At 53.9% G+C, this 67,080-nt stretch overlaps 1 protein-coding gene across 1 annotated transcript; it reads right to left on the reverse strand.

The window, feature by feature from the left end:
• Window positions 1-1,998: 1,998 nt before the first annotated feature.
• On the reverse strand, window positions 1,999-51,287 carry PRRX2 (paired related homeobox 2). Its single transcript, XM_060102273.1, has 4 exons — window positions 50,994-51,287; window positions 5,059-5,246; window positions 4,260-4,438; window positions 1,999-3,263 (listed from the first exon to the last, which is right to left on the reverse strand). Exons 1-4 carry the CDS (start codon window positions 51,259-51,261, stop codon window positions 3,128-3,130), a joined length of 771 nt encoding a protein of 256 aa, XP_059958256.1. The 5' UTR covers window positions 51,262-51,287; the 3' UTR covers window positions 1,999-3,127.
• Between the last annotated feature and the right edge of the window lie 15,793 nt (window positions 51,288-67,080).

Here is a 67,080-nt window from a genome sequence, read left to right on the forward strand (position 1 = left end):
GCATCTTTCCGACCCCTCTACCAGGTGGGTCCTATTGCCAGGGTCTCTTCCTCCCAGGCATCCATGTGCTTAAGCCAAGTCCTGGCCCCCTGGGCTCCCCCTTGTTCCCCAGCCCAACATCTAGTCATCAACCCCTGTCCCTGCTGTGTCTGGGACACCTCCCAGATTGCCCACTCTGTCCCCATCTGGTCCAGGCTGCCACTTCTCCTGCCTGGACATCCAGCCCAGCCTCTGCAGGGGTCTCTCTGCTTCCAACAGGGTCCAAGGGGCGGGTCCCTCCACCAAGCAAATCCCCTCCATGGCTCCTCACTGCCAGGGTGACATCCAAACTTTAATTTTTTATTTAAAAAACAATTTTTTTGGCTGTGCCACGCAGCGTGTGGAATCTTAGTTCCCCAACCAGGGATCGAACCCATGTCCCCTGCAGTGGAAGCACAGAGTCCTAACCACTGGACCACCAGGGAAGTCCCGACATCCAGACTTTAGATCTGGACACACAAGCCCCACGTGAACTGTCCCTGCTTCTCTCCATCTTCATCCTGCAGGAGATCCAGGCCCAGAACTGTCCCCACTGGCCCAAAGAGGCAGCTTCTGGCCTACCCCAGGGCCTTTACACATGCTGTTCCCTTAGCCAGAAACACTGTTCTCGCTCCCCTCTTTGTCTGGTGGACTCTTCATCCTTCCAGGACACTTCCTCCAGGAAGCCTGCCTGGATGCCTTAGACTAGGTTTGGGGCTCCTTGGGCTTGGTGTGGCCTCTGAAGCCAGGGACCCTGTGTCAACTCTCTGCTTTCTCCTCAGGGCCCAGCGTAGAGCCCTGCACACATATAGTATTTCATAATATTTGTTCAGTGAATGAATGGCAAATAGAAGCCCGGAAATCACTTACTGAAGGCAGAGGCCAAACTGAGCAAGAAAACACAGCTCTGGCTGTACCCCCCGCACCCCCTTCCCCCTCCATACACACACACAGTACAGGGCACAGGCCAACCCTTTGCTCTGGCCGCCGTAGTCAGGTTGGCAGAGCCAGCTCCATATATCAGCAGAATGGCCCCTCCCCACGCCTTCAGCTGGAGCCTGTGCCTTCCCCTCATCGTTTCCCCCCCCTCCGCCCAAGGACCAGAGTCCCAACTGCCCAGCCACAGGGAAGTCACACGGCAATGGTCCCCAGGGCCTGTTGGCCCATCTGAAGGGGACAAAGCTCACCCCACAAGAACCTTGTTTTCTTTTTTGTTTGTTTTGTTTTCTTATTTATTTATTTATTTGTTTGTTTATTGGGTCTTCGTTGCTGCGCGCAGGCTTTCTCTAGTTGCGGCGAGCGGGGACTACTCTTTGTTGTGGTGCGCGGGGACTATTCTCATTGTGGTGGCTTCTCTTGCTGCTGGGCGCGGGCTTCAGAATTTGCAGCACACGGGCTCAGTAGTTGTGGCTCGCGGGCTCTAGAGCACATGCTCAGTAGTTGTGGCACATGGGCTTAGTTGCTCCGCGGCACGTGGGTTCTTCCCGGAGCTGAGCTTGAACCTGTGTCCCCTGCGTTGGCGGGCGGATTCTTAACACCTGCGCCACCAGGGAAGCCCAGAACTGTGTTTTCATGGTGGAATTCCTGATGGAGGATGGGGAAGAATCTCTGGGGGTAAACTGGGGGAGATGGGGAGGGTCCTCACCTCCCTCAGGGGTTAGTTACACCTTCTAAAACAAAAATGGGGACCATCCCTTGTGTTAGGATTGTCACGTGGCTTTGACCTATTCAAGGTCACCTAGAAGATGCAGCCTGTGGCTGGTGGGGGGGGACACTGGCCCTTTGGGGGGGCTTTGATGTGGTAGGGGTGGGGCAGACTAGAGAAACGGGGTCCATCCATGGAGTCCAGAGGTGTGATGGCTGTGTCACTGTGAGGGCCGCCCCTCCGGAGGGGCCGAGCATCTTTGCGCCCTCTGGGGGTCGGGAAGTATTGTCTTACTTCCTGGGGGCTGGTTGCAGAAATGATCGCTTTATTATATTTTATTTTTTCCGGCCGCATGGCTTTTGGGATCTTAGTTCCCCGACCAGGGATGGAATCTGGGCCCTGGCAGTGAAAGCAGCGAGTCCTAACCACCGGATGGATCACCAGGGAATTCCCAGAAATTATCTCTTAACTTCCCTGGAGGGTGTGCCCATCAGCAGGCGTGGCATGGGGCCAGGTGGAGAGGGCTGGCTTCAGACCATTCCCCTCACCCCACAGTTTTCTGCACACTCCTCATAAGTGATGTCAGTGCCTGGTGGCACATGTGTCCTCTGTCACCCCCAGAGATCATCTCTGAAACGGTAGGTTGGAGGACTTGGAAGAAGGTCTCTGGTGGCCCTGTCTGTTAGGACCACCCGTCTGTCCTGTGAGCCCACCTGGGACCTCCACTCTGCACCCCGACATTCTGGGCCATCTACCCGGGTCCCCCACAGTCAAATGCCCAGGGGACCCCCAGCTTCTGATGCCCAGCAGCAAGGGATTTAGTTTTAGCATCTGCCTCCACACACCCTTTGCTCCTGCCATAGGGCAGGGGAGACACTCCTGCACAGAGAGGGTTCGGGTCCTGGCCAGGGTCACACATCGGGGTTTCTCCCAAACACCCGGGTGTCAGGGGTTCCAGGGCAGGTCTGTGTCTTCCTACCCCGCTCCCCACCCCTGGGGCTCTACAGGGTGATGGAGGACTTCCTGCAGAAAGAGGCACACAGACGAGGGCAGCTGGCCCCAGAAGGCCGTCCCTTCATTGGTTTGCTGCCTTTGTCCGCCCTCCCGCAATCTTTCGGGGCTTAAATTTTTTTTTTTTTTTATTTCTTAAAGACAACAGCTTTTTGGCTTTAATACACAAAGTAAGTGAGGTCCTTGGGGAGCCGCTGCTCCAACCTTCCAGCCCAACACCTCCAGGGTCAGGGGCCGCAGTCTCCAGCGGCCATGGATGAGGGGCTGAGCCAGGCTCTGGGCACCTCAGCAGCCTCTTGGGCCCAGAAGTCTGGGCTGAAGAGAGGGGCCAGGAGAGCCCACCCAGCCTGTCCTGGAGACAGGGGACAGGAGAAGGTCACCTTCCTGCATGTCTGCCCTCTTTTCTGCTGTCGTGAGACCAGGGAGGCAACGGGGTCCTGGTGGGGCTAGCTGTCAGTTCACCGTGGGCACCTGGCTATGATGCAGGCTGAACTCCTTGGCCTTGAGACGGAGGCTGGCGATGCTGTTGGCCATGTTGACCCCCGGGGTCGCAGGACCTGAGCCTCCTGGGCTGTACGGCGGCACCGTGCTGGGGGTGACATAAGACACAAAGACATATTGCTGTGGCTGGCAGACCACAGGGGCTGGCCACCTCTGGCGGCCAGTCTTGGACCCCAGCCTCTGGTCCTCCTGTCTCCCTTCCTCAGCTCACTCAGCCGGGAAGCCTTCCCCTGGGGCTACAAGACTGGGGGTAAGAGGCAGAAGTGCCCACAGTCAGCCCTGGGACATGGAGCCACCCCCGTAGGCTTGTGGTCCTTCCTCGCTGGACCAGGAGCTTCCTGAGAGCGGGGCCTGTGTCCTGTTCACCCCCAGCGCCTGCCCTGGGCCTGGCACACAGCAGGATGGGGCTGGTATGAACACACACCTGTATGGAAGGAAGCCTCTTGGAGGTTCTCCTGCCCCAGGTAAGAGCAGGGCAGGGAGGGAGCTGGGAGAGCTGTGAGGCTAGCGTGGGCATCACTAGGACTCAGATCCCACGACCCACCGGCTCCTGCCTCTCACGAGACCATGGCTCCAGCAGAGCTGCTCGCACAGACTAAGGGGTGGATGGCACTCCCTGGAGTCGTGGGGTGCAGAAACCCAACTCGCCAGCATCTCCTTCCTCTCCCTTCCTGCCTTGCCACCTTTCCCCAGCTTTGACCGGGACAAAACTGCCCCAGACTTTGACTCTGGGTCCCAGCCAGGCCCCTGGGACAGGGAACCACTCCCTTGGCTCCCCGGCCTCTCTCCGGGATGGTTGACGAAGGGTGCTGGGGTGCTCGTGCCAGCCTAGAAATCTGCAGGTTTTCAGCTTCCTCAGGATGATGTGGGTTCTCCACTCCTTCCAAACAGGCCTCATTTTCTCGCCCCTCCACACGCTCACACACTTGCCCACAGACCCCTTGGTGCACCCCAGGTCCACAGGGCACCTGGGCACATTTCCCAGCTCTCTTCAGATCCTCAAAGGAGTCTGGGCCCTAAAACACCCCCACGGGGTCCCCTGGTTGCTTGCATCCTCCCGACCCAAAAGGGTTCCCGCTCTCACCTGTAGGGGGATGAGGCCGTCCAGGAGAGATAATCGGGGCTCAGGGCAGTGGGCCGGGGAGCCACGGGCTGCTCGATGGCGGCTTCCTGGCTGTAGGACTTGAGCAGCGAGGCTGAGCGGTTGGCCAGCATGGCCCGCTCGTTTCGGCGGAACTTGGCCCGGCGGTTCTGAAACCAGACCTGGGGGCGGGAAGGAGGGGTGAGCGGGCTGCCGAGGGGACCCAAGGCCTTTTGGACCCAGCGTGTGCCTGCTCTGCCACCCACCCTGCACTGGCAGCTTCACCTCTCTGAGCCTCAATTTTCTCATCTGTAAAATGGGGGTGATAAGTGGTGCCTGCCACTGGGTAAGTATGTGTTGGAGAATGTGCAAGTGGATGAATGAAAGAATGAATAGATGAGCTGCTGTGAGGTTGTAATGAGAGAGGTGCATGCTGGGCACTCAGCTCAGGGCTGGCACGGAACAAGCACTGAACACTTTAAAACGACTTTTATTTATCCAAACCCCATGTGCCAGGCACCGCTCTAAGCTACAAAGACATCAACTTCTTTCATTCTCGTAAGAACCCTATAAAACAGACCCACGTGATCCTCACTTTACAGGGAGGTACCTAAGGCACAGAGAGGCTGAGTAGCTTGCTCAAGGTCACACAGTGGGTCAGTGGCAGGGCTTGGATTTGAACCTCAGCCCTCCTGGCCTCAGATGACCCTGCTCTTAAACACCTCACCTTGGCAACTCCTTAACCCTGGGTGAGTGGTGGCTGCACGCTCCCCCGGGGAGCCCACGGATGGGCAGCACTCACCTGGACACGCGCCTCGCTGAGGTTGACGCGCCGGGCTAGCTCCTCCCGCACGAAGGCGTCGGGGTAGTGCGTGCGCTCGAACACGCGCTCCAGCGCCTGCAGCTGGCTGCTGTTGAACGTGGTGCGGTTCCGCCGCTGCTTCTTCTTCCGCTTGGCGGCGCCGCCGCGCCCGGGGCTGGGACACTCACCTGCGGAGGGGCCCGAGGGTCAGCAGGGCAGCGGACAGCGCGCAGTGGGTGCCCGCAGGGCCCCCAGCCCGAAGCTGCCGAGATGATCACGACTCAGGCACCAGCTCAGCAATGTGCTCTGAGCCTTTTACCTGTGTCTCCTTCTGCTGATGGATGGTGCAGCTCCTGGAGAGCAGGAGCACCTCCCTTTAATTCACTCCTTCATCCATCCATCCATCCATCCATTCTGCAACACATTTACTGAGCACCTACTGGGTGGCAAGCTAGGGCCCTGGGGATATAATGGTGAACAAAAGCAGCCAGGTCCCCATCCTGTGGAGCCCGGGGACAAGCACCCACCGCCATGAGGGACAACTGACCTGGTCGGGGGCGGGGTGGCGGGGCCGCTGGAGACATCTACGTGTCCTCGGCTCCTAGCTCAGGCTCTGGGGCATGGTAAACCCTCCATGGGTATTTGTTGTTGAATTATATTAATATATTAAGAAAGAGCAGTGAGAGTCACAGTGTCAAGGGTCCACTGCAGGCACCCACAGCTCAATGGATGCTCACAGGAATCCTACAGACAGGTGCTCTTCATGCCCCATTTACAGAGGGAGAAGAGAGGGGGGATGTTCAGCTGCTATTTATTTCCACATTTCAATTTGACCCAAGGGCTGAACTGCTGACCCTTCCTCCTGCAGGGCCCAGCTCATTGTTCACTCCTCCAGGGAGCCCTCCCTGACCACCTGAGTCCACATGGAATCCCCTCTCCTCCACTGCACTCACCCAGCACTTAGAACCAACCCTGTCCGGTTCAGGGTCTGGTGTACCTTAATAAAAAATGTATATTTTATGGATAAATAGCAAGGTCTTACTATATAGCACAGGGAACTATATTCAGTATCTTGTAATAAACAATAATGGAAAAGAATATAAAAAAGATTATATATATTTAACTGAATCACTTTGCTGTGCACCAGAAATTAACACAACATTGTAAATCAACTATACTTAAAAAAAAGAATATTTAATCAAACATTAAAAAATCTGGATCCTTAAAATTTGTATGGAGACACAAAAGACCCTGAATAGCCAAAGCAGTCTTGAGGGAAAAAAATGGAGCTGGAGGAATCAGACTCCCTGACTTCAGATTATAATACAAAGCTACAATAATCAAGACAATATGGTACTGGCACAAAAACAGAAATATAGATCAATGGAACAGGATAGAAAGCCCAGAGATAAACCCACTTACCTATGGTCAACTAATCTATGACAAAGGAGGCAAGGATATACAATGGAGAAACGACAGTCTCTTCAATAAGTGGTGATGGGAAAACTGGACAGCTACGTGTAAAAGACTGCAATTAGAACACTCCCTAACACCATACACAAAAATAAACTCAAAATGGATTAAAGACTTAAATGTAAGACCAGACACTATAAAACTCTTAGAGAAAAACATAGGAAGAACACTCTGACATAAATCACAGCAAGATCTTTTTTGATCCACCTCCTAGAGTAATGGAAATAAAAACAAAAATAAACAAATGGGACCTAATGAAACTTAAAAGCTTTTGCAAAGCAAAGGAAACTACAAACAAGACGAAAAGACTTGTTTGTTGTTTCCGAATGGGAGAAAATATTTGCAAATGAATCAACGGACAAAGGATTAATCTCCAAAATATATAAATAGCTCATGCAGCTCAATATTAAAAAAACAAACAACACAATCAAAAAATGGGCAGAAAACCTAAATAAGCATCTCTCCAAAGAAGACATACAGATGGCCAAGAGGCACATGAAAGCTGCTCAACGTCACTAATTATTAGAGAAATGCAAATCAAAACTACAATGAGGTATCACCTCACACCAGTTAGAATGGGCATCATCAGAAAATCTACAAACAAAGGCTGGAGAGGGTGTGGAGAAAAGGGAACGCTCTTGCACTGTTGGTGGGAATGTAAATTGATACAGCCACTATGGAAAACAGTATGGAGGTTCCTTAAAAAACTAAAAATAAAATTACCATATGACCCAGCAACCCCACTACTGGGCATATACCCAGAGAAAACCATAATTCAGAAAGACACACACACCCCAATGTTCATTGCAGCACTATTTACAATATCCAGGTGATGGAAGCAACCTAAATGTCCACTGACAGATGAATGGATAAAGAAGATGTGGTACATATATACAATGGAATATTACTCAGCCATAAAAAGGAACTAAATTGGGTCATTTGTAGAGACGTGGATGGACCTAGAGACTGTCCTACAGAGTAAAGTAAGTCAGAAAGAGAAAAACAAGTATCGTATATTAACGCATATATGTGGAACCTAGAAAAATGGTACAGATGAACCGGTTGGCAGGGCAGAAATAGAGACACAGATGTAGAGAACAAACGTATGGACACCAAGGGGGGAAAGTGGGGCGGGGGATGGCAGGATGAATTGGGAAATTGGGACTGACATATATACACTAATAGGTATAAAATAGATAACTAATAAGAACCTGCTGTATTAAAAAAAAAAAGAAGAAGAAAAACAAAACCTCAGTGAAGGGTCCACTTAAGATTTCTACACTATTGTATACAAACTTTACCTCAAAATTCAAAAGTAAGAGAGAAACATAAATAAATATTAAATTTAATTTTTAAAAAATCTGGAGATTTCATGTAAGGAAAAAAAGTATATTTTAATAACCAAATAATGTCACTGCTTGTCGCAGTGACAGATTCAAGCAGCACAGAAAGGCACAAAGTAAAACAAACTACTCCCTTCTCCCGCCTCTGCTCCCCAAGATTTACAAAATTACAAATGTGTATTTAAAAAAATTTACAAGCATGAGATCACGCTGAACGCATTGGTGCTGCAACTTGTCTCTCTGTCTTTTTTTTTTTTAATATTTATTTACTTATTTAGGCTGCACCAGGTCTTAGTTGCAGCATGCATGCGGGATCTAGTTCCCCGACCAGGGATTGAACCCAGGCTCCCTGCATTGGGAGCTCGCATTCTTACCCACTGGACCGCCAGGGAAGTCCCAAAACTGAAGCTTGCCTCTTCCTATTTAATTTGCTCCAGAGATCACTCCACCTGGCCCAACAAACCCAGCCCTCTTTATTTGCGTTAATTTCCATATTATATTTTCCCTCTTGTTCCCTCCCTCCACATATCAGAACAATTTTTAAATTAGCCTTTGCTCTATCCTTCCAGCATTGCTTTTTAGAAAAATATATATTTAATTAATTTATTTATTTATTATTTATATTGGCTGTGCCGGGTCTTAGCTGCTGCATGCGGGATCTTTGGTTATGGCATGTGGACTTCTGGGTTGCAGCATGTGGACTCTTTAGCTGTGGCATGCATGCGGGATCTAGTTCCCAGAGCAGGGATCGAACCCAGGCCCCCAGCATTGGGAGCGTGGAGTCTTTCTCACTGGACCACGAGGGAAGCCCCCAGCATTGCTTTTTTGCAAATATTTTTTTCAAGTATAATATTTTCTCCCCCTCTTCTATTGAAAGATAGCAGACCATGTCCTGTTATGCATCTCCCTTTTTTCCCACTGAGCAATACATCCCAGGGATTCCTCCATCCAGTGCAGAGAACTCCTGCATGTACCTTCTCACAGCTCTGTACCACTCGGTTGTGCGAATGTACCGTGGTTTAGTCAACTGAAACCAGAGCCCTATGGATGGGCACGTAGTGTGTTTCCAATCTTTTGCAATTAAAGAATACCACAATGAATAACCTTGTGCAAACATGATTTTCTATTTTTGCCAGTGAATATTTGGGACAGATTCCTAGAAGTGGGATTGCTTGGCCAGTGAGTAAAATGCTAGATGTGGCCAAATTCCCCGTAACGCTTCCCAGCAGCGGTGGAGAGGAAGGTCAGTTTTGCCCACAGTTGGGCCAACAGAATGCATTGTGAACCTTTTGGATTTGGGGCCACAGCTTGTATTTTTGCTTCCCCAGTTACACATTCCCTTTATACGTGCTATGTGCTTCCCACGATGCTGAGAAGTTGTTCAGCTGAGCATCTAGAACATTCCAGGCCCAGCCACGGATACCACTCAATCCTGGGTTTTGAATGAGCTCCCAGGTTAGCAGGGTTTACTGACTCTTAAGCAACCGGCTGATTTGTTCCGAGGCTAAATTGTTCCATGAGCCTGGTAAGTCATTGCATCGGGGGTAGGGTGGGAGGTTGTCAGGCAGGAATCAGGTAGGATGCCGGGAAAAAGATGACCCTACTTGGTTTGGACCAGTGGTTCTCAACAGAGGGCAATGTAGCCTCCAGGGGACATCTGGCAATGTCCGGAGACATTTCTGATGGTCAGGACTGGGAGAGGGGGTGCTCCTAGGATCGAGGCAGAGGCTGGGGATGCTGCTGAGTACACTTCTATGCACAAGGCAGGCCCCGCGTCAGGGAATTCTCTGATTCACCGTGTCCATAGTGCTGAGAGAGAGAGGCCCTGGTTTGCAGGGAGGGCCAGGAGTTGAGGGCCAGTACGTTTCCCCTTTGGGAAGTACTGCAAACGTGGGACGCATCTGGGGGTGGGGTAGGCAATGGCAGGGAACACGGAGCGGCCCCGGGCGAGCTGGCCTCTTCTCCTGGACCCGCTTCAGTCTTCACTCCTCACCCCTTTCCTCCAAGAAAAGGTGAAGATGGATGAGAATGTCTGGTGCCGGTGAATGTCTCTCCACCCCCCGCTCCCCACCCCCTTGAGCTGGAAGAAACCTTAAACTGAAATAACAAGGGCTGAGCGCTGAAAACCTGTGTGATCAAGAGCCTGAGAGTGGACAGAAGCTTCTGGAACACCAGCCATCGCGAGCCGATTTCCGCCCCCCTTCAGGCAACGCTTCTTGGGCACAAACCCAACGCAGGAGGTATTTCAGCCAAAAAAGGAGAATTTTTCAGGAAATTTAGCAGTTCAAAACTGAGGGTGTTGAAATGAAAATCATTTTGCAGCCTCGGCCCCCTCCAAGTGGGCGCCGGAAGAAACAACTCTGCTCTTTGGCCAAACTGCGTGGTGCCTTGGAGCTGAAACTCTCACACAAGGGCGTTTAACACCCTTCCCAACAACCTGAGACTCTCCCCACCCCTGATACCAGCTGGTCTCCACTGGTCTGGAGTCACATCTCCCTGGGGGTTCCCATCAAGGCAGCTATGATGGGATGCGCTCAACAAAAGTTGGTTTGGGGGCTTCCCTGGTGGCACAGTGGATAGGAGTCTGCCTGCCAATGCAGGGGACACGGGTTCGATCCCTGGTCTGGGAAGATCCCACGTGCCAAGGAGAAACTGGGACCGTGTGCCACAGCTGCTGAGCCTGCGCTCTATAGGCTGTGTGCCACAACTGCTGAGCCCGCGTGCCACAACTACTGAGCCCGCATGCCTGGAGCCTATTGCTCCGCAACAGGAGAAGCCCCCGCTCGACTAGAGAAGGCCCGTGAGCAGCAATGAAGACCCAATGCAGCCAAAAATTAAAATTAAAATTAAATCTTTAAAAAAAAAAAGTTGGTGTGGGCAGGAGGGATGCCAAACGCTCTGTCTGCTTCCATTCACTGAATCCTGGCATCTGCCCTATGAGGCACTGGCCCATTTCACACACTGGGAAACTGAGGCTCTGAGAGGTTCACCCAAGATCACACAGCGGGGACTGGAATCTGTGTCTGTGGGAAGGATCAGGCGGCCCGGTTTGTGAGCCTGTCTCCGAGGGGGCCACCTCCCGCGGTTCCCGGGGAAGGTGATGCGGGGGTCTGTCACACTCTACGCCCCAGCTCTGGGAGACACCATGGATCATGTCATCTCACTGGTGCAGAAATGCCCCCGAGTCTCCATCCTATAGCCTCCGGGAGGAAGACCTCACCTCTGGGAGCCTTGAGGGCCAGCGGCTTGCCCAAGGTCACACAAAGTTCCTGGAGGAGCTGAATTTAACTCAGTGCCAAGAGCATAGTAATCGCTTGATATATGTTCGCTGCTCTTGGCCTTCTTCCTTGTGTGCAACCCTCTTCCCGCCTGAAGACAAAGATCTTTCTCCCTCCGCCCCGCCCACAGTAGAAGGATGGTTCCAGTCCCTGCTGTGGGCAGAGGCTGAGGAGAGGCAGCCGAGGTTCAGGAAGATTCACGCAGCGTCTTGGAGGTGACCCAGGACTTGAACCCACAGCTTTGGACTCAGCCAGGGCTCTCGGGCTGGACTCTGCTTCCCAGCAGATGTGCTGGATATTTGTTACCATGAGTTCCTGAATAACCCCCTGAGAAGTGGATTGTGGTAGGCGTGTGTCCTCTGGGGGTTCCACGCTTGAGCTTAAAGCATTTGGAAAATAAATACTCTTGAAGCCTCAGGCCAGCAAGTACTGGGACCAGCTCTGTCCAAGTCAGGGCTGTGCCCAAAGTTTCCTTTTGTTCCGTAAAAGATCTGCTTTCCTCTGGGATTGAAAATAAAGCCTGAAACCACCTCCATTTACGTGGGCTGTTTAGGGGCTATTGTGAGGGGCGGGATCAGGGAAGAGAAAAACAGCCTCACATAGGGGAGGCCAGCCATGCTCTCCCTCCCTTATTACATTACAATGAAAAAGAAGTGACTGGCGCACAGTTTTCTGCCATTAAATTATTTCACACGTACAATTTATTTGGCTGACTTCAGGCCAAAGACATTTAAAAACTCTGCTCTCGGCCAAATGATCAAGTGTTCCTGGCTCCCTCTCCTGCACCCATGGTTTTTCTTATTCCGTGTAATTTAAGGGTCTAAATAGTCTGGAGGGAATTAACTGCAAATTCTTCCTAAGACAAATAAATCCGGCCTCTTCGTTTCTGCCTTTCTCAAGCCGTTGAGAGACACTCTCTGTTTGTTTTTGCTTCAAATAGTCAGTTTGTGCCTGACCCTGGGGCCATGGCAAGCTCCAACCCAAATAAATAACTTTTATTAATTAGCATTTATTCTGACCGAATAAGCAGCCTCCCCCCACCCCAAATGTGATCTCTGCCAACACGTTCACAAAAATAAACAACGCGTCCCCAGGACCTTGACGTGGATTTAACAAATTAACACTGGGCCTTGGTCAAAGGAGCTTCGAAGCTGCAGAAATATTTACAGCCAGAAAAGTCTGAGGAAGGAAGTGGAGGTGGGGGGCACAGAGAGGCTGCCCCCCTCAAACACCCAGGTCTCTTGGTAGAGACTTGGGTTCCTTTGAAAGACCCCTGGGAGAAGGGCTCCGACAGGAATTCTGGAAACGGTGTCCCTAGCTTCTGTAAGGCAGCATCCCTGGCTCAAATGCCACCAGGAGAGACTTGAGGGAGAATCTCACCTCCTCAGATAGGAAGTGAGAGGCAGGACAGGCGGTAAAGGAGCCGGGGTCCTGGTTTAGGACCTCAGGTTGGCCCTGGCGCACCAGCAGCGTGGCGGTAGATGAAGCCTTTATTCTGTACCAGCCTCAGGAATTGCACTGAGAAATGGAAGTAACAGGAGCCACCTAATCGAACCCTCACAACCGTCAGACCTGTGTGCTCTTAGCCTGATTTTACAGATGAGGAAACTGAGGCACGGGGTTAAGAAACCTGCCAAATCCACGTGGCCAGTCAAGGCTGGAGCTGGGACTTAAACCTGAGGATTGGCACGGAGCCCAGGCTTTTAACCAGTTTGGCATGGGCGGCCGGCCCTAAGAGTACCCCCAGGTCTTCATACAGTGGGATCCTGGGGGTCTCTCCAGGGGCTTAGGGTGAATGGGTCAGCCAAGAAGAGGGGGGCTGAAGGCAACAGGAGCATCTCTAGAGCTGGGATCTGTGCTGGAGTCCCCGGCACACAGGGCAGGGGGGCTGTCAACAGCATGCGGGGTGGGGTAGCTTCGAGGGGGTGGGGCATGTGAGACCTGTGAGGGCAGAGCCAGGGTCACGCCTGGCACCAAGTGCGTCACCCACGTTGGAAGGAAGAAAGGAAGGATGGACAGGAGGGAGGAGGAAGGAGAAGAAGCATGGAGCCTGCAGCCATCTGGAGAAGGGCGCCTGGGCTTCCGGGGGCTTCCCCAGGAGGCCAGCTCCGCCCCAGCCAGAATCTCAAACAAGGAGCTAAGAGCTGCTTTCATGTTTGGACAGGCCGGCCTCAGTCCAGGACACTCAGGGACCAGGGCTAAGGCACAAAGGGGGGTGAGATCACACAGGCAGACTTCCCAGCATCACCTCCCTGGAGGCCCCCAGCAACCTCAAGATGGGAGGCAGGGATGCCTCTGCCTTACGGAGGAGAAGAGGGAGAGAGGCCCAGAGAGGGGCTAGGACCTACCCAGGGTCACACAGCGAGTGAGAGTCCTCCCCCTGCCAGCCCCAGGTCCTTTCTTTTCTCCCCTGGTAGCCACTTGGCAGGGTGAACCGAGGCTGGAGATAGCCCCAGCCTCCAGCCCAGCCCTGGACAAACTGACGGTGAACATGACAGAAGGATGGGGCCTTTGTCTTGAGGGTTTCTGGGCTCTGCCCTGGGTGGGCCGTGGCAGGTCAGGGGGGCTGGGGTGGTCTCGGCGCTGCTGTCCCAGGTTCGCAGCCTCCCTGAGGTCAGGATTTACACTGGACATGCACATCCTCTCCCCTGAGGACCTCTGCCCGCTCTGTTCGTGGGCTTGCGACTTCTCTCTGCCTCCCTGGCTCACCTTCAGGTCTCAGCAGAATGCCACTTCCTCCAGGAAGCCATCCCAGACCCCCCATCATCCTCTGTCACGTTGCAGCGTATATGTAGGGTCATTTGTCTGGCAGGGACTGGAACTTGCTGTTTTCTGTCTCTCTGGGACCTGTCACAGGGCCTGGCCCAGGGTAAACTCTCCACAAATATTTGTTGAGTGTTGAGTGAGTGAATGAAGAGATGAACAGACAAATGAGGAGGCCCTGGAAGAGCGTGGGAAGACTTCAGAGTCTGCCCCCGACCCGGCCTGTCTCCAGGGTCCAGGTTCTTCCTTATGGAGCCATAGAGACCTGGCCAGGGCTGAGTCATGACCGCATGTGTCACAGGGCAGGAGGGAGGGGCTTGGGGCAGTGGGGGAGGGGAGTCAGCCACCGACACCCACTGTCCAGCTGCCCCTCCAAGGATGTTTCATCTCACTCATTTTGAACAAAAACCCAAGGTGCTGATACACTTTTATAGCTACCAGTCTAGAGAAGGAGAAAATATCTCAGGAAGGAAGGTGAGGAAGGAAGACACAGCTGGGCCCAGGGAGTCAGAGAGGTCCCCTGGGGTCCTATCCATGTCCCCATGATCTCACAGGCCTCAGACAGCATGTAAGAACCCAGGGTCATGGGCCACCTCAGCCTGGGACTGCTGCACCCCCCACCCCCTCCCAGCCCGAGGCCAGTAACTAGTATGGCTATGAGGAGGCATCTGCAGGCTTGGGCTAACCCTGGAGTCTGGAGGAGGCCGGGGGAGGCCCCTGCATGTCCTCTCGAATCCTCAGCAGGGTCCTGGAGGCAGCTGCAATGCATCTGGGTCTCTCTGGGGTCTAGAACCCCTTCCGTACACGCACTAAGGACATGGCATGCTGCACACACTTCCATCAGGCCACTGGACCCCACCAAGAGACCTCAGTGGAGGCGCCAGTGCGCCAAGGTGATTTGCCTTACCGGACAGCAAGAGTTCCTGCCACCTCAGGGCCTTTGCACATGCTGTTCCTGGCCTAGAGCACTGCAACCCTTTTGCCTGGCTAATGTTTCCCGGCCTTTAATCTCAGACTAAATGCCCTGTCCTGGGGGGTCTTTCCCAGCCCTCAGACCAGGACAGATCTCCTTGTTACAGGCTCCTGGGCCCTCTTCCCTCTCCAGTACATCTGTAATTAAGTCATTCTTCTGTTTTGGTTTTCTGCTTCATGCTTGTCTCTTCCATTCCATTCTAAGCTCTAGGAAGGTGGGGGCTGGGTTTTCCTTGTCACTGCTGTATCCCCAGGACTGGGCAAGTCGTTTGGTTTCAGAAATATTTCTGAATGAATGATTATGTAGATGAAGGAAGCCCTCATTCCAAAAAAGGGATGAAAGTCTCAACTTCCAAAGCCAGTTCCCTTTGCCCTCAAAAGGGCCAGACAATGGTTTCTTAGATACGACAGAAAAAGCACAAGCAATTAAATTTTAAAAAAAGAGAAATCGGGCTTCTTCAAATTTAAAACTTTTGTAAACACGATCAAGAAAGTAAAAAGACAACCCACAGAATGGGAAAACTATTTACAAATCATATATTTGATAAGAGACTTGTATTTAGAAAATATCAAGAACTCTTGTAACTCAACAATAAAAAGACAAATAGTCCAATTTAAAAATGAGCAAATGATCTGCATAGACATTTCTCCAAAGAAGATGCACAAATGACCAATAAGCACATGGAAAGATGCTCAACATTATTAGCCATCAGGGAAATGCAAAGCAAAATCACAGTGAGATACCACTTCACACCTACTAGGATGTCTAGACTCAAAAGGCAAATAATAACAAGTGGTGGAAAGAATGTGGAGAAATCAGAACCCCCAGGCACTGCTGATAGGAATGAAAAGTGATGCAGCCACTTTGGAAAACAGCCTGGCAGTTCCTCAAAATGCTAAAAATAGAGTTAGCATATGACCCAGCAATTCCACTCCCAGTTGTATACTCAAGAGAAATGAAACCATATGTCCACACAGAAACTTGGATACGAATGAATGCTCATAGCAGCAATACTCATAATAGCCCAGAAGTCGAAACAACCCAAATGCCCATCAGCTGATGAGTGGGTACCCCAAATATCCATACAATGGAATATTATTCGACTGTAAAAAGGAACGAAGTACTAATCCATGCCACACCACAGATGACCCCTGAAAACATTACGCTGAGTGAAAGAAGACGGTGCCATTGACAAAAGGGCACATAATGTACGATTCCACTCATATGAACTGTCCAGAATAGGCAAATCTATAGAGACAGAAAGTAGATTAGTGGTTGCCAGGGACCGGGGGAGGGTGATGGGGGTGGGGTGAGGGGGTGAGGACTAAAGGGTGCAGGGTTTACTTCTGGGGTGATGAAAATGTTCTAAAATCGATTGTGGTGATGGTCGTACAACTGAACAGACTAAAAATCACTGGATTGTATGCTTTAAATGGGTGAATTGTATGTTCTGTGAATTAAATCTCAATAAAGTCGTCATACAAGAACACAGGGCTTCCCTGGTGGCGCAGTGGTTGAGAGTCCACCTGCCAATGCAGGGGACACGGGTTCGTGCCCCGGTCCGGGAAGATCCCACATGCCGCGGAGCGGCTGGGCCCGTGAGCCATGGCTGCTGAGCCTGCGCGTCCGGAGCCTGTGATCCGCAACGGGAGAGGCCACAACGGTGAGAGGCCCGCGTACCGCAAAAAAAAAAAAAAAAAGAAGAAGAACACAGAAAAAAGGGAGGGGGTAGAGAGAAAAACTGGGATTGGCTGAGAATAGCAAGGAAAGGAGATCCCCTGAACGCTTGGCGGGGATGTGACTGGGAGTGGGGAGAACAGAGTCTCTAAGGCCCAGATAGTGGCTCAGTGCTGCCTGGGAAGCCCCAGAGCCACTCTGGGTCAGGGTCTTTGGGGAAATGCTCAGTAAGACAGCTGCCACAAGGGGGGCGTGGTTCTCCGGACAGAATGTCTCCACATGGGGGCCGCCACAAGGGGATGCGTGAGGCCAAAACTTCTTCAGAGACCCAGGAGCCTTTGAAAAATGTGATCATTGGGCCCAAGTAGGGAAAAAGGGATGAAGCTACCAGGCAGAGAACATGTGTGTCCTATTCTTAGGCACAGAGAAAGGTGGGAGGTCAAAAGCCAGATACCCCTGACCATCTCAAAGGCTCTGGGGTCCCTGGAACATCCTCTGCTGCCCCCAAAATCTCTGGGTCCAGGGCCAGATCACCTCTCACCTCAGCATTCCAGGACCCAGAAGTTCACATCTGTGGTCAGCCCTGTCTTCTCTGTTCCCGACACCCCCAAACCGAGCTCCAGAAAGTGGGGGCACATGGCTGGAATGGGGGTACAGGGGGATTGGGAGCCCGGGAACCAATCGGGAGGAAGAGCAGCCCTTTGCTTAAAATTTGGCCTAAGAAGGGGGCTAGTGTCTGTCCCGTCTGGTTTTAATCTAAGGTTGGTGGCCAAATGCCAGATATATTGTAAAACCTACATTTTAATAAGGGGCTGGTATCTGGAGGAAAGCTCATTAACCATTTCCAGACCAGGGTGAAGCTGCTGCTTAGGGCTCAGTGTGGGGTTTCCTCTCCCAGCTCTGAGCTCCTGGGCCTCTCAAAGCCCACAGCCAGCACCTGCTGGGAGTCAGGGCGAGGGCTGGGGGTCGGGCGCAGAGAAGGTCCGATTTCGTGTGGCTTGGTCCTAAAACAAAGCTGCAAATGGCTCTGGGGATCTCAAGCCTGTTACACTTGTCTTCCCAGGACTCAGTCCTGAAGGATCCTTACAGATTGTCTGTCAAAGCCTCTCATTTAAAAAAAAATTTTATTTATTATTATTATTATTATTTTTGGCCACGCTGAGTGGCATGCGGGGATCTTACTTCCCCAACCAAGGATCGAGCCGTGCCCCCTGCAGTGGAAGTGCAGAGTCTTAACCACTGGACCACCAGGGAAGTCCCCAAAGCCCCTCATTTTTGCCGATGGGGAAACTGAGCCATGAGGAGGGGCAGCGACTTAGCCAAGGGCTCCCAGCAAGGCAGTGGGACCCCAAGTTCTGACCACTGATGTCCAACCCCCTGAGAACACCCATTTTCCTCCTTCCTGCTCTCTCTCTGTTTCTGGGTTCCCTGGGGAGGGGCGTGTGGGAGCGCATCCCTGACCCAGCAATTGGGCACGGTTGGCAGGGGGTGGGGCAAACCAGCAGCCCAGCAAGAGAGCCAATGGCTGCCTCTCCCGAGCATCTGAGCTTGAGGAAAACGTTACCCTGTGTGTCCTTAGTCAAGAGAGTTCCCTTCTTGGGCCCTCGGTTCCACCATCTGTGCACTGGGGCAAGAACAGTATCTATGCCTCCCTCTCAAGCTGACACAGAGAGGATGGAACAGTCCAGGGCTTTCCCAAGAACACGCTAAACGCAGTGGGCTGCACAGATGCCCACTACCCTCACTATTACTTTTCTTTCCTTTTTTTTTGTGGCCGCGCTGCACGGCATGCGGGATCTTAGTTCCCCGACCAGGGATCAAGCCCGTGCCCCTTGCAGTGGAAGTGTGGAGTCTTAACCACTGGACCACCAGGGAAGTCCCCTCACTATTACTTTTCCAAAATGAAACCTAGGCCGTGGCTCATTGGTTCTTCCTCCATTTCAGTCATGAACCCCTTGAGGAATCTGAGGAATGCTATGGACCCTTCCCCAGAAAAACACAGGTGCACACAGAAGTTTGCATGTAACTTTGTTGGGGGGTGGTGGTTCATAGACTTTCTGAATCGTGTGCACAGACCGCCACGCTAAAAAGTCAGCTTGATGGAGAGTCAGCTTTTGTGCCCCAGGAGAACCTGTCCCTTTGCCCCGTTTCACCTTGGGGTCCCTTGCACAGGTCCCCACAGATAGCAGTTGAGATAAAGGCAGTGCCCATCGGCCCCTCTTCCAAGGTTGGCGGGACCTCCCCTGACCCCAGCTCTGGGTCGATGCTGTACTCCCAGAGAGGCTGACCTTTAAAGTATCACTGCAGGTTTTTATGACCCATCTGTGAGTTCCAGGCATGCTGGAAAATGTGAGTTTGAGGTTCAGCTCAGAGAAGCTCCAGGCTGTCTTGAGTGTTTCTGCTGCCCTTCTCAGCACAGTGCGGGCCTGTGGTGAGGACAGGACTCTCACTTCCCACCCTTTTTTTTTGGCTTCCATTTACTGAACTTTTTTTTTTTTTTTTTTTGTGGTACGCGGGCCTCTCACTGTTGTGGGCTCTCCCGTTGTGGAGCACAGGCTCCAGACGCGCAGGCCCAGCGGCCATGGCTCACGGGCCCAGCCACTCCGCAGCATGTGGGATCTTCCCGGACCAGGGCACGAACCCGTATCCCCTGCATCGGCAGGCGGACTCTCAACCACTACGCCACCAGGGAAGCCCATCACTGAACTTTTATTGTGTGCCTGGCACTGGGTTACAAAGCCCTGCCTTCTCCAATGCAGAAGGCGCTGTAACTAAGCCTTGTTCTCAGTCGGGGCCAGTGAGGTTCAGAGGTGAAGTAGCTGACCCAGGTCACACAGCCGGGCAGTGATGAAGCGGGAGCTTATGTCCAGTCTGTCTGTCCCCTAAGTGGCTGGCATCTGGCAGTGGAAGCTGCCCTCATTAACCATTTCCAGACCAGGATGAAGTTGCTGCTAAGGACCCACTGTGGGTTTTTTTTCTTCCACTTAAGAGCTCCGGACCTCTCACAGCCCACAACCAGCGCCTGCTGGGAGTCAGGACGAGGGCTGGTGGCTGGGTGCAGAGACCACTCCAATTTCCTGTGGCTTAGCTGGCCCCTCTGTTCTACTTGAGCAAATCTGAGGGCTCTGCCCACACTCCACCCCCACCACAGGCTCATAGGCCCTGGTGCCCTCAAGGCTGACTATCCCCTGTTGTGTGTCAGCGGGGCGGGCGCCTGTCTGTGTTCCCGGCCTCCACCAGCCTCACCGGCAGGGTGCACTCAGAGCTTGGGCACAGAGCCATCTGTGACATCTCTAACTGGTCCCAGTCACACCCTCAGATGACAGTCAACCCTGACTCTAGAAAATTCTCTATTGCAGTGAGTCAGAATCCCTTTCCCTGTGGGTCCCCCAGTTTATGCTTCAAGCGAGGGACAGCACAGGGGACTCTTCCCCAGGGCCACCTTGCTAACATTTGAAGGCAGCTTTTCCAATGCGTCTCCTGTGATTCTGGGAGCCTGCCCTGCCCCCTCGCCACTCCAGTGGCCTCCAGGGGAGGGGCTGATACCAGATCTTCCAGATTTCTCAAAGGGTGACCACTGACCATTTGCTTCAAGACTCCCGGGGAAGTTCATTAAAAAGGGACATTGTGGGACTTTCCTGGCGGTCCAGTGGTTAGTACTCTGTACTTCCACTGCAGGGGGCGCGGGTTCGATCCCTGGTCAGGGACTAAGATCCCACATCCCACGCAGCGCGCGGCCACAAAAAAAAAAAAAAAGAAAAAAAGAAAAGGGACGTTCCCATCCCTTCTCCAGGGATTCTGATCCAGCAGGCCCAGGGCCAGCTGAGAGCCTGCAGCCCAGTCTCCCTCACCTGCAAGGTTAGGAACCACGGGCTTCAGTGCAGCAAACAGAGAATGTCATGACTCGACATGAAAAGTGCCGATCCACCCGCTAGCTCTACACTGGTCCATGCAGCTATCTAAAGTCAAATTTACATTGATTAAAATGAAATAAAAACATAAATCCTGTTCCTCGGTCACACCAGGCACACTTCAAGGACTCAATAGCCACATGTGGCCAGTGGCTGCCAGACTGAAAAGCACAGATAGGGAGTATTTTCCTCATTACAGAAAGTTGTATCAGATAGAGCTGCTCTAGATATTCTAATTTTTCTTCTTCTTTTTCCTTTTAAAGGATGGGGAAAGAACAACAACAACGAAGCCCAGCACTGTAGGACGTTTTAAATTTTTATTTAATTAATTTTTTTTGGTAAGAAGCAGGTTCTTATTAGTTATCCATTTTATACATATTAGTGTATACATGTCAATCCCAATCGCCCAATTCATCCCACCACCACCACCCCCCACTTTCCCCCCTTGGTGTCTATACGTTTGACCTCTACAACTGCATCTCTATTTCTGCCTTGCAAACCGGTTCATCTGTACCATTTTTCTAGATTCCACATCTATGCGTTAATATACGATATTTGTTTTTCTCTTTCTGACTTACTGAAGGACATTTGAAAGGAGAAAAGTCATTCCTAAATCCCACCATGCCAGCATATCTATTAAATTTTTGGCAGACTTTTGGACCCATGTCCACATGTATCCAGCTCACACATGAGTCCACTTACAGTGTGCATGAATATCATTTCCTTTTTTGGATGGGGCATTAAGAGGCCACCATTAAGATCAGACACACCCAGGGACAGCATGTCTTGTTGAGCAGGTAGTGCACTGCACAACTCCATGGCAGCATCCCTATAGACGACAGTGTGACTAGTGCCCCCTATAGCTATGCAGTGGATAACCCGCTCAACCGTACCTCTCTTTCCTGGAAATAGCTGCATTCCAGTCCTGGCTTCACCACACACCAGCTACATGAGCTCTCTGGACAAGTGGCTTCACCTTTCTGAGACTGGGTTTCCTCACTGTAAATGGGGTTGGCAGTACCTAAAGTGCTTAGACAATGTCTGGCACCTAGTAAGCGCTCAAGTAACATTAGCTATTATGTGGGTGACCGGTATTACCTCACCATTTCACGGAGCAGACTCAATGTGACAGTTCAGATAAAGTGTTTCTTGCTGTGGGTGGCATGGACCAGGGCTGAGCGTGTGGTGGATGTTCACTTAACCTCCACCCAAACCCCAGCTGCTTCAGTGGAAGGTCTTACAGCCACACCCTCCCCTGTGCCAGGACTTTCTGGGTTCTTTCTCGCCACCAAGTCAGTCAGAACAGGCTCCCCAACAAAAGCATAAAAGGTTATTCACCCAGCACAGTGTTACAAACCAGACTCCAGAGTTAGCTTTCCCGGGTTCATATCCCAGTTTCACTGTTGTGTGATCCTGAGAAAGTTACTCCTTTTCTGTGCTTCTGTTTTCCCATCTAGAAAATGGAGCTAATGACATCTCCCTTATAGGGTTTTTGTGGGGATAAAATGAGTTACCATAGGCAAGGTTCTTAAAACAGTGCCTGGGACAAGGTAAGCGCTGAACTACCTTAGCCACTGGTACATTTACTTGGAGTCAGATGGGTCTAGGTTTGAGCCCCAGACTTGCCATATAGTGGCTGTGCCACCTACTGGCAAGTTCCTTAACCTCTCTAAACCTCATGTTTGTATCTGTTGAGCGGACACTCTGACTGTTAAGAGGATCAAGGATGCACTGAAGCTTTGCTCCTAAACAACAGCTTGTAGGACACTTTTTCCCCAGAGCTGTCCCAAATGTGCCCGAGGAATCCATCCTTCCCGGATGCTTCTGAAGAAGCTGGGCTGGATTAGGCAGGAAGCCCTGCCACAGTCACAGGCTGAACTCGCCTCTTTATTATCAGTGCCTGGCACATAGTAGGTGCTCAATAAATACTGAACAAATACATATATGATTGACTGAACGGAACTTGGGTCCCAATGGGGAGGTAATTTCAATTCTCTGTCCATCCAAACGTGTGAAGACTTCCGTGCACTATAGACTGGGTGAACTGTTACAAGCTTTCCCACTTCCCTGACCCTCTTAGCTGCAGAAATATATTTACTTATTGGTTTTTTTTTTTTTTTTAATTTAGGGGTCAGAACATGAGCCAGAGAAATCCCCTCCGGAAGGGAAAGGCTTCAGCCTGGCGCTCAAGGCCAGAGGGATGGGGGCATCATTCTACCCCTGGGCAGGGTCGGGGGGGGGGGGGGGGGGAGGGAGGGGGAGGGGGGAGGGGCCTGGGCTGGAGCCACAACCGCTGAGCCTGCTTGGAAGGAAAGGGATGGCTGGGCTGGACTGGAGGGGCAGGCGCCAGGCTACCCTGATCCCCTCTCCAACTGGGGCCACCACCCTCCCTCTTCCTAGAGCCCCCAAACTCTGAGGGAATTTGATCCCAAGCCCAGTTTTGTCTCCAGAGCCCAACAGCCTGGGTTGGAATCCCACCTCCTCCACTTGCCAGCCCTGTGACCTCGAGCCTGTCACTGCTCCTCTCTGGGCCTCAGTTTCCTCCTCAAGAGGGCACGTGATGGTCCCCACAGGATGCCAGCGATGTCAGAGGGAGCATCCACCGCAGCACTGACAAACGGCCAGAGCTCTGGCTGCCCAGGGCTGAGCCCTCTCCGTCCTGAGCCCCTGGGGATTGCGCAGGCATCTAGGGGAGACTAGTCTTTCAGTGTCTGATGTTTACGGGGCTGACCTCCCCTCCCCCGACTCAGCATCTCAGCTCCTCATTTCCAGAACAAGGAAGGCTGGCAGGGCTGGGAAAACCCAGTCTTTCCACAAATCTTCAGAGGTTTTCTATGAGACACTCTTCTAGAAGACACGGGGCAGAGCTGCAAACCGAGGGAACCGCCCCCAACGCAAAGGCCCTGCGTGAGGCCCCCTCCGCTGCAGCCAGAAAGGGCTGGCCCAGCCTGACAGCACCGCCGTGCCTGCCCTCTGCCTTCTTTCTGCTCTCCTAACCTCTCCTGCTGGGAGCGGTTGCTGCCAGAGCCTGGGAGCCCAGGCACTGAGACCGGGGAGCTCTGGGGGCCCAGCTCCCGTTGCTCCCTTTACAGGACCCCGGAGGAGGCCCAGAGGGGAAAGCAGAGCATCCCAAGGCTGCCGCGGCGTGAGGCGGGGCAAGCTGCTGCCCCGCAACCAGGGCTGGGGACCATCCTGTGGTTGACGCAGATTTGGGGCCAAGCTGGGACAGGCCTCAATGAAATCCTTGTATTTCACCCGCCGTGGGTGAAAAGCCCCCTTCCGAACCCAGGCGTTAAAAAGCCGCCAACCCCTACATTTCCTTTGCCCTATTTCCTGCTCCCCTCCCCCCATTTTGGCATTTCTCGGTATGGCCCAAGCTCCTCATCTTAGGGGAAGCTCTGACTCAGAACTTTAAAAAATCTTACACACAAACTTAAGAAAACAAACTTGGGGGCGAGGCTGGAAGAGTCCCCGGCCCTTGTAGGGGGCGTGGAGGGGCTGGGCTTTCCGAGAGAGATCTTGCCCTCGGGGGACAAGGCCGGCGGGCGCGGTGGACCCCACCCGCGGGCGCCCAGCGTGCCCGGGCCACTTTCCCATACTGGCGGGGCACTGTCGGCGCTGGCTAGTGGGCGGGGGTGGGCGCTTTTCCGCACCCGCGGGTCTGGGGTCGGCCCCGGAACCCCGGGGGTGCCCGGCCCGGCGCGCCAGCCGCCGCCCGCCCCGCCTGGCCATGTGCGCTCCAGCCCGTGCGTGCGAGCGCGCCGCGCCGGTGGCGGCCAGAGCGGCGCCGCGGCACATCTGGTTCCAGGCGAGCCTCTGGCGCCTGCCTCGCCGCAGACCCGCGGCCCAGACACACAGACGTTAATAGATCGGCGCGCCCAGCCCCGCGCGGCCCGCGCCCGCCGCCGCCAAGCCGCTCAGCGCGAGTGAGAGGCGGCCGCCCGCGCGGGAGGGTGGGCGCGGTCGGAGGGGTGGGCGCGCGGCGGGTGCAGGCGGGGGCGCAGTGCCCACCCTCCATTCCCCCTTCCAGCTGCCTCCTTCCCCAGCCCACCCCTCCCCCAGGCTCCGCTAGGTCCCGGGCTGGAGCTAGCACTGGCCTTTCCCATCCTGGGAAACCAAGTTCTAGGAAATCCAACGCCAGTTAGTAACAGAGGCAGTTCCTGTTTACCCGGCGCGTACCACTGGCTCAGGGCTGGGCTGGGCACTGCCCGGCGCGTCTTCGCATAATAACCCTATGCGACAGGTACCCTATGCGATGGCTGCTACCATCTCCGGTTCCCATTTCACACTCGGGGAAACTGAGGCTGCAGAGGTCACTCGCCCAAGATCGCACAGCGAGAAGGCAACAGAGCTGGCGTTCGGCTGCACTGTTGGACTCCAGCCCCCTGGCAGATCCACACACCTGGGACCCAAGGCCTCCCAAAGCTGACAGGGCGCCCCTCCCCTCCCTTTCTCGGAGAACCTCTCCTTATCTGCACCCCTGGTCCCTTAGCTGAGGTCCTCCGACCCAAGCACTTGGGGGCAGTGAGGCTTCCCAGGGACTCCCAGGAATCTGGGTGGATGCTTTCCCTTCAAAAGGTTCCAAGATGGCTGCTTATTCCCAATCGCACCCCACATGAAACCCTGAATTTGGAGGGTAAACTCCAGGCCTACTCTTTTTTTTTTTTTTTTTTTTTTTTTTTGCGGTACACGGGCCTCTCACTGCTGTGGCCTCTCCCGTCGCGGAGCACAGGCTCCGGACGCGCAGGCCCAGCGGCCATGGCTCACGGGCCCAGCCGCTCCGCGGCATGTGGGATCTTCCCGGACCGGGGCACGAACCCGTGTCCCCTGCGTCGGCAGGCGGACTCTTAACCACTGCGCCACCAGGGAAGTCCCCAGGCCTACTGTTGATCCCGAGAAAGCGGCTCTGTGGTAGAAGCTCCTTTTTATTATTCAAGGCTATATGATGTGTTCTACTTCTAAAGGGGGCCATGATCTTTAGGGACAGTCCGCATACCAGAATAAAGGTTATTGGTCTGAGTGAGCTAAAGTGGGTCGGTGAGCCCAGGTGGGTTTTGTCTTTCTTGTTACTTTCTTTCTTTCTTTTTTTTTTGTTTTGTTTTTTTTTGTTACTTTGTTTTAACCACGGCCTTTAGCTCCTAAGGGCTAAGCATGTGTACTTGCAAATTGCAAGTACTGTGTTGGGTCCAGGTTAAGTTTTAGCCTACCCCTCCTCGGAGGGGACTTTATAAGGACAGGGGCCCACATCAAAGTGCCACACTCAGCCTTAAACCGGAAGAAGAGGCTTCTTCTGAGATGCTTACGTTACAGCGGAGGAATCCTGTTCAGAACTTTCCCATTCACACCCTCTGAATTCACTTGGGGGGCTTATTAACTCGGGCTGTCAGAAATTCTGGGTTTTAGAACAAAACCACACTTTTAAAATTCCCAGGCCGAAGGTAATAAGCTCTGTAATGGCCTCTATGGACATGCCCAGGCACTGGAAACCAACGGGGAAAGGAGTATTTTTACTTACCAGCCAAGTCGCACAGTAAAGGTTGCCGACTGGGAGGTGGGGGTCTGGGGAAGAGCAGCACGGTGCAGGAAGGGGAGGCTCAAGCAAACGGGGGGCTCCTGACCCAGCTCCCAGCTCTCAGCCCCCGATCACGGTGAGACTGGCCCCTTCCCCGGCGGGCTCGGGAGGGGGTGAAGGCCAGGCCACTGGCCAGGACTGACACTGGCTCTGATGTGTGAAAACTAAACCAAAGCAGCACACTGCTCAAGTGGAGCCTGGAGCAAGTGACTGAATTTGGAGGGAAGCCGATTCCACAAGGCAGCTGTCACTTCTGCATCCCTTCTCCCTACAAAGGCAGTTTCTTCTGTTCCTAGAGAGGGCTTGTGGCAATTTCTGGTCACAGAACTCAGGCTCCTTGTCTCTCCTTCCCCCTCGCTCCCCCTGAGTCAGAAACTTCTGCAGGGAGTGCTGACTGCAGGCACTCTGTCCACACTCCAGGGCTGGCGGTGGGGGAGGGACTCCTGGAACTCCCAGAGCAGCCCTGATCTCCATGAGGCCCATGAGACACTGAAGCTTCCAGGCCAAAGGCTTGGCCCAGCCCCGAGGCCTTTGCTCGACCATCACAGCCGCGTGCAGACACCACAAGGGTTATCAAGATCTGAAAGGGGCTCCCGCAGCTGCCCTCCACGGAGCTCCCTATGGGCTGGGCACTATACACGCGTGACTTTGTGGAATCCTCACACCTGCAACCTTAGGAAGCAGGTATCATCAACCCATGAGACAGAGGACAACACAGGATCTGAGAGGTCTAGTAACTTCTCTAAGGTCACACAGCCTACTGGCGGAAGAACTGGGACTCACCCACACCCGGATGCACCAGATTGCAGCCCCTGAGCTCCTAACTACGGAAACATACTACCTCCTGTCAGGACGTTCTCTGCCAAGCATGGGTAAGTCTGTGCTCACCTCCTCCCAGGCAGCATCCAGTACAGGGTCAGAGTCGCAAGGGAATTTAGAGAGTGCTTAGACCACGGCTGGCTCACAGCATCATTCCCCCCCACCCCCGCCACCCCATCACTCAGAATAATAGCCTGGTAATAGCTGCTTGGAACACTGTGTTAAGGAGGATTCCGGTTGATTAGTATTGTCTGCCAGGGCTCAGGAAGGGGATTCTGACAAGGAGGCAACTATTTGCCAATCCTGCCCCTGGTTCCGATGTGCTCATTCTACAGACCTGGAAGATGGAGCCCAGAGAGGAGGCATGACTTGTTCAACGGCACAGAGAGAGTTCTGGCTAGAGCCAGGTAGGGAACGTGGGCTTCACTCACTGATCAGGGCTCTTTCCACCTTAAGGGACACAGCAAACAGCATCACATGTGCCACCATCTCACCACCCCTTGCCCCCAACATGTTCATTTTGGCAAGTTCCACATAGGTCACGGGAGTACATTTGAAGAGAGCTAAGTTAGTTCTGCCTCTTTAAGGAAATTAATCAGTAGCAATCTGGTGTTGCCAAGAGGCAAACCCTTGTCCAGGGACTTGGTGGTGCAGGAAGAATTATTCAGCCTCCTTCAACATTTAAAAACACTGCTGTATGTTATATATGAAAGTTGAGAGAGTAAATTCTAAGAGTTCTCATCACAAGAAAAAATTATGTTTCCATTTCTTTAATTTTGCATCTATATGAGATGATGGATGTTCATTAAACTTATTGTGATAATCATTTCATGATGTATGGAAGTCAAATCATTATGCTGTACACCTTAAACTTATGCAGTGCTGTATGTCAATTATATCTCAATAAAACTAGAAGGAAAAAATAGGGACAATATTCTACCTCCTGCACAGAAATACCACATTGCTAGGTTTTGCCACAGGGAACATTTTTTGAAAGACTATCTACCGTGACAAAGCTCTTTTACAAAATTAAATTATAAACAACCCGATTAAAAAATTGGCTAGAGATCTTAAGAGACACCTCACCAAAGAAGATATACAGATGGCAAATAAGCAGATGAAAAGATGCTCCACATGATAGGTCATTAGGGAAAATGCAAATGAAAACAACAGTGAGATACCATTACACACCTACTAGAATAGCCAAAATCTAGAAGACTGACAATATCTACTGCTGGCGAGGACGTGGAGCAACAGGAACTCTTATTCGTTGCTGGTGGGAATGCAAAATGATACGTACACTGTAAAAAAACAGTTCGGCAGTTTCTTACAACTCTTCCCATACAATCCAGCAAGCATACTTCTTGGTATTTGCCTAAAGGAGTTGAAAACGTACGTCCACACAAAAAGCTACACATAGACGTTTACAGCAGCTTTATTCATAATTGCCAAAACTTGGAAGCAACCATTCACCTTCAATAGGGGAACGGATAAGTAAACAGTGTACATCCAGACGATGGAATGTTATTCAACGATAAAAAGAAATGACCTATAAAGCCATGAGAAGATATGAAGGAAGGTTAAATGCATATTACTAAGTGAAAGAAGCCAGCCTCCGAAAGCTCCATACGGTATGATTGTGGAAAAGGCAAAACTATGCAGACAGTGAAAAGATAAGTGGTTGCCAGGAGTTGGGGGCACGGGGGGTGGGGAGGGATGAATCGATAGAGTGCAGAAGATTATTAGGGCAGTGAAACTTTTCTGCGTGATACTATAATGGTGAATACCTGTCATTATATATTTGTCCAAACCCTATGGATTTTGGGTGATAATGACGTGTCAATTTAGGTTCATGGATTGTAACAAACATACCACTCTGGTGGGGGAATGTTGATAGTGGGGAGGGTGTGTATGCATGATGGGGGCAAGAGGTATGTGGAAACTCTCTGTACTTCCTGCTCAATATTGTATGAACTTGAAATTGCCCTTAAAAATAAAATCTACTTAAAAGGGGAAAAGAGAAAATAAAAAATTAAAATATAGCCTATGGTGTTCTAGTAAATGTTTTAACAACTGGACCTCTGGGAAAGGGGACCCTTAATTTATAGTGTTTGTCAGTTTCTGGGGTATAGATACTTCCACCATGGCCAATTTCTAGCTACACTGTGACATCAGTTAGGGTGTGCAGAGGCACACCAGTATATAGTGTTTCCACTATCCAGATACAAATAATCCCAAGAACATAAATAATAGCAAAATGTAGTAAAATTACTAGAGAGAGGTAAGTTTGGAGTATATATTGCCTTTGTTTTAAATATAATTTGTGTAATTGTAAGTTTATATAATTTAACTTTGCTAGCATCTGTATTTGACAACCAGCTTCCAAAATTCTGGAAATTTAGGGCTTCCCTAGTGGCGCAGTGGTTAAGAATCCGCCTGCCAGTGCAGGGGGCATGGGTTCGAGCCCTGGTCCGGGAAGATTCCACATGCCGCAGAGCAACTAAGCCCTCGTGCCACAACTATTGAAGCCCGTGCTCCACAACAAGAGAAGCCACTGCAATGAGAAGCCCGCACACTGCAACGAAGAGTAGCCCCCACTCACCACAACTAGAGAAAGCCCACATGCAGCGACGAAGACAACGCAGCCAAAAATAAATAATTTTTTTTTTTTAATTCTGGAAATTTAACAGTTGGTTCTCATGAGCCCAGCACCAGCCGGTGCTAGAACACTGCTATGATTTCTAGCCCATCTAAGGGAAATGGTCTGTTTTTGTTATTTGTGTTTTTGTTTGCTTGTTTGGTTTTTGGTTTTTTTTTTTTTTTGGCCATGCCACACAGCTTATGGGATCTTCTTTTTTTTAAATTAATTTATTTTATTTATTCTTGGCTGTGTTGGGTCTTTGTTGCCGCACACGGTCTTTCTCTAATTGGTGCGCAGGCTTCTCATTGCGGTGGCTTCTCTTGTTGCGGAGCACGGGCTCTAGGCACGCAGGCTTCAGTATTTGTGGCACACGGGCTTAGTTGCTCCTCAGCATGTGGGATCTTCCCGGACCAGGGCTCGAACCCATGTCCCCTGCATTGACAGGCAGATTCTTAACCACTGCGACACCAGGGAAGCCCAGCTTGCGGGATCTTAGTTCCCCAACCAGGGATTGAACCCAGGACCCTTCCGTGAAAGTGCCGAGTCCTAACCACTGGACCACCAGGAAATTCTCAGAAGTGGTCTCGGTTTTGCCTATTTCCTCCCATCCTTAACCATGTGCAGGCGTATTTTGTCAGAGCTGGCATCATGGTGTACAGCCTGTTTTGGATCTGGAAACCAGTATTGTAGTGATGGTGATGGCCATTAGCAGCACCCCCCTGCCTCACCTCCCACCCCCCACCCCCCCACCCCCGAGGATGGGGAGTAAGGTGGGAGGGATGGAGGTGGCAAGGTGGAAGCGGGGTCCTCAGCCCTAGCTGCTCGGTGCAATCACTGGGTGGGGGGTGGGGTGGGGTAGGTGGAGCTTTTAAAAATAGAATGCTGGGCTTTCCTGGTGGCGCAGTGGTTGAGAGTCCACCTGCCGATGCAGGGGACACGGGTTCGTGCCCCAGTCCGGGAGGATCCCACATGCCGCGGAGTGGCTGGGCCCGTGAGCCATGGCCGTGGAGCCTGCGCGTCTGGAGCCTGTGCTCCGCAATGGGAGAGGCCACAACAGTGAGAGGCCCGCGTACTGCAAAAAAAAAAAAAAAAAAAAAAAAAAAGAATGCCAAGCTCCACCCTTCTATGTTCCAGAGTCTGACTCAACAGGTTTTGGGTGGGGCCTGGACATCGCATTCACTGACCGCTCTCCAGGTCATGCTGCCCTGTAGTCAGGGTTGAGAACCACTGACGATGCCTAGTGCGTGATATTTGTTTATTAGACAGGCCTAGAGTCAAGTCCCAGCAACAGGCCACTTAGCCAAAATGAGTTTCTTCATCTGCAAAATGGAGATCTACCTCCAGGGTTGTCATAGGTGATAACTCAGGTAACCAAGCACGGTGAATTGTACGCGGAGGGAGAACGGGAAATAATGATGGATCCTGCAAACACGTGCTGAGTGATGCCTGTGTGCAGGGCACTCAGCCAAATGCATCAGCCCGGGAATAAGCACTCCTATTTACTCCTCTTTTACAGAAAAGAAGCCAAGCGTCAGGGAGAAGGAGGACTTGCCCGAGCTCCTCCAGCAAGCTGGGGGGCAGGCTCATTACTCAGGACGTGAGTGCCTTGGGTGCTCAGAGAAGAGTGGCGGGGCGGGGGTGGGGGGGTGGGGGTGGAGATGGCAGGACAGCTGGAAAGAGAAGGGCTTTGGAAAGGAGATGGGAGCGTGTTAAGGAGTGTCTCCTTGTGCCATGGGACCAGCACCCCTAAGCCAGGGGCATCTTAAAAACCAACACATGGAGCATTCCTGGCCTCATGCATACTTCACCTCTTTCCTCTGCAACCCTACTTACCCATAACTCATGGGAAGTCTTAGCGCAGTAGGCACTTTCCATTCCATCCTATGAATGAGAAGGTAGGGATGCTAGGCCCAAAGTCACACAGGCAGTGGGGTGGTGTGGCATGAGCTGGTAAACAACGGACCCCTACTCATCCTACAAAACCCCACTTGAAAAGCCCTCCCCTGATGCCCAGAACCCCTTGTGCACATGTCTCATTCCACCTCTTCACACTGGCTTCTGGGCTTGGTCCTCTATCTCAAGCCCTACTAGGCTGTGAGCTCCCAGGTGCCTCTCTGGACGTAGTATAATTGAACAGAAGTAGAAAGAGTGACAGAGATGTGGACCCAGAGAATCCTCCTGGCCTTTCTCCTTCAGAATCAAAGAGACCTTGTCCTGACATTGATGGTGCTTCTTGGAGAAAATGTGAGATGGACGTGCTATTAAACGTGTTTGGGGAGGGGGGAGGAAGCTCCAGAGACGGGGGCAGACACTGAGGTGGGCAGCTCATGGTCAGTGCCGATACCACAAAGTCTGGGTACAGGGTGGCTCTTCAGACAACCCCCTTTCACATCTTGGGATGCTTCCAGTCCTCAAAGCCTTTCTCATCCACCCAGAGGGGATTCTGTCATTAACTTGCTTTACAGAAGGAGAAACAGGGGCAGAGGGTTTGGTGTCCTTGCCCAAGCTTGCCCAGCTGGGATCTGAGCTAGAGTGTGTCTATCTGCTCTTACTTCCTGGGCCACGCTACCTTTCTGCTCCCCAAATCTCATGTGGATATAATGAGAGTAGCCATCCCCACCGGCTTCTTGTCATGACTGCGTGGACTCAGGTACAGTGACCAAAAGGGGCTGCGAGTCAGGCTGCTGGTTCTGTGACCCTGGCAAGTCATTGCGCTGCTTCGTGCCTCAGTTTCCCTGTCTGTATAGCACTTCACTCATGGATTGTGTGGGGATTCCACGGGGTGATACCTGGAAAGTGGTCAAGACAGAGAACCCACAAGTGTCGCTGTGGCTCACATGCACTCGTTCGGCCTCTGTACACCTCGCCTAGCGGGAGGGGACGGGCTGTACAGGCCAAGCTCCTGCCAGCCATCTTTGCCCCTTCCCTTCCATGAAGCATCCCTGAAGGCCAAATGTAGCCCATGTCTCAGGCTCCGAGGACTGAAGGAGCAACCCCTCCCCCACTCCCCATTATATCCCCCCATCCCCCTCTACGGGGGGGCGGTGCTGCACGGCAGGGGGCTGTCCCTCAGCCAGCACCAATCAAATATGGTAAAGGGCCTGCAGCAGGCTGGGTGTATTTGCTTAATTCTCCCCTACCCGGGGCCTGGCCCCCACCTGGGTGCCTCTGATTTCATTAGCATTCTGCCCAGGCCCCCCCCCACCCTTGGCCCCCAACCAGACCCACCAATCCCCCTACTTAAAAAATCAGGATGGTGGAGTTTTTTTCAGAGAGGAGGGGAGGGGGCCCAGGGTGGAGGAGGGGCGGCTGATGGTGAAGACAAATTCCAAGGCTCCTGAAGAGCAGAGACCGCTTTCTGAGCTGGCCCTGCCACCGAAGGAGCCAAAGGGAGGGAGGCGCTGTCTCGGGTGCCCCCCAGCACCTGCACCGGCCCCAGCCGTGAGCACTTCCTTACAGCTTGCCCCCTTGGTGCCTCATCCCCCTCACCCTAGTCCTGACCCAGAGAAGAGCCAACACGCTGGACTGGAGTCTAGATCCCAGACTTGGGATCCACCGCCCCTCCCCTGGGCTCAGCTGGGTCCCCTACCCCACCACAAATGTCCCACCAGCGCACTCTGTCATTTCCGTCTTTGCACGTGCGGTTCCCTCTGGCTGGAATACTTTTCCCACCTTGTCACGAAGCCCAGCCTACGCTTCACCTCTCACCTTAGGCACCACACCCTGTAGGAACTCTCCCCTCACAGCCCCAGAAAGGCTCAGGGGCTCATCTGTGCCCCCCAGCTGCTTCACTATCATGAACTAAACTCACTTGGACCGCACCAGCCTGTTTCCCTCCATCCCTCTCCAGGGTTCTCTGTGTTGACAGTGGTGCCCGGCACAAGGTAGGTGCTCAGTAAACACTGGATGAATGAATGAATGACTAGAGTACTTTCAGGGGCTCATCTGCCCTCCCCCCGCAGCTGTTTCACTATCATGTGAAGGGACCCCTCCTTGTTATTCAAATGATTTGGGATGAAGGTCTTTGCAGCCTGTTCAGAGGGGCTCCCATTAGCCACAGCGTTGTGCCGTGGGGACAGTTAGGATGGAAGGGCTCTGGGGTCTGATCTCACCTCTGCCAGGTGCTGACGGCTGTGCAGCCTTGGGATGGTGACTCCTGTCTCTGAGCCCCAGAGGTCCTGTGCTTCTCAACTTGGAATGTACCAGTACTGCAATGGCCAGTTAATTGCCTGTCTCCTGTTACTTGGAAGCTCCTAAGGGGTGATGGGTGGATGTCTGCCCAGTGCCCGCACATCGTATGAGCTCAGGAAATACATGTTGAGTGGAGGAGCCTCTGTTTCTCACCCGTAAGATGGATTTTTTTTTTTTTTTGGTCCCATCACGTGGCATGCAGGATCCTAGTTCCCCGACCAGGGATCAAACCTGTGCCCCCTGCAGGGGGAAGTGGGGAGTCTTAACTACTGGACTGCCAGGGAAGTCCCCCAATGGACATTATGATAGCCTTTTGTAAAGATGAGGGGTTAGCATGTACACCCTGGGATTAGTGGGGGCCTCTTCAGTGAAATGATGTGTTACTGCTATGAAGGGGGTCCTGGCAAGGGCTCCCTGTGGACAGTGACTTCAACCAAAGAAGTGACATTAAAGGTGGCATGGGGGGAGGGATGGAGGCAATGGTCTGAGGTCTCCACGACGGAGTTGGAAGCCCCTCCCCTGGGCTGTTCCTGACCCTGCTCTAGTGAGAGAGGCTTCTCTTTGTCTGCTGTGCCCAAGACTCGGTAGTGCTGAAGACACCCGAGCAGTCCTCCAGGATAGACACAGCTGCTGCTGAGAGAGGGGTGGAGACACTGTCTGCACCCCTCCCCTCCATCTCACCCTGAACATGGCAACAGACAACGGGAATAAACAAGCCCCACTCACACTGCCCACCCCAGGGTGGGGCTGGGGGTGGAGGCAGAAGGAGAGCTGTTGCCTTAATATGGAGCTAGTTTGGGTTGGGGCAGTTCCCATCCTCATGCTGGGGAGATGAGGGACCCTGGGGACCAGCAGCTGCCAGGGATGTGCCTGGGTCCTCGGCCTGCCCTCTTGCAGGGACCTGCCTGTGAGTTGCTAATAACAATGGTAGTAATGATATCAGCAGCGGCTGGCCCTGTGCCACTACTACGCGAAAGTACTGCTGCCTATCTGCACCCTCACAATTCAGTCGCCATTATCCCCACTTTACAGATGAAGAAACTGAGGCTCAGAAGGGGGAAGCCCCTGGCCCCAGGGAGCCAGCTGGGGTCGGTTGGACTCGCTGGCCTCACTCTGCCCCCCCGGGGGCCCTTGGGAGCATTAAGGGGCCACTGGACCCCCACCCTTGGCTACTGACTCCCTGGAGCTGCTGCCTTTCTGCCAGGACCCATGGGAAGGTGGGGAGAGGAAAACCTGCAGTGAAGAGGGCAGCCCCCCTCTCCCAACCTCTGCTGTTGTTCTGGTTTTAAGAAAGCAGCGAACATTTGCCACCATCCCCACGGAGCCCAAGAAGCTGCCTCGGAGCTCTCCAGAGCCCCGGCGTTCTTCTGTGCAGGCTGAGATCTGGCCCGTGGGTGCCAAAGGGGACACACCCTGCCCCTGGCCTCCTTGGAATGGGGCTCACCCAGCTTGTCTCCCTCCTCTCTGATCAGGGCTCCATCCCACGCTGTCTGCCCTGTCCGCAGACCCACTATTCACTTAGATTTCCATCTGGTTTTGGTTTTACGGGGTGGAGGCAGGGGAGGGTTTAGGGAGAATCTGAGAGCTGGCACCCAATGGAGGTTAACCCGATACATTCGCTTCTTTTCTTGGCGCCCCAAGTTCTGTGAATTTCCCCCTGCCATCCGCCTCCACAAACCCCAGGGCTGTTTGATTATCATGTAACCTGCTTCTGATGGACACTTGGGACATCAGAGTCCTGGGCCGAGAAAGAAGCCAGCATCGAGATCAGCTTTCCTACGAGTGCAAACACCGTGTCTAAACCAGCTTTACTAAAGCCAGAGAGCAGTTGAGTGCAAGCGTGCGAGCGTGTGTGTGTGTGTGTGTGTGTGCATGTTCTAGACACGTGATGAAAACCCATCTGCCTGAGGGAGCATATCTGAATATCTCAGCCTTCCTCCCCAAGCCATCTTATCCGCAGACCTTCTAGAAGTTGCAATTAATCTCTAATTTGAATTTTTAACCTCAAACGCCACATTATAAAAATAGTTGTGTTGTGTTTTATAGACGGTATTTGTCATGAAATTATACATGGTTATAATTTATGCCGTGGAAAATAAAGCAAGATGCTCATGCCACACGGGAGCAGGGGTCAGTTCCAGCCAGGCTAGGGCTGCAGCAAACTCACCATCCTTCCACAGAGGGCACCCTAGGTCACCAGGCAGGGCTGGTCAGGGGCAGAGGGGTCTTGGTCCTGTGTGTGTGCTGGATAACTTGTCTCCTTTTTGGAAAGCATAGTTAGGAACCAGCAAAGGCCACTGGGGTCAGCTTCTGGGGCCAAGAACTCTGTTCCTAATCTCAGCTCCTCTTCCTGTGGGACCATGGGAAACTGTTCCCTCCTTGGCCTTTCCATCTGTGAAAGGGGCTTGACAGTCCTAAACTGTGCATCTGTATCCTCCTCCCAAGTGTCAGGGAGAGTGAAAGAGAAAACAAATTGGCGTTTACTGTGCACCCACCTGAGGCCAGGTGGGCCTAGAGCTGAGCCCCTACCTGCTTGACTTTGTCAATTCCTCTGAACAACCCAGGCCTCAGGTACTAGCGATGTGCCCATTTTGCAGATGAGGAATTTGAGGCTCAGAGAAACGAGACACTTTCTCAAGATCATCCAGGACGTGGGGGTGAGGATGGAGCTGGAATCCCACAGCTAAGCTGGGTCCCCACCGGCAGCACATCCTGCCCCTGAGAAGGCGGGGGACCCACTGGGACTCTGGAACCAGCTCTCCACTTCTATGCCTGTGTCACCATCGAGCTGCATGGGAACAATGGGGGCCGTCCCTGTCCCAGGGTCCTGGACTGCCTGCCTGGGTCGAGGAGCAGCTCTGGTTTCTGTCCAGCAAACCTGTGCCCCGCGTTATCACCTCTCTCACCCATCCCTTTCTAAACAAACCCGGAGAGGCTGGGCGAGGTCAGAGTGAGCACAGCCAGGGGCTCCGGGCCAGCAGGGGTGGGGAACACGCCAAAAACAAGGGCCTAAGGCCTGGAGCCCCCGTGTCCTCCATACATAGCCCACCTTTCTGGGCCTCAGCTTCCTCATCTGGAAAATGGGGCCATAAGACTGCCTACCTCCTAGAGTATCTGGGAGGAATTAATGAGATGATTTACACAGAGGGCTGAGCACGTCGTCGGTGCACAATAAATGGTCCTGACTGTTGGGATCTTGGGGATGATGACGGTGATGAAGATGAACACACTCCAATGCCACTCAGCACACCCTGGTCACCCAGCCCTCCACTCAGCCACAAGCACCCCAAACTCCCTCCACTCCCCCTGGGAGGCAGGATTTGCAGTCAGACAGCCGGGGCGACCTTCTTCATCTTGCTAATGGGTCTGCTAAGGAAACTGCCATCTCAGAGTCGTTGTGCACCTATGGCACAAAGCCCTAGTTCGCGTTGGGTTCATGTCTTGGGTAGAGCCATCCCACAGACGGATCGGCGAGCCGCATGTTGGGCATGGGGACCCGCCCTGCCTCGGGTTCTGCACGGCTCCTGGACCCACCCCTCTCTGACTTGGGATGTCAGGTCTCACAGCAGCTGGACCGGAGCAGACAGTTAGGGCTTGTGATCTGCCCCTTTGGAGATGGGCACCCAGGAGGCTCTGAGCAGCCAGGACGCAAGAGCTGTTCTCAAGCCAGCCATTCACTTCCCACAGGACACAGAACACCCACTCAGCAGGAGTGCTACCGGGGAGGGCCTGGGAGCTCTGGACACTCCAAACGCCCACAGGCGCACAGAAAGCACTCCCACCCCTCCTAACACAAAAATAGCAAATCTTGAAGTAGGCCTTGCTCGTTGGCCCTCTCCACCGGGCTCCCTCCCACCCCCTCTGCTCCTGGAACAGCCCATCTCCTCACCTCTGAGCCCCTGAGTCTGCTGTTCCCTCCACCTGGAGCATCCTTCCCAACCTCTTCTTCTGGCTAACTTCACTCATCCCTTTAGGTCCCTTCTGAAAATCCCCGTCCTCCAGGAAGCCTCCCCTGAACCTCCAGGCCAGGTAGGGGGCTCCATTATCTGTTCTTACCTCCTTCATAGCAGGGAGACCACACCCCCTTATTTCCTGATGGGACCCCAGGATCCAGCCCTCGGTCTGGTACAGAGTAGATGCTCAACAAGTATTTGTGGGAAGCCTCCCCCATTTTCCCCCCTTGGAGCTCTGATCTGCCCCCAACTTGAATCCACTGCAACAGCAATAATTTTCTTCAAATAACGATCCCACTTTCAGCCACTTTAGATCTTTGCCTTTTCTTTTTTCCTTCCCAGTGAAACCAGAGTAGTTCGTTTTTACTTCTTGTCTCCAGCAATTGCCCACTTCGAGCCCTGACACTCTCCTCGCCTCGGGGTAAGGTGGCAAGGCAGCCAGCTCTGCAGGAGAGGCTGGCCTTCCAATAAGAATACGACGTCTCTCGGAAATACGAGATTCCCAAAGGCTGGGGTTCCTCCCCAGCCCCAGCCCCCCAGTCACAGCACAGCCTAGAGCCCTCCGGCCTGGGTCAGCTATGGGTCAGGCTCTGCACAGTGGTGTCCCTGGAAAAGTGGCACCTTGCTCAGGCACTGTGGAGGTTTGGGGTGAGAACCAAGGAGATGGGTGGCACAGTCCCTCCTTGGCAGGGCCTGGGATGCTTCCAGCAAGAGGACGCTGTGGCTGCTTGGCCATCTGGGAGCCCAGTATGGGGTGGCCAGTGCTGTACCTGGGCTCTGGGGATCATAGCATATTTTCTGGGTGACCTTGGGCAAGTCACTTTGCCTTTCTTTTTAAATTTATTTATTTATTTTTGTCTGCATTGGGTCTTCGTTGCTGCGCACGGGCTTTCTCTAGTTGCGGCGAGCGGGGGCTACTCTTCATTGCGGTGCACGGGCTTCTCATTGCGGTGGCTTCTCTTGTTGCGGAGCAAGGGCTCTAGGCGTGCGGGCTTCAGTAGTTGTGGCGCGCAGGCTCAGTAGTTGTGGCTTGCGGGCTCTAGAGCGCAGGCTCAGTAGTTGTGGCACACGGGCTTAGTTGCTCCGCGGCATGTGGGATCTTCCCGGACCAGGGCTCGAACCTGTGTCCCCTGCATTGGCAGGAGGATTCTTAACCACAGCACCACCAGGGAAGCCCCACTTTGCCTTTCTGAGCCTCAGTTTCCTCATCTGTAAGATGGGGATAACACTGCACCTGCCTCAAAAGGCTGCTGAGAGGACTCAGCGTGAGGCTGCTTGTGAAGCACTGAGCTCGGAGCCGGACAGAGGTGAAGAGCTGGGCGTCAGGGAGCTGCCTCCAAGCTCTGCTCCTGGTTAGGGACCACGTCTTGCCTGTCCACTGATGCCTCACACAGCACGCATGTGCACCAAAGGAATGAATGGATGAATGGGTGAATGAATGAATGGGCGAGTGAATTAATGAATGGAACCAAGTAGCAAGGCCTCTCTTGGAGGGGGACAGGGAGGCATGGTGTTTCACATACAGTCTCTTGGGGGAAGGGAAAAAGGCCTGTTTTCTCTAGCTTCTTCATGAGGGAAACAGGGAACAAAGGGCCAATTTGTCTCTTCTCCCACTTCTGGGATGTTTTCCTGGATTTTCCTCCCTAGTCTGGGATGCAGTCCTTCCTCCTCCCGGTTTGAGCTGTGGGGATGGTGCTTTAGATCCTGGGGAGGCATCCGGTCTCTTGCCACACGGGGAGGATGTCACATCTGGAGGCCCCTGTGGCTTCCTAGCCCACGGGGTTAGTGGCGGGAGTGCTGGTGGGGGGGCACCTGGCCTCAGGGCACCTGGCCTCAGGGCAGGGCCAACCTGCTCTCTCTCAAAGGGGAGTTCATCCTCTGCCATCAGCTGCCGACTGGACATCCCCTGAGGGCAGGGGCCGTGGCAGGTGCATTTCTGAACATCTGCCTCACTCAGCACAACAACTGGCTCCTCACTCCGTGTTTCTCGGGGTCGTGAAAAGGGTGTAAACTCCGAGGCTCCAAACCTCGCTTCTCCACCCACTGTGGAACCGTGGGCGGGTCACGTAACTGCTCTGAGCCTCAGTTTCCCAGCTGTAATAGTAATAGCAGACACCTTTTCTGAGCTTCTTATGTGATTAGCTACTCAGCTTCCATCACTCCCCTAAGTTCTTTTTGTTTGTTTGTTTTGGAGTTTTCTTTGTTTTTACTTTATTTTTTGGCTGCGTTGGGTTTTCGTTGCTGCGCGCCGGCTTTCTCTAGTTGCGGCGAACGGGGGCTGCTCTTTGTTGCTGGTGCGTGGGCTTCTCACTGCGGTAGCTTCTCTTGTTGCAGAGCACGGGCTCTAGGCGCTCAGGCTTCAGTAGTTGTGGTTCACGGGCTCAGTAGTTGTGGCTCGCAGGCTCTAGAGCGCAGGCTCAGTAGTTGTGGCGCACAGGCCTAGCTGCTCTGCAGTATGTGGGATCCTCCAAGACCACGGATCGAACCCGTGTCCCCTGCATTGGCAGGGGGACTCCTAACCACTGCGCCACCAGGGAAGTCTCTCCCCTAAATTCTTTTTTTTTTTTTTTTCAGTACACGGGCCTCTCACTATTGTGGCCTCTCCCGTTGCAGAGCACAGGCTCCGGACGCGCAGTCTCAGCGGCCATGGCTCACGGGCCCAGCCGCTCCGCAGCATGTGGGATCTTCCTGGACCGGGGCACGAACCCGTGCCCCCTGCATCGGCAGGCGGACTCTCAACCACTGCACCACCAGGGAAGCCCCCCTAAATTCTTAAAACCACCCTGTAAGGAGGCACGATTCTTCTCCTCATATGACAAACGAGGTGCTCAGAAAAAGGAAGACACTTGCCAAGGTCACACGACTGGTCAAGGCCCCCCACTCCTTGAGTGGAGGGCTGTGATGCCCTGTCCAGGGCACTGTCCCCATGCAAACAGACCCTCGGATTACTGGTTCTCATCCGCAAGAAGAGAGGGCTGAAGACTGAGCTGGAGGAAGATGGAGAGGTGGAGAAGGAGGCCCCCGGGTCCACAGAGTGCCAGGGGGAGGTGCAGGAGAGAAGGGGAGGGGTGCCAGGCTCTCCCGAGGGTCCTCACCGTCTCGGGTGGGGGCAGCCAGAACCTGAGCCCCGGGCAGCCCGGCTGCCCGCTGGCTGGACCGGCTGCCCATGGCACCATCTTGAGAGCATTAGGGGCTGCTGTTCACAGATGTTTTCTGTTACGTGTTATTTGTTAGTCTAATGAAAGGAGGTGCACGGGCTTTCAAGACCTCGGCATTCTGCAGGGGCTTTATATGGGAGGCCGGCGCAGAGCTCTGGCGGCGAAAGGAGGCCGCGAGGCCCCTGCCAGGCGCGCCTGGCGGCTCCGGCTTTGATTCCGAGGTTTGCAGCCATCCGCGTGGTAATTCCAGCTCTGGTTAAATGTCATTTTTAATAACGCCATCTCTGGTGTGTAAACGGCTGCGCCCGGGGCAACAGGGGCGGCCAGGAGCGGGAGGCCACTGGTCGGGGAGGACAGGCAGGGAGGCGGGATCGAGGACTGTGGACAAAACCTGGGGCAAGGTGGCCGCCCTCCTGGGGCTGTGGATGTCCTACCCCAGGGGACCACTGCTAGGGGAGCCTGCAGGGTTGTGAGAGGCAGGGTGAGTGGAGAAGAGGAAAGAGAAGCAGGCGGGCAGGACAATGGGAGGGGGCTTTTCCAGTGATGAGGGACAGAGACCCCCAGCTCAGCAGTGAGGCTTCTGACCACCCCACCTCACCCTGTCACCCTGGCAGCTAGAGGGAGTCAGGATGCTTGAGAGAGAGAGAGACAGATCTTCCCCCGTGGCAATGCCAGATCTTTGGGTGGCCTTGGGCTGGTACCCAGTACGTGCCCAGTGAGTGCTGGCAGACGGCCAACAGTGACTGTGCTCTCCTAGACCCAGCAGTGCGGCTTCCAGCGCAGTCAGGTCTCTGGGGAGCAGCACCCTCCCGCCACATACTGGACCCTTCCAGGTGCTTCCAGATGATGCCCGGCTTCCCTGGCAGCTCCACCCGGCCCCTCCATCCTCCCACAAGAGGACCATTTTCCACTCAGGCAAACTGAGGAAGACGACAGAGGAGCAGCGTTAGCCCTGGAAGGAGCCTCTGAGAGCGCGGCAGGGCTCACCTTTTAACGCACATAAAAGTCACTCGGGGCCCTGCTAAATGCAGAGGTCCAGGCCCGGGCTCCAGAGGGTGTCATTCCATGGGCTGGGTCCTGGGAACATGCATTTCACCGGCTCCCAGGGTGATTCGAATGCAGTGATTCCTGGGACCACTGTTTGTTGACAAACAGATGGTCGGACCCCCTCAGATAGGGATACTGAGGCACAGACCAGGGTCAGGGTGTGTCCCGAGTTGTAGGGCTGGACAAGCCCCAGTGTCCTAATTCCTTGTCCAGGGCCCTAGTGCCTCCTGGGCAGCGACGTCACAGGAGGTGACACATCTTCCCTTGTCAGTTCTTAAGCACAGAGGTGCTTGCTCCGCTCTGGGAGGAAAGGCCTCTGTAGAAGCTTCCAGGTCTTGCGGCCTCTGGGCCTCCTGATCTCACTGCCCCCCACCCCAGGACCTTCTCCAAAGACCACAATCCCCCCAGCAGCCCCCGTCCACCTCTCGGGCCACCAGGTCCCAGCCTCTTGGCTTCTCTATACCTTGTCACCCCAGTGTCCTTCTAAGGTCTCCACTGCCCCCCAAACCAGAAGGTCCCGGCTGCCCCTCCCATGCACAGGAAAGCAGAAGGGATCACAAAGAAGGACCAAAAGTAATGTCTTCCAGAGCCTGCTTCATTTTTAGGACGTAATAAAAGATATCATTAGCCGTAAAGGGCCCCATGTGGACAGCATCCTGTCATCACGGTGGCCCCTTGGAGCCGGGCTGGGAGCAAGCAGCTTCCCAGATGTGGAAGGGACACAGGGCGAGGGGGCCTGACTGGCAGGGGGCAGCGCGAGCATCAGGGTCACTGAGGTAGCGAGCTTCCTTCCCAGGACATCTAGAGACGCCCCGAAGCCCAGGGAGGCCCGGCCTCCGCTCTGTTCCCTCCGGGCGGGAGTGCCCTGCCACATGCCTCGGGCCCCTGGGGGCTGCCCGGCACCCTGCCTCCCTGTGTCGGCTCAGCATGGGCGCTTGCCCAGATAACTTTCCCCAACTCTGTCTAAACAGGAAGCTCCCACGGCGCTTTCCTACTCAGCACCTCGCAAAAGGCACTTAACCCTTGGCCCATCCCGGCGCGATCAGGCCGCTCATCTATCCACCAGCGGCCTGAGGCCACGCTGGCCATTAACAGCCTGGACCTGATCATTTGGGCCAGGCTGGAGCCCTCAGGCCGGGGTGTGAGGGTAGGTGTGTGTGTGAGTGAGCAGCTTTGTGTACGGTGGGGCGGGGATCGTGTGTATTGGGGGGGGTGGGGGGGATGGGGGGGTTGTGCATGTTTCCGTGTCTGTGAGCCTGGGAAAGCCAGCCCACCATGTGGTTCCCAAATGCCAGCCCATGACAGAGTTTTCACCGACCTACCGCAAAATGAGAAAAATAGGGGGAATTCGCAAGCTTTTTTGTTAAGCCAAATTAAGTCCGTTTTGAGGATCATTCTTTTTTTTTGAGGTACACGGGCCTCTCACTGTTGTGGCTTCTCCCGTTGCAGAGCACAGGCTCTGGACGCGCAGGCTTAGCGGCCATGGCTCACGGGCCCAGCTGCTCCACGACATGTGGGATCTTCCCGGACAGGGGCACGAACCGGTGTCCCCTGCATTGGCATGCGGACTCTCAACCACTGCGCCACCAGGGAAGCCCAAGGAACATTCTTTACTCCGAGATTAAGATGCTGAAACGTTCTTTTGGGCTTCCCTGGTGGTGCAGTGGTTAAGAATCCGCATGCCAGTGCAGGGGACACGGGTTCGAGTGCTGGTCCGGGAAGATCCCACATGCCTTGCAACAAGTAAGCCTGTGCACCACAACTACTGAGCACGCGTGCCACAACTACTGAAGCCTGCATGCCTAGACCCCATGCTCCGCAACTAGAGAAGCCCCGCTTGCTGCAACTAGAGAAAGCCCGTGCACAGCAACGAAGATCCAACGCAGCCAAAAATAATACATAAATTAAACAAGTGTATATTTAAAAAAAGATGAAAGAAAAAAAAGATGCTGAAAGGTTCTTTCTTGGATAAACGGATAGGGGCAACAAGATGGTCGTTGTCGTGAGCAAATGGCTTTTCTTGGCAACTTTTAAAACTGCCCACTCTATGCCAGTTCTTCGAAGTGCCTGGAAATTTTCACTGGGGCTTGAAATCTGAAAGTCTGGGCAGGTGGTTGGAGGCCAAGTCCTGACACATAGTTGGTGCTCAGAAAATGATTGTTGAATGAATGCGTGAATAAATGAATGAATGAATGAATATGGAAGCTAGGGGTGAACTGGGAAAGGGGGCCTGTCCTATGGCTGTTCCTCAGAGTCAGGGACCCTCCACAGCTCTCCCGTGTCCAGGAGGCCATTCTGGACGTTTCTAGGCAGGAGCGGGTAGAAGACCTCCACTTGTTCTCACTCCTTCCCAAACCTCCCAAGCCAGACAGTCCCCACGCTGCCAGGCCTGACCCGTCTCCCATACACCCGTGACCCAGGCCAGGCTGCTGAGGATGTGGCTGCCTTGGCTGCCTCAAGGGCCCCCGAATGCAGCCCGCACCAGCCTGGGAGTGGGCATCCCTGGCCAGACCACCCAGCATTCTGGGGGCTCCAGGGATGGCTTCAGCCAGCGGTAGAGGGCAGGGGCTTCGGGACAGGCCTGGGCTGGAAGCCTGTATTCATTTGTGTGAACTTGGCAACTGCTCAGCTTCTCTGAGCCTCACTTTCCCTCTCCATAAGATGGGGATGATAAAAGGACCCACTTCCACGGTTGGTGTGAAGACAATGAGGTGTAAGGGGTATGGGGCCCCGGCCAGCAAAGAGGAAGCCACTGGTCACTCTCACCACGTCCCATCAAGGGCTCATCCCTTCAACTCCACTCCCATGGCCTCTAACCCCAGGGCAGCACCCTGGTGGGGTTCCAACACTGATGCCCCATTTGGAGGCTGTGTTCAGGGACGCACTGGCTCCCCCTTCAATCACTCCCAAGGTTCTCTTCCGCCTGGGGTTAGCCACTGCCCTTTGGGTCTGGCAAACCAGGAAGGCCTCCCAAGTTTTGCCTCGTCCAGCTTGACCTCGCATCCCCGCCCAGGACAAGCCACTGAAAACCCTTCCTTCCTGTCTCTATCCACTTAGAAACCTAACACGGCACTGAGTCCATTCCAATAGCCCCACTCTGTGCCAGCCCTCAAGGCCTCCCTGCCCCCATTAGATTCCCAAACAAACCTTAGCCTGCGTCTCCCCAGCAGCTAGATGGGGCTGCCCCTCTCCCATTTCTCCAGCCCAAATGCTGAGCTCTGCAGGAGAGAGAAGCTTGGACTTGCAATCCAAAAACAAATCCCACCCCTCCGTTCCCAGGTGGGAGACCTTAGGCAGGTTGATTTGCCTCTCTGGGCCTCCCCAAAATAGGAACGGCAATCACTAGCCCTGCCTGACTCACAGGGCTGCTGTGAGCATCTCCATGAGCTGTAATGGAGGCCCTTTATTTAGCACCTACTATGTGCCAGGCATGGTCTCCCACAGCCACTGAGGGTCCACCCTGTAAGGGACATTGCTGTCCAGCACTCCCATTTCACAGATGGCAACACTGAGCCTCAGGGTACTTTCTAGGCCTCAAGGGTGGCGTGCCAGCAGGCATGATCTCTTCTGCTCCAAAGTCACTTTTCTGGAGCCTTCTGGAAGGGAACAGTGACAGCCCCTGCCCTGTTGAGCTCCTGCTCACAGGGAAGGGCCCTCATGGGGGTGCCAGCTGGTCTGAGACCCCTGTGCCAGGCCCCCAAGCGCCACCTAGATGATCTATAGAGGAGCAAGACCACCCTGCAACCACAGACAATGAACGAAATAGCAAGAGCGCTCCCTCTGACAAAAAGCCAGAGATGTAGACCATCGCCCCCACTCCCACCAGCTACCCTGGCAAACCCAGCCGTTCTCAGACTGAACCCCCTGGGCTCTCAGCTTCTAGGCCTGGTTCCTCAGCTCTCACCACTCCTGTCTCCCTGCTCCTGGGCATGTGCTGTGGGATGCCCTCACCTGTCTGGGGGTCCAGACCCAGCCAGGACCCAGTCCTCAGAGACTCCACCTTCCTGGGGAGACGGGCCCATCACAGGGCAATTTCTCAGCCCGAATCACATGATGGTGAGAGACAGGAGCAGCCCCACAGACATCTGTGTGCCACCTCCCATTGTTCAGGTGGGGCACCGAGGCCCGGAGAAGGGATGTGACAGGCCCGAGGTCACACACGGAGATGGCAGCAAAAGCCAGGACCCGATGCTGGGTGTCCTGACCCCCCCATCCAAGGCTCATTCACAGCAGATGGCTCTGCACCCCCTCGCCACCCCTCCCCCAAGGAAATGGATGGAGGGAAAGGAGGGGAGGGGAGAAGGGAGGAGGGGAGGAAAGCAGGCTTATCTTTAAGAGGCCGGGTTCTGAAGAAACCCTTTTGTCTTTATGCCTCACCAGCCCTGCTCCTGTTTCACAGGCCGGCCCCCTCCGTCTCCTTCCTCCAAGGCCCCAGAGGCTGCGGCTGCCACCTTTCAGAGCCAGTTAGAAGGAGGCCGGTTAAAAAGTCAGATATGAGGGACTTCCCTGGTGGTCCAGTGTTTAAGAATCTGCCTTCCAATGCAGGGGATACAGGTTCAATCCCTGGTCGGGGACCTAAGATCCTACATGATGCGGGGCAACTAAGCCCGTGCACCACAACTACTGAGCCACGTGCTCTGGAGCCCGCGTACCACAACTAGAGAGAAGCCTGCACGCTGCAACAAAAGACCCCTCATGCCGCAACAAAGATCTCGTGTGCAGCAGCTAAGACCTGACGCAGCCGAATAAATAAATAACAATTTTTTTTTAAAAGTCAGATACAGAAAACAGTATGGCAGTTCTCAAAAAATTCAACGTAGAATCACCACGTGACCCAGCAATTCCACTCCTGTGTATATGCCCCAAAGAACTGAAAGCAGGGACTTGAAGAGATATTTGCACACCCATGCCCCTAGCAGCATTATCCACAACAACCAAATGGCAGAAGCAACCCAAGTGTCCACCGACAGATGAACGGGTAAAGAAAATGTGGAATATTATTCAATACAGTGGAATATTACTCAACCTTAAAAAGGAAGGAAATTCTAACACCTTCTATGACATGGGCGCATCTTGAGAACATTATGCTAAGACACAGAAGGATAAGTACCGTATGATTCCACGTATATGAGGTCCCTAGAGGAGTCAGATTCATAGAGACAGACAATAGAATGGTGACTGCCAAGGGCTGGGGGAGGGAAAACAGGGAGCTAGTGTTTCATGGGGGCAAAGTTTCAGTTGGGGAAGATGAAAAAATTTTGGAGATGGATGGTGGGGATGGTCATACAATGATGTGAATGTACTTAACGCCACTGAACTGTATACTCACAAAATGGTTAAAATGGTAAATCATATGTTAGGGGTATTTGACCACAAGAAAAATCCAAAAATTGAAGGCCGTTCGGCCAGTCTCTCAAACTCAGTGGTCCCTTCAGGCTCCCCACTCAGACACTCAGCCCTGCCTTCCACCACTGGCAAGGGGGAGGTAGAGGTCCCCACACAAACCAGGCTCATCCTTGGCTTCCTGTCACCCATCAACAGGTGTGTCTCAGGGACCAGCTCCGCGAGGGGAGCGCAAATCCCCTGGCCAGGGTCCCAGCCCACTCCGGCTCAGCCTGTGCTCTCCGCCTCCAAGTGCCCCACTGTCCTGAATCTCCGGGAAGTGGACCCACTTGGTCCTGGCATTTTCTGTAACACGTCCCAGCCCCACCGGGCCAGGCAGCCTCCCCAGGCTGGGGGCCTCACCCCTGCCTGGCTCCAGGGGTTTCGTTTATTTTCAGTGTGTCCACATCCCTGTTTCTGCCCTGCCCACAGGAGGGAATGCTTTAAAGAAAATCTCAGTTATTAATGTGGTTTCTTTTGTTGTAAGTCAGTGCAAAGGCAGCAAATGAGAGTTTATTTTCCTAACGTGCTTGGCATAGCTCAGTGCCCCGGCCCAGACCTCAGCGTTTGATTTGGGAGGAACCCGAGACCCCGATTTGCTCTGAGTCACCGGTGAAGCCACAGCCTTCCCGGTCAGTTCCAGGGGGAGCCTGGTCCTGGGGAATCATTGGCAAAAATAGGCTACGTCTACTGATGACTTGGTGAAAACAAAAGATGGAAAAATATATTCAAAAAACTTTGAGACTGCTAACCTGGCAGGTTGAAAATATATCAATTTTCCAACTCATCAGTTTCCCCATTAACCTTCATTTTTCTAATAAGGCGCACCCCCATCTCTGTTTGGTGTCAGTCGCTTTCTTTGGACCTGGGAACAGCTCCAGAAGCCACAGGAAAACCCACTTCTGAGTAGGTCCAAATCTTCACTGAGGGGCCAGGGTTCCCTGTGGGTCCAGGACTGGAGGACGAAGCCACAGCCCAGGACCCAAGCCTGCCAGCCTGGGGTCCAGAGTCCCAGCATCCCGAGGTTTGGTTGCCTGCTTTGTAAAGGGGTCCAGTGATGCAGGCTGGGTTCACCAGGATGCAGGGACGAAAGGTCCCCTCTCCCCCAGCTTTGGAGACTTCAGGACTTGGGAGTCCAGCGGCAGTGGTGGGGGGACCTGCTTGAGGGAGGAAGGAGGGAAGGAAGGAAGGAAGGAAGGGAGGAAGGAGAGTGGGCCACAGGCCTCTCCTCCATCCACTTTCTGTCTGCAGGCCGAGACCCAGCAAGCAAGCCAAGGGATTCTCCCAGTCACAGGGGCTGCCTCAGAGTGCCCCCACCCCTGCCCCCCACCGCCTGGCAGCGGGCACCCCTGGAATGAGCCCAGTTGGCCTTGGGGAGCTGCTTGACTCGACATAAAACATTTGGATTTCATGGCCTAGTGATTTGTTTTCAGTCTGAGGAATGAGTATAGGGTTACCTCCTTTTAATTCTGCCAAGTAAGGACATTAAAATAAAACAATCTCCAGTTATTATCCCTATTTCATAAAAGAAAGGGTGTTTTAACACCAAAAATGAGTAGGAAAGATATAACCCCAAACAAGAGACACCTTTAAGCTGGATTTTAGAGCTTCAGGAACTTTCCATATTGTCCACGTTGCTTTCCATTTGCAGAGGCCTGGAGCAAATCGCCCCAAGGGCTGAGGGCCAGAAGGACGGAGCTTGGGGTTGGGGGTGTCCCTTGAGCCCGGCCCCAACTCTGCCTGCGGCCCCTTGTCCCTTACAGATGAGAAAGGCGATCCCCACCTCTGGAAGCAGACCAACTGAGGGCATCAGGGGCCCCCAACCCCGTCCCACCTGATGTCACACCTAGCGTGTCCTCTGTCCCCGGTACCTGGAAATTCCCCGTGTGCAGAAGCCCCTCCTCAGAGAAAGGGCTCCTGGGCTCTCAGTGAGGGTGGCCTGACCCCAGGGGGCTGCTGCAGAGGCCTGCTGCCCACCCAGCTGTCTGGCGGCTGCCAGTGGCCCTGTCCAGGTACTTGTGACCCCAGCTGTTCTGGGACTCCCCAGGAGAACCTGCCATTCAGAGCCCTTCTATGCTGTGTCCAGGAGAAGCAAGACCTCCCCCCGTCCGTTCCCACGGCCAGGTGCTAGGACCGGAGCGGGCACCCACCGCGGCCGGCACTTGAGTATAAAACGCCCTGCCTCCTTCCTTCTCTCCCCATCCCTCAGGGCCCCCCATTCATCAGGGCAAAACCGAAGACCTCTCCTCTGCCCTGCGGGGAGGCCAGTTCAGAGCCAGCAGAGTCCCGAGGTGCTCACACGACTCAGGTTGGCCGGCCCCGCCCACTCACCAGAGGGCACCCCACTTTACCCTTGGCCCAAACCAGACACCTTCCTTCTTCCACTTTTCCACTAGGGAAACCCCAACTCCCAGAAGTGGGTCTACCCACTTCCTGATCACCTGGGCGGGTGAACAGATGCCAGCCGCTGTGGCTGGCGGGAGGCGGATGCCACTGGGAAAGGTGGCACCAGCTGGGTGCTCTCCGACGTGCACTATGAAAGTCAGGTGTGTGTCAGGTGTCCCGCACGACCGCACAGGCTCCCGGACAAGGTTTCCGATGAGGCTGCCGTCACCTCCATTTTCCCTGCACCTCCTCTCATCTGAAAAGCGGGGCACGCAGCCATCCAGAGCTTCCCTGAGACCCAGGGGCTGGTGCGAGAAGTGGGGGGGGGGGTGTCCCTGGTGACAGGTGGGAAGGCTGCTGGAATCAGGCGGGTGACTCTTAGGGGCCCAGAGCCTCCAGCAGGGCAGCCTGCTCCCCAGAGCTAGGGGGGCAAGCGGGCAGTGGTCTCAGACGACCCCACCTCCTTTTCAGGGCTTGGGTGAGCTATGGGGACTCCAGTCCTCCCCCTCCCTCCAGGAAACTCTCCAGGGCCCGGGATCTTTGCTTTATCTTCATCTTCTCCTGCCCTAGCCACACCCCCCTTCCTAACAAGGGCTCAGGGCCCAGCAATCCTCTGTGACTTTTTGAAAAAAGCCACTTGGGTGGGTTGTTTGTTTTTAAAGCCCTTTCCTGATGACCTTTAACCTCAGCAGGGGAAGAGAGGCCTAGCTAGCTCTTCAGGGCTGGGCCATTCCCCCTAGGGAGCTGCTAGTGGGGCAGGTGGGGGGGGGGGCAGGCATCGGTACCCCAGCCAGGAAATCCATCTTACAAAAGCCTAGTAGTCGCTGGATTGGTATCCTGGAGCTAGAGAAGGGGGCAGAGTTTGAAACTCAGCTGTGCGACCGGGTCACTTTGCCCCTCGGAAGCCTCAGTTTCCCCAGCAGTAATCGTCTCGGGCTCTTTGGGAGTGGGGCCTCCAGGGCTGCCTCCGGGGTACGGCACACAGCACACAGCTCCCCGTGCTTCCAACGACTGGAGGTGGCTCTGGCCAAAAGGCAGTGCCCTCCGCCAGTCGAGAGCTCCCGTCCCGCAGCCCGCCCCATCGCGACATACAGCCTCAACGAGGGCTGCGGCGGCGGCGGCGGGCCAAGCCATCACTCGGGCTGCAGTGCCCGGCGCCCGCACCCCCGGAGGTCCTGCCGCGGCGCCTCCTTCCCAGGCTGGGGTGCGGCTGAGCCAGCGCCCCGCATCCGTCGCCTGACCCGTGCTCGCCCCTTCGGAACCAAGAACCTCTGGCCTCGCACCCCTCCAGCCCCCGCACCCCCGTATTTCAGTTCCCACGGCCCTTGGCAGCCCCGCCCGAACCCCCGGCCCGGCCCCGCGCACTCACCGTCCTGCGGCGCCGCCTCGCTGCCGCTGCTGCCCCCGGACGGCTCGCGCGCCGCGCCCTCCCGCGCCTCTGCCCTGGCCGCGGGGCGCGGCGCTAGCCGCCCGGCCGCCGCCACCTCCTCCAGGTCGAGGAGGTGGCTGACCGTGAAGTTCTTGCGCGCCTGGGCGCAGTCGCCGGGCCCCAGCGCTGGCGGCGGCGGCGGCGGCGGTGGCCCCGGGCCCAGCGCCGGCTTGTCCGGGGCGAAGGCGGCGCCGGCCGCGCTGTCCATACCCGCGGGCCGCCCCGGGGTCGCCGGCGGCGGTGGCGGGCGCGGGTCCGAGGCGGGGGTGGCAGGCGCGGGTCGGAGCGAGCGCGCCCCGGCCGCCCCGCGCTCGGCCCCGCTCCCGGCCGCCTCCTGGCTCCGCGGCCGCCGCGGCCCGCCCGGCGCTGACGTCGGGGGAAACCAACTTTCTTCCCTCCCCTTCTCTGCCGCCTCGCTCGCTCCCAAGTTGCTCAAACGGGAGCTCCTCCGGCCACACGCCCCTTCTTGAAGCAAACCTCGCCCCCTGCCTCTCCTCCTCCCCCTCCTCCTCGCCTCGCCCGCCCCCATCGCTCCGGCTGCGGGGAGGGAGGGGGTCCCGCCTGAGTCTGGCTGGAGGCTGGCGGCGGGGAGGGGGAGAACAAGGGGTGTCCTCCTTTCACCCTCCCCACCCACATTTTGAGAAATGGGAAAGTTCAGTGTTTGGGTGTGTGTGTCTTTTTTTTTTTTTTTTTTAATCCCCCAACAAGTGTCTGGGGACATGATAGTGGAAGGATTAGCAGCCCCGCTTCCATTTACAAATTCCTCCGCAGAGGAGGGGGGAGCGACTCTGAGACAGTTGCCAGGGAAGATCTGGAACTCCCAACTCCATTCTCACCCCCCATGCACCCCGACGCCGTCCCTGACCTGACGGAGGAGAGTCCTGGTTCCGCCTTGTTCACTCCGCCTGGCCCCAGGTACTCTCCCCCAGAAAGCAGCACATCCTCAAGCTTCTGGGGTGTATGCATCCCCCCCCACCAACACATACACCTCGGAGCCCACCTCCAGGATGCTCCAGGCCCTCCCCAAGGAAAACCAAACCGGGAGGAAAGGGTTTCCCCCCAGAATTCCTAGTTTACACACAGAGGGTAGATAGACAGCCAGACTGACAGCCAGACTGACAGCCAGACTGACAGATGGGTGACAGGGAAAGAGAGAGGACAGGCTGAGTCTCTGCTCTTGTTTTTGTTTTGCAAGGAAAGCACAGAAAAGATGCCCCCGGTGGTGAAGCTGAGACTGTAAGCCCTCCAGATGGTACAGTTCTTTCCCCAGGAAGGCTGCTTGGAGGCCTGGCCCTCTGTGGTCCCTGCCACCATTGTAGAGCCATAATGTTATAGAAACAAAGATAAGCCCACAGGGAGAAGGCCTTCAGAATCTCCTTTCCCCACTCACTCACAGAAAACCCACCCTGCACACACCCCCTGAAAACCTGCAGCCCAGCAGCCCAAGCTCTGCATGAGTGAGAGTTCTTCCCAGAAAGGAATCGCCCCCAAGATGAGGCTGAGTGTCCCCCAAGGTGGCATTAGCCACCGCCATCCAGAGAGGCACATGCGCGGGTAGGTTGAGGATTTGGAGGTGATGAGATGATGAGATTTTTCTTCTTTGGAAAGTTGCCCCAACGAGGGTCCAGTGAGAAAGACTGGCAAAAGAGGTGGCACCAGGGGGTTCCCAGCACTGCCCACAATATAAGTGGCTGAATGACTTTCTAAGGGACTGAGCAAGGTGGGGCAGTGGCTGGGCTCTAGGAACTGTCTAGAAGGGCCTCCGCCGTGCTGGAGCACCCAGCAAGCCAAGGATGGGGGCACTTATCCCAGGAAAAACACAGCCCAGCGTTCAGAACAGCATTGGTGTCAAAGACCATGTGCCAGGCCCAGTCTGCCATACACTGCTGTGTGACCTCAAACCTGTCACCTTCCCTTTCTGAGCCCCAGCTCCTCCTTTGTAGAAGGGGTCTAATGAAGTACCTACCTCCTGGGCACTATGGGGATTCCATCACAGGTGAAATCCTGGGCCTGTGGCCTAGAACACAGAACACTGTAAGCATCAGCTTGCAGAGCTGGAAAGGGCCTGGACATCATCTGGGTTCAAATGCAGACCCTGCACTTCCTCGCTGTGGACCTTAGCAATCTACTTGCCTCTCAGTTGCCTCAACTGTAAAATGGGCTCTTAGGAGGATTATGTAGGTTGATATATGGGGGGCACCTGATACCTGGCAAGCACTCAACTGGTGTTACCAGTTACCATTTTTAAAACATTTATTCCAAGAAGCGGTGGAGGACAGTGATGGCAAACTCAGACTCTGGAGCTGGGGGAGTCGGGAGGGGGACACATGAATTTGAATCTGTTCACTGCCATTTACTAGCTGTGTGGCCTTGAGGAGGTCACTTGCTGGTCCTCTCTGAGTCTGATCCATCATCTGTGTAATAAAAGGACCAGTTCGAAAGGATCCTTGTGAACTTGGCATTATCAATGCTGTTGTTGTCAGGCTGTTACTACCCTTGCCAGTCCTGGGGCTGGTGGCCGGGGTGGTACGGGGATGGCAGAGTGGGGCAAGAGGCATAGACTGCTATTCCAAAGCTCAGCCCTTGAGCAAGAGCTCCAGGACTGACGCAGCCTGGAAACGCACCCAAGGAAACTCCAGTTAACCTGGGAAGGATGGAACTCATTACCCGAAAGGGATACAGCTAAACGATAAATAACTTCCATGGTGATTTAGATAAATCCTGCGATGCTAACCCAGAGCAACGAATGAAGGGAGCATAGGATCCCTTGGAACTTCTCTGTTCAATGAGTGGTTATTGAGCCAGGCCCTGCTCTAGGCAGTGGGGATGGGGAGGAAGGGAAGGGAACAGAGAGGGCCCCTGCTCTCCAAAGAGGAGTCCATGAGGAAGTAGCTGATCCTTAATTGGTGCCTCTGTTGGAGGTTGGATCCTGGCTCTGACCACAAGTAAAACTGCATATTTGCCCCAGTCTCAAAAACTTGCATGCTTAAAAGAAAAAAAAAGTTAACTTCCCTTATTACAGAAGTAATATGCTTAGGAGACTTTAGAAAACATAAATAAAATTAAGAAAATAAAAACACATATATCCCACTCCCAGAGATTTATGAGACACAGTAGGTATTATATATATATGTTGGTTTAATGAAAGAGATTGATGATAATCATCCTATTTATTCAATATTGAATTCAAGACCTAGAAGAAGCAATAAGACAAGAAAAAGGAGTGAGCTAAAAATAAATTTAGAGTATATCTCTCTAGCTTTTATCTATATTCTAGATGGAGAGAGATAGTTATATATGTTATAAAAGTCAAACTATGTTGTACTAACTTTTTAATAACTTGCACACTGTGTCATTAGCCTTGTCCACCACTATTTTTAATGAAAGCCTAGGGATACATTATTCCCCATTAATATATATCCATAGTCATTTTCTTTTCTTTCTTTTCTTTTTTTTTTTTTTTCCAGCCATGCCACACAGCTTGTGGGATCTTAGTTCCCCAGCCGGGGATTGAACCCAGGCACCGGCAGTGAAAGCACCAAGTCCTAACCACTGGCCTGCCAGGGAATTCCCCATAGTTATTTTCTTGATAATAAATACCTAGAAATAGGGTATCTGGATGTGGTAGGCAGATAATAACCTCCCAAAGATGTTCATATTATAACCCCTGGAACTTGTGGATATGGCAAAGTGGAATTAAGGTAGCAGATGGAATTAAAGTTACCTATCAGGTGACCTTAAAATAGGGAGAACATTTTTTTAGATACTTATTTTATTTATTAGTTTTGGCTCCGTCGAGTCTTCGTTGCTGCCCACAGGCTTCTCTCTAGTTGTGGCGCGAGGGTCCAGAGTATGTGGGCTCTGTAGTTTGCGGTGCTAGGGCTCTCTGGTTTAGGCGCGTGAGCTCAGTAGTTGTGGCGCCTGGGCTTAGTTGCCCCACGGCATGTGGGATCTTAGTTCCCCGACCAGAGATCCAACCTGAGTCCCCTGCATTGGGAGGCGGATTCTTTACCACTGGACCACCAGGGAAGTCCCAGGGAGAACATTTTAGATTATCTGAGTGACCCAATGTAATCACAAGGGTTCTTCAAATTGGAAGAGAGAGATGGGAAAGTCAGTGCTGGAGTAATGCAATATAAGAGACTTGACTGGGCAGTGCTGTCTTTGAAAGTGGAGGAAAGCAGCCATGAACTAAGGAATGTGTGTAGCCTCTAGACGTTGGAAAAGACAAGAAAACAGATTCTTCCCTAGAGCCTCCAGAAAGAAATGCAGCCCTGCCGAATCTTGATTTTAGCCCAGGACTTCTGTCCTCCACAAAGGTAAGATAATGCCTTTGTATTGTTATAAACACTACGTTTGTGATCATTTGTTACAGCAGCAAATAGACAACTAATGGACTGAGTCAAAGATACTGCAGAAGATTTAAGACTTTTGATAATATTGCTAAAAAAGTTGTATCAATTTCTACCCCTGAAGAGCATGAGCTATTTTATTAATTTTCTTTATTGATGGCACAGTCTTTATGGTTTTATTTAACATGAAAAAAATGTGCACGTGAGCTGTCTATTCACTTTCTTTGCTGCACAGCCTCATGCTGGGATGGGTGACTCTGATGGCCAGCTGGCTGCTCTTCCAGGACAGCTTTGTAGTGGTTGGAGGAAACACTGAACACTCTCAGCCCAGTCAGATCTGTTGCACATCAGCAACACTGTTACTTCCAGCTCCTTGATGCTGTGGACCAGGAACTTCAGGAAGCCACTGGGTAGCATGTACTCATTTCCTTGCTGCTCCCATAACCACTGCTGGGCATCAAGAACAGGCCCATGGGGCTTCCCTGGTGGCACAGTGGTTGAGAGCCCACCTGCCGATGCAGGGGACATGGGTTCGTGTCCCGGTCCGGGAAGATCCCACATGCCACAGAGTGGCTGGGCCCGTTAGCCATGGCCGTTGAGCCTGTGCGTCCGGAGCCTGTGCTCCGCAACGGGAGAAGCCACAACAGTGAGAGGCCCGCGTACCGCAAAAAAAAAAAAAAAAAAAAGAACAGGCCCTTGAATCTGCTCTGTATCCTGTTGTCAATATCTCTGGGTTTCTGCCCATTTTCTCCTTAGCATCATACCGCCCTCAGACAGAGGAAGAGGGTTAATAATAATAACTTATTTTAAATTTCTAAAGGAATTTCCTTCTTTTAATCTGCATACCTTGAATGAATCACTGAATGGGAATATTTAATGCTTACTTATTTTTAAGTTTTTAAAATTTAATTTTTATTTTATATTGGAGTATAGTTGATTTACACTGTTATGTCAGTTTCAGGTGTACAGCAAAGTGATTCAGTTATACGTGTACATATCCATTCTTTTTCAGATTGTTTTCCCATATAGCTTATTACTTTGATGGCTCCTAGTGTTTCTTATTTGCAAAATGTCTATTTATAGTCACTACCCATTTTTCTAGTGGAATGGTTCTGTTTCTTATGGAGTTATAATCGGGCCATTCTTTCACTGTAACAACCTCTGCAAGACACTTGACTGTCAGTCACTAAAGGACCAAGCCCATTTCGTGGATGGGAAAACAAAGACCAAGGATGACATGGCATCCTGCCGCTCTTCTGTTCACCTGATCAGCCCCCTTAGCCCCAAACCCAAGAGTCTCTTCTGAAGGAGATGGTTCAGCCGGGACAGCGCACAGAGGCTCACAGGCCAAACTCTGTTCACTGCTGCACGTCTGCGGAATCATAAACACTGCAGGACGATGTGACTCAGATGTGACCAGGCGTGACCGTGACAGATCACAGGGTTCTGTAAATATTGTGTCAGGCTGCTATCACAGCAGGGCTCCCTGCTCACCCCAGACCCCGGTCCACCCTGTGGGAAGTGGAGTCAAGCCCAACGGGGCAGAACATCTGGTTCTCTCCCTCAGCTCACTGCCCAAACTTTTCCCAGCCTCAGTTTCCTTCCTGAGGACCTCCTAGCCAGGATATCCTGCTGAAGTGACTGGGTCTCAGCTCTTGGCAAGGGTTGAAATATTATACCCCTTTGAAAAATGTTTCTGCTCTACCTGCAAATCCGAAGATAAAGATGTGCTCCATAATAGCGGGGGCTCATATTCAATGAGCCTTACTGTAAACCAGGTGACGTACCGAACCATATTGTTTTGTAGCATCCTTACAACTACCGTGAGAGGAGGGGGAAACCGAGACTGAGAGAGCTTAAGCTGTCTCCTGGTAAGTGCGTCAGGCTCCTAACCATCACAAGTTATCCCATGAGAATTTAGGGCTAGGAAGTCTTTTGTTTCTCTTGAAGAATTTTGGACAGCCCATTGCATTTCCCTTTCTGCCTTGGCCACCAGGAACCCCAGGGCTAATGTTAAGACGTAATCACAAGAACTCTATCTGTCCAGGTGGCAAGTCAGTCCTTTCACGTGACTTTTTCATTTTCTGTTTTGTTTTCAATCTTTTTTTTTTTTTTTTTTTTTTTTTTTTTTTTTTTTTTTTTTGCTGTACGCGGGCCTCTCACTGCTGTGGCCCCTCCCGTTGCGGAGCACAGGCTCCGGACACACAGGCTCCGCGGCCATGGCTCGCGGGCCCAGCCGCTCCGCGGCATGTGGGATCCTCCGGGATCGGGGCACGAACCCGTGTCCCCTGCATCGGCAGGCGGACTCTCAACCACTGCGCCACCAGGGAGGCCCTGTTTTCAATCTTTTTGATGCGGTGGCCCTGTGTTGGACATTTTCCAGACATTGATCAGCTCACTTAACCTCTCAGGTTTTAGTTTCCTCATCTGTAAATTGGAGGTAACAAGGACACCCATCTCACAGGGCTGTTGTGAGAATCAAATGAAATGATCTGTGTAAATAAAAATCCCAGCGTGAGCCGGCATGTGGAAAATACTCAATAAACAGCACCTATGAGCGTGAGAAAAGGCTTCGATAAAGTCAAGAGAGCAGAGAGAACCTCTCCTAAATGGGAAGACTTGGCTGGATACAAGGCCGGCCTGCTGTGGACCTGCTGTGTGACTCTGGGTCATGTACTTCCCTCTCTGAGCCTCAGCTTCCCGTCTGTAAACTGCTTGCTTTATCCTTTTCACCGTTGTGTCCCCAGAGCCCGCAAAGGAGAAGAAAGGAGAAGTGATGCAGGCCCTGACCCAGCACACAGTAGGCCTCCATATATGGTTATTTCAAAAGTGAATGGCTGTTTGAATGGCTGGTGGTCAGATTCCCTATAGCCCAGGACACACCTGGCTGGCATGGTGCACTATGCCTGGGCCAGTGCCACAATGGCATTCAGGTGGTTTGGGGGGCCCGAGGACCCCCCAGGGCTGGGACAGGCCTGGATCTGGGTCTGGAGCCAAAGACAAGCTCCTATTAAGGACCTACTGCGTGCAGGGCTCCAGTGTACGGTACGGCGTGGTGCCCATGTGACTTACACTCTGGACCCACTACAATCCCTCTGCTGCCCTGGGTGGGGGGGTTGCTGTAGGCGTCACAGGGAGATGGACCAATGGGAAACAGTCCTGAACAACGCATTCCACAGTGATTTATTGAGCACCTACTATATACTGAGGCATGTTGGGTGAGCACCAGGCCATAGACCTAGTGGGACTCTCCGAGGACATGCTGCCGTCCAACCTCGGCAGCCGGAGCACCACAGGCTCAACTCCGGTGGGCCGGGCACTCTGTTCCAACAAAGACATCTTCCAAGTCATGAGCTTTGGGCCCTTGGGACCAACGTGACTCCCAGGCTGGCCCTTGTTGGAGAATTCTTTTCTGTTACAGGTGGACACACTGAGGCTCAGAGGGGGAAAGGACCAAACTTGGGACGCACCCCACCCCACAGCTCTCCAGAATTCTCTTTTGGTGAACTGCCCCTACCCTCTCCCGCCCTGCCTTCCCCAGGAGTCAAGGGAAGGATGCGGGGCAAGGGGCACAGGCCTAGGCCTAGGGCAGCCCCCAGCCTTCACAAAGGCTTCCGGAGCCCTTGGGCCCTGCCCTCACTCCCTCACGGGCCCTGAAACATCTTGCTGTGATTATTCTGCAGAGAGCGGAGCGGAGCTGCACGAGGCTCTTCTTGGCACTCAGCATGGGGGTGAGGGCCTGTGCACGATGGGGCCCCCGCGGTGGCCGAGGACAAGGCAGGGCTGAAGGACAGGGCTGAGGCTTTCCGCTCACCAGCTTAATTGGGGATCTAATCGTAATTATTATTTATAACTCGCTCCTGAACCCTCGCCAGGAGAGTGTGTTCACAGCCTGCACAATCCAGGCAGGCGTTAAATAATTAAACCAAGGGCCTAATCGGAGGTGAAACTCTCCAAGGGCCCCCACTTCCTTAGTTCGCTGATTGCTGATATTTTGGGGGTGAAATATGACCATTTTTACGATCAAAGAGATCAGAGTTCCAAAGGAAAGAAACGGAAAAAAAGGAGGGGTGGTGGGGGACTCTTCCAGTTTTCTTTTCCTCTGACTTAGCGGTCTGGTAAAGTTTCTTTAGACATGCAAAGATTTACACACCTTTCTGCAGGGAGCCTTAAATAACTCCCCATTCCTCACACATTTCCCCAAGCAGCCAGGAACAGTAAGTCATTGAGAAATGAACAGGCCTCCCTGTAATCGCTCCGGCGGCCTTTGAGAAGGAGAATGTCTAATGACTTTTTTTGAAGTGGAGGTCAAGGTTTTTTAAATAAAACAATCTGTATTAATGCAATTTCCTTTTTAGCTATAGCGTTGGATTATTTTTTCCTTTTTCTCCTTTTTTTCTTATGGGGGGGAGGGACGGGAGGCGGTGCGGGGGAAGAGCATCATTTTTCTCTTGCCAGACAACGCGTCCCTAATGAGATACATTTATTTAAAACTCTGTACATCATCACCCTGTCAGGGCCTCCAAGTGGGACGCCGAGTCTCCCTCTTGGTTTGTTTCGGATTAGCGGGGCTTGTGGATGGCCCTGCTGTCCGGCTGCTTTGGCGGCCACCGTCTCTTCCCGCTGCCTCCCTGAGCGGGGCCTTGACTGCTGCATTGTGTGCCTGCGCCCTCACCCCGTCTGATCACCCAGATCTTAGTACAGCCCTTTGGCCTCTGGTCCTCGGTCCTCGGCTTTCCCGTCCCGCCTCCACCCCAGCTGCCTCTGCTGCTCAGTGCTGGCCCCTCGGGGTCCTTTGTCCCCTGCCCCACGAGGAAATATGGCTCTGTGGTAATGCCAGTGACAGAACGGACATGACCGCCCCAGACAGAACCGAGCTCCAGTCCCAACTTGGTCACTTTCCAACCTCCCCCATCTCCCCAGTTTCCCTAAGGCTTCATTTACTTATCTGTTCAATAAGAGGATAACAAGAATTACATGCACATCTGGGGACTGCAATGAGGTGCTGCTGGGCCTCCCTAGCATCTGCCCAGTGTCCAGCCCACAGAGCACATCCACTTAGAGCAGGAGCCACTGTCACCACCATTACTGCTCCCCCAAACCTAGAGCAGAGCCTGAGGGCAGGATCCAGCCTGTCCCCCCTCCCCCAGCCCACCCCAGCTCACAGGCTGGTGCACCCAAACGCAGGGCTTAGTACCTCTATCAACACGTTTTTGTTTTGTTTTGTTTTGTTTTTGCGGTACGCGGGCCTCTCACTGTTGCAGCCTCTCCCGTTGCGGAGCACAGGCTCCGGACACGCAGGCTCCGCGGCCACGGCTCACGGGCCCAGCCGCTCCGCGGCATGTGGGATCCTCCCGGACCGGGGCACGAACCCGCGTCCCCTGCATCGGCAGGCGGACTCTCAACCACTGCGCCACCAGGGAAGCCCTCAACACGTTTTTTAATTGAATGCCTTCCAGTGCTGGGAGCCGGCTGGGGCACTGGGGATAGAGTGGTGACCCAGACAGCCCAGTCCTGCAGAGAAGTCAATAAGCCAATCTCAACAGAGAAGTAAGAAGATCCGGGCTCCACGGGGGAGAGGGCTGGGGGAGGGGCATCGGGGAGGGCTTCCCTAAGGAAGGGGCATTAAACTGACTCTTCAAGCTTGAGCAGGATTTAGCAGGTGACAGGAGACAGAGTCTAGGGGTAGCCGGGCCGGAGACCCAGCATGTGCAAAGGATGCCCAGAGCCTCCAACCTTACCTGTTCCAAGCATCCTTTTTGCTCCTGCTGTGTCTCACTTTCCTCTCCAAGCCAAGAACTTGAATTACATTTTTCAACTGCTCCGCAGGTACCAAGGTCATGAGATATCCATTCCACAAATAGGTACCATGCTCCTTCCTCTGCCTGCTCTGGGCTGGACCTGGGGTTAATCTGCGGACCACGTTGGAGTTGGCTCCTGTCCTACAGAGGAAGAGTGAAGATGGATACGGAACTCGGGGCTAAACTTCAGCCATCCTGGGCTGTGGCGGGGGGCGGCGCTGGGGGAAGAGGGATCAGAGAAGGGCCCCCAGGCTGCACAGGCTGCAGGGCAGGTGTTGGGTTTTAGGGGAGGAAGGGAATTAGTCCAGAAGTGGTCACCCCAGAGTGGACACCCTGTTCCTCCCCTACAGCCCTGGCTGGCAGGAGCCTTGGGGGCCTTTTGGGGCCTGGGGATTCTGGGACCTGGGGGAGGTGGGGCGGTAAGCTTGGAGACCAGGGGCAGGATTGCTAACATGCAGGAGTCTGGCTTAAAGGGGACCAGGCCAGTGTCAGATGGCTCAGCCACGGGGCTCAAGGCTGGGAAGCCGCCCACCTGTCCCCATGCCCATGAGCACCCGCTCTGACCCAGCTCCGGGCTGCAGCCTGGGACCTGGAGGGTCCTGTTCCACAGGGGCAAGAGAGAGAGACCCCGAGGCCTCTGTCTACACCTCCTCTCTTAGCCAACTCTGGCCCGGAGAGACTGTTTCTCCCCACAGCCTAGACCTGGGCCCAGCACTGACTGCCCAGCGAAGCGATTACCATCACAGTGACCCAGGCAGCACATCTAGACAGTATCAGACAGGCCTGGGATCAAACCACGGCACTGCCACTCGTGTGCTCTGTGACCTTGGGCAAGTCACTTCCCTCTCATCTATAGCTACACCTCAGGGGTGTCGGGAGGATTCAGCCACAATGTGTTTCAAGCAGGGCAGGGGCTTGGTAAATGCTGGCTACCTGAGGGACCCTTGGCCTGGAATGTTGTTTTCTGGGATTTTCTGGGACTTAGTGTCTTGGTCTGTGACGTAGACATTTACCTCCTGTCACTGCTGACACCTCTGAGGCCAAATCCCAGGGCACCGCCCGGCCACCCACCCCACCTCTTCTTTCCTGGCTCTCCCGTCCCTGCCTCTGTCTCTGTTCAGCCAGCTCTTCTCCTGCCTCTGTCTGGGCCTCCACCATGGTTTCACTGCCTTTGGTTTCCCTCTGTCTCTGTCTGCCAGGAATTGTGTCCCAGAGGAACGAGTACTCTAGGGCTCTCCTGTGTTCCCTTTTACAGCGGTGAGATGGGAAGAGGGAGGGAGGGAATGAGAGAGAAAGAGAGAGAGAGAGAGAGAGAGAGAGAGGAGGGGAAAAAAAATCAAAGCCTACATATTGGTTCCAGATGTGGCTCTCTCTCACAGCCCTCTCCAGCAATTTAATTAAATTCCCCCAGACAGCCAGGAGGGTTTCTTAATGATCAAATTTCCCGGCCCCCCTCCTTGAACGGGCCCACTCCGTCTCCCTGACGGATGGCCGACGGGATTCTTCCTGCCGTCAGCTTTGCCAAGCAGGGCCAGTGGGGGTGAAATAGGGGGCTTCCCCGGAGCACAAAGGACCCGTCCTGCGCCCACCCCTGCCCCCCTCCGTCCCCAAGGGCTCTGAGCCTTGCCCCCCCGCCCCCACCCCCGAGCCTATCCTTGGCACAGCCTGCCTGGGCCAAGCTGCAGTGGCTGGAGGGGGCCCAGTGGTCCCCTCCCATGATCTCTGCCTCTGGGCTGGCCTGCTGGGGACTGATGCCACGTGGGCGCCAGCAGGGGTCGGATGGGGAGTCTGGGATCAGTACACTGGGCTCACAGACCAGCCAGAGATGGGGCAGGCTCGGACCTCCCGGGCACCCTTCCGAACCCATCTGGCAGTGAGATAGACCAAAGCTCAGAGAGGGCAAGACCGGGGCCAAGATCACATATACCTGCTTGCCAGGGATGGGAAAGGCAGAGGCAGGCTGATCAGCATTTAGGTGGAGAGGCTGTGCCAGGGAGAGACCTGGGATGGTTCCCCCACGTGAAGCTAAGGGTCACTCTCAGTAGGACCCCTCCCTGACTTCTGGAGTGGGAAGGAATCTAGGTGAGCCTTGCAACCACCATCTTCTTGTGCCAGTGAGGCAGTGAGGCTGAGAGAGGGCCAGGCCAAAGCCCAGGCCCCAGACTCCCTCCTGTCTTGAGGCGAGGGGCCTGAGGGCCTATGTGTGAATTGAATGTTTGCATTTCCCAACCTGCAAATTCATATGTTGAAGCCCTAACCGCAGATGTGATGGTATTAGGAGGTGGGCCCACTGGAAGGAGTTAGGTTAGATGAGGTTCTGAGGGTGGAGCACCCGTGATGGGATTAGTGCCCTTATAAGACCAGGGTGTGGTCATGTGAGTACATGGGAAGATGGTGGCCACCTGCAAGCCCAGAGAAGAGGTTTTGGAACAAAACCTACCTTGCTGGCACCTTGATCTTGAATTTCCCAGCCTCCAGAACTGTGAGAAATAAATATCTGTTGTTGAAGCCACCTAACCTACAGTACTTTGTATGGCAGCCCGAGCTGACTAAGACAGGCTGTAAGCACCTTCTCACCCCGTTCTCCTGGGTGAATCCCTAAGGACCCACCTCATCTGGAAGAGGCTGGGGGTCAGGTGGGGCCTCTGATGTGGGCACACAAGGATGGCAGAGAAAGGGAGGATCCCTCATCTTCCCCTCTGAGGCTCTGGGCTGCCCACCTGGGGCTTCACCAGGGCCTGACCCAGCCCATAACTGGCTCTCACAGGCCCCACACCTGGCCAAGCATCAGTACCACCTGGCAGTGTCTGGGTGTGGAATGGGGTGGGGGGATAAGTCAGCGAGGAGGCTGCCCTTGGAGCAGGGGACTCTGGCCAGCAGGGCCGGATTTCCTGGAGGGCGCAGGTGGCAGGGGAGGAGCAGGGCAGGCCACTGGGAGCAGAGATGTCCCTGGGTGTCAGGGTCTCCAAAATGCTCCTGGGTGCTGGAGAGCAAATGGAATGAGGGAGGGGACAAGAAAGTCTTTCCCTGGCCCAGCTGAGGCCCTGCCACCTACTCCCGATCCCGGTCCCCTGGTCCCTCAGCTCCTCCCTGAGCCCACAGAGGGCCAGGCCCTTCAGCATGGGGATGGTGGCCAAACAGGGCCAAGCAGGCCAGGCCTCCTGGGGTCTTGAGGGTCAGGGGTCAGGGCGGGGTCAGGTGTGGGGGAGGGGACAGGAGAGGGAGGGAAGCCGGGCCCGAGGAGGAGGGGTTCAGACAGAAGGAAGCCCAGGGCGGTGGCCCCAGGATGGCACTGGAGGAGTCCACCCAGGCCGCCTGCTGCTCCCTGCTGCCAGGCCTGAAGCTGGAGGCTCCACCAAGGAGAGGGGGAAGCATATTCCTTGTGGCAGATTGCTGCGTTTTCCAAATATCTCACTTCATGGAAACTCTGCCAAATCAAAAAAAAGAGAGAGAGAAATAAAAGGGGGCCTTTTACCCAATTTCTCTCTCCAGGGCCTTATAAGGGACAAACCTTGCTGCCGACTGCCCCTCCTGGACAGGGGGCACCAGGAAGGTGGGGTGCTGGGCCGGGGCCGTGACACCACCCCTCCTGCAGCCCCTGCCCTGAGCGTGTGTGTTCGTGTGTGTGTGTGTGTATGAATGAGTGTTCATGATTGTGTCTGAGCAAGTGTTTGCGTGTGAGAATGTCTTGTGTGTGTGAATGCGGTGTCACAGGCACATGTGGGTGTGTGAGGGCGCCTGTGTGTGAGAATGTGTGTGAGTGTGTGAACCGGTGAGCAGGAGTGTGTGAGGGAGGGAAGCAGGAGAGAGTGCAGGGGACCGTGGCTGGGCAGGGCCAGGTGTCCTGAGCTGAGGTCCAGGGAGCCCTTAAGGGCTAGGCTCGGGATCGAGTCCCGGAGGCCCCTCGCTAGCCAGCTGCCTTGGAGCTGGTCAGTTCTCTCTCTGAGCCTCGGTCTCCCAGACTATGACACGGGAATCCTGCCGTCACTTCCTTGCTGGAGCGTTATGACGAGTTGTTGAGACATCTGTGCTGAGCTTCTAATCTGATTCACAAGGCGCAGGACTCACTCCACCAAAGGCCGCTGCTGTCAGCAACGTACCATTCATGTGATCAGGCTGGGCCCTGAGGTACCCAAGGACTGGGGAGGGCAGTGGGGGGGTGCCCAGGGGCTGGGGATTCAGGAAGGCCTGTGTGCTGGGAAGGATGTCACTAGGTGGAGTTGGGAGGAGAAAAGGTTTTGTGGAAGGACTTTGCCCTGGTGTTCACGGCCTTACCTTCAACCCCAGGTATAACAGTGTGCAGGGCCTGATCCCCTGCCTCTGGCTGATTTAGTCTCAGGTAAGACAGATTCATTGGTAAGAAGGTAGAAGACACAGAGAAGCACAAAGAAGATCAAAGTTCTCCAGATCCCAGCACCCAGAAACAACCACCACCCATGTCTCAGCACAGGGTCATCAAGAATTACTCCTGCCCATGAGCAAATGCATACACACACACACACACACACACACACACCACTTTTTCCTAAATGGGATCAGAGAGTACCTACTATTCTGTAACTTGCTTTGCTGAGCTGCTATAGGGAAGAGTCAAGCACATGGTAAGTCTTATATGTCAGCTATTATCACTGTTGGTGTTGGGCTAGAGAGGCCAAACTTCTCTCCTTGTTTGTTGACCGTAGTTTTTCATCCTTTCTGACTTGCCTGTGTATGTCCTTTGCCCATTTTTCTCTTAGTGTTTTTGCCTTCTTCTTGTTGGTTTTTAACAGTTCTTTATATATGAAGGTTATCCCCCTCTGTGCATTGGATAGTCAGAGTGACTCCCAAACCGCCCTAGGAGAAGGAGGCAGGGACAGATGCTGCCAGGGTCTGAGCACTGGGTGCTTGGACCCAGCCCCGCCGCGGCCTGCTAAGAACCTTGGAGTTGGGCATCAGGAAGCGGTTGGGCTGACAGGGCAGTGAGAGGCAGTGGCAGGGAAAAAAGAGAAGGTTCAGAGCTGAAATGAGAGGCTCTGAGCGACAGAGCCTTAATAGGAGGCAGATGGAGGAAACAGGGTTGCCCTTGCTGATAGGAAGGAGGTCATGGGTCACGGAGCTTTCTAAAGATAGGAGCCTGGGAGACGGGCAGGCAACAGGGCCTGCTCCATGGTGTGGTGCCCAAGGACTGTGACAGAGCAGGGCTCAGCCCCTCCTTTCAGCATATCCAGACCCTCTCAGGCCCAGAACCAGAGGAACTGCAGGGCACCTGAGGCCAGGTATATGGAAGAGCCCCCCCAAACTTGGGTTAAAGTCCCAACCTAGCTGTGTGACATCGGGCAAGCACGCAAACCTCTCTGAGCCTCAGTTTCCTTGTTGAAAACGGGTGTAATACCATCCCCTACTTAGGGGGTGTGTATTAAGATTAGATTAGTATGTCAAGTGTTTAGCACAGTGCCTGGCACATCAAAAGGGCTCAGTAAATAAAAGTTAACTTGTGATTGGGGTTTCCCTGGTGGTTCAGTGGTTGGGCATCCGCCTGCCAATTCAGGGGACACTCGTTTGATCCCTGGTCTGGGAAGATCCCACATGCCATGGAGCAACTAAGCCTATGCTCCACAACTACTGAGCCCATGTGCTGCAACTACTGAAGCCCACGCGCCTATAGCCCATGCTCTGCAACAAGAGAAGCCACTGCAATGAGAAGCCTGTGCACTGCAACGAAGAGTAGACCCCACTCAGTGCAACTAGAGAAAGTCCCTGTGCAGCAACGAAGACCCAACGCAGCCAAAAAAAAAGTTAACTCAGGCTTCGCTTCCCTGGTGGCGCAGTGGTTGAGAGTCTGCCTGACGATGCAGGGGACACGGGTTCCCACATGAGGATCCCACATGCCGCGGA

The sequence above is a fragment of the Mesoplodon densirostris genome, chromosome 6 (assembly GCF_025265405.1).
Source record: "Mesoplodon densirostris isolate mMesDen1 chromosome 6, mMesDen1 primary haplotype, whole genome shotgun sequence".
Classification (NCBI taxonomy): Eukaryota; Metazoa; Chordata; class Mammalia; order Artiodactyla; family Ziphiidae; genus Mesoplodon; species Mesoplodon densirostris.

What these genes read in the sequence shown, in the direction of transcription:
- PRRX2 (XM_060102273.1), bottom strand. Translation starts at nt 51,261, where the DNA reads ATGGACAGCGCGGCCGGCGCCGCCTTCGCCCCGGACAAGCCGGCGCTG. An exon ending in TCAGCGAGGCGCGTGTCCAG is followed by an intron (nt 4,439 to 5,058) that starts GTGAGTGCTGCC and finishes TCCCGCCCCCAG; the next exon opens with GTCTGGTTTCAGAACCGCCG. An exon ending in ACGGCCTCATCCCCCTACAG is followed by an intron (nt 3,264 to 4,259) that starts GTGAGAGCGGGA and finishes TGTCACCCCCAG; the next exon opens with CACGGTGCCGCCGTACAGCC.